Here is a 60,948-nt window from a genome sequence, read left to right on the forward strand (position 1 = left end):
GCTGTGGGGCTTGGTAGGGACCTTCACAGCCATATTGTGGAAAACACCTCAGCAGTATGTGCTGGAATTGTGCTTTCACCCATCACAGCCTCGGGGAGACAGAAGAGCTGCTACAGCTGTAATTTCTCCTGGGTGATGAAACTTGCAGCCAGGGCCAGCTTGGAGACCTACAACCAGTCTCAGGTATCACTGCTGGGTGCCCCAGCCTGTTCCCCTGAGAATGTAATACAGCAGGGCCTTCTCTGCTTCATCCCGGGCAGAAATTCAGGCGTTGGAGCACCTGTCTACCTGGACCAACATCCTGAGCTACCCCACCATTTATAAACGTAGGTTGTGGTGCAGTGGGACCCTCTCCATTCTATGGCCAGGCAGATTGCCAGGTATTTGGAGTACCCACTTGACTGGATCAGCAGCCTGAGCTTCCCTAACCTTCCTGTGCTGAGATTATAGTGCAGTGGGGCCCTCTCATCTCCACACATAGGCAGACCTCCAAGCAATTAGAGCACCTGCTCCTATGGAGAACTTAAATTTACAAGAAAAGAAAAACCATCAAAAAGTGGCCAAAGGACATGAACAGACACTTCTCAAAAGAAGACATGTATGTGGCCAACAAACATATGAAAAAAAGCTCAAATCACTGATCATTAGAGAAATGCAACTCAAAACCACAATGAGATACTATCTCACGCCCATCTTAATGGTGATTATTAAAAACTCCAAAAACAACAGTTGCTGGTAAGGCTGTGGAGAAATAGGAATGCTTTTACACTGTTGGTGGGAATGTAAATTAGTTCACTCACTGTGGAAGACAATGTGACAATTCCTCAAAGATCTAGAACCAGAAATGCCATTTGACCCAAAAATCCCTTTACTGGGTATATGCCCAAAGGAATATAAATCATTCTATTATAAAGATACATGCACACGGCTGGGTGCAGTGGCTCACACCTGTAATCCCAGCATTTTGGGAGGCCAAGGCGCGTGGATCACCTGAGGGCAGGAGTTTGAGACCAGCCTAGCCAACATGGGGAAACCCCATCTCTACTAAAAATACAAAAATTAGCCAGGTATAGTAGTGCACACCTGTAATCCCAGCTACTTTGGAGGCTGAGGCAGGAGAATCGCTTGAACCCAGGAGGCAGAGGTTAAAGTGAGCCAAGATCATACCATTGCACTCCAGCCTGGGCGACAAAAGAAAATGTGATATATATTCACCATGGAATACTACGCAGCCATTAAAATAAATGAGATCATGTTCTTTGCAGGGACATGGATGAAGCTGGAAGCCATCATCCTTAGCAAACTAATACAGGAACAGAAAACCAAACACCACATGTTCTCACTCATAAGAGGGAGTTGAACAATAAGAAAAAACACATGGCTACATGGAGGGGAACACACACCGGGGCCTCTCAGGGGGACAGAGGGTAGGAGACCATCAGGACAAATAGCTAATGCATGCAGGGCTTCATACCTAGGTGATGGGTTGATAGGTGCGGCAAACCACCATGGCACATGTTTACCTACATATCAAACCTGCACTTTCTGCACATGTATCCCAGAACATAAAATAAAATTTAAAAAATATATAAACTGATTCATGATCTCCTTCCTCTCCTTCTGAAACACTATATAAATTTTTTAGTGTTTCCCACTCTATCTTCCATGTCTCCTAACTACATGTTTCCTATTTTCCATTTCTTTATTCCTGTGTTCATTTTGGATAGCCCCTTCTGACCTATATTACAGTTTACTAATTCACTCTTCAACTGCATCTAACATACTAATATTCTGTTAAATCCATTCATTTGGGTTTAAATTTCAGTTATGTTATTTTCTATGGACATTCTATTTGTCTTCTTTTAATCTTCTTGGCCATTCTCTAGAGTTTCCTGTTCCATTATGATATTTTTAATTTTTTGTTTTACTTTAAACATACTAAGTATAGTTATTTTATTTTCTGTATCTGATACTTTCAATAACTGCAGTATTTGCTAGTCTTTTTTCCGTGCTCTTTCTCATAGTTTTTTTTGTTTTCATGATTAGAAAAACAGAGAGAGAGAGAAGAAGAGTAAAGGGAGGAGGAGGAGGAGGAGAAAAGAAGAAAGCGAAGAAGAAGGGACAGAGAAAAAAAGGAAGTTGGTTCTAACGTTTCTCTAACAACTGGCTTCAGTGAAACACCTGCCACCTTGTGGATTTTTAGGTCATTGAAATTAGCCGTCCTCTGGGTGCAGCACACCAACACGGCACATGGATACACATGTAACAAACCTGCACGTTGTGCACATGTACCCTAGAACTTAAAGTATAATGAAAAATAAAATAAAAACTACACAAATTAAAAAAAGAAATTAACCTAATTCCTAGATTACCACCTCTTGGTTCAAATGCTTTAAATCTAGGCTTTTCATCTGAATCTTTCCTTTTAGTTATTCTGTGTATCTTCAAAACACTCCTGCTTTGAATCATTCAAAATCTACCTCCCTCCCTCTGTTTGACTAACATCAATTTTTTTGCTCATTCCTAATGCGTTAATCTATTAGCTGTGAATATCCAAAAACCCTCATTTCACTCAATCTTTGACAGACCCCTTTGCATCCTCTTGTTCTTCTCATTATTTCCTCAGAAACCTTATGTTCTCTTTTCTTTACAAGCATGTCATATTATATATTTATATGTGTGTGTGTGTTATGCTTTTATATATACCTATATATAGCCTTTTTTTAAAAGCACTGTACACCATGCTTTGAAATATATTCTAAAATCATGTAGCATGAAAATGGAAACATAACACACTAAAACATATGGGATGCAACAAAAGCAGTTATAAGAGGGACATTTATAGCAATAAATGCTTACATGAAAAAGAAAAAAAGATCTCAAATAAGCAACCTAATATTATGCCTAAAAGAGCAAGAAAATTAGAGAACAATACAAGCCCAAAGATAGCAGAAGGAAACAAATAACAAAGATCAGAGCAGAAACAATATAATAGAAACTGAAAATTTCAATAAAAATAAGAATTGTTTTTTGAAAAGATAAACAAAATTAACAAATTCTTACATGGACTAAGAGAAAGGAAACAAACTCAGAAATGAAAGAAGAGACATTACAACTGATACCACTGAAGTTAAAAAATCATAACATACTACTATAAACAATTATTCACCAGCAAATTAGATAACGTAGGAGAAATTGATAAACTCGTACTAAAACTGAATCATGAAGAATTCAAACTTTAGAACAAATATGAATAAGGAAGTTAAATCACCAATGAAAGGTCTCTCATAAAAGAAAACCCAGGATTGAATGGTTGGTGGCTGAATTCTAACAAACATTTGGATAACTAATACCAATCCTTCTCAAACTCTTCCAAAAAAATGAAGAAGAGGAATACTTCCAAATTCACTTTTCAAAGCTAGCATTACCCTGATACCAAAACCAGGTAAGGACACTATAATAAAAATAAATTTCAGACCAATACTCCCGATGAACTTAGATGGAAAAATCCTCGGCCAAATATTAGCAAATATTATTTTTTTTAAAACACAGTAAAAAAATTCACCATGCTTAAGTGGGATTCATCCCTGGGAAGCTTATTAGTCTTACTTGATTTGTGTAATCAAAGAATTTCTATGTCTAGTGAAGAGAAATGAGAGCAATAGAGACTCATAGCACCTCAACAAATTTCCAGACTTGAGCCAGTTAACAAATACAGAGTCCTTCAAATACAAAAAAGACTGTGAAAGAAAATAGAACAGATCAATGAAACTAAGAATTTGTTCTTTGAAAAGATAAACAAAACTGACAAACCATTAGCTAGACTAGAAAAATGAGAGAATACTCAAAGCAATAAAATCAGAAATGAAAGAGGAAATATTGCAACTAATGCCACAGAAATACAAAGGATCATAAGAGGCCACTATAAACAATTACAAGCCAACAAATTGGATAACCTAGAAAAAACAGATAAATTTCTAGAAAAATACAACTTACCTAGAGAAAATCAAGAAGAAAGATAAAATCTGAACAGAACAACACTGAGTATGGAGAATACATCAGTAGTAAAACATCTCCCATCAAAGAACATCCCAGGACCAGAAAACTTCATCGCTGAATTCTAACATTTTAAAAAATAATAATACCAATCCTTCTGAAAATCTTCCAAAAACGTGATGGAGAAGGAGTATTTCCAAACTCATTTTACAAGATCAGCATTTTTTTTTTAAGTGATGTTCCCCTTCCTGTGTCCATGAGTTCACATTGTTCAATTCCCACCTATGAGTGAGAACATGAGGTGTTTGGTTTTTTGTCCTTGCAATAGTTTGCTGAGAATGATGGTTTCCAGCTTCATCCATGTCCCTACAAAGGACAGGAACTCATCCCTTTTTATGGCTGCATAGTATTCCATGGTGTATATGTGCCACATTTTCTTAATCCAGTCTATCATTGTTGGACGTTTGGCTTGTTTCCAAGTCTTCGCTATTGTGAATAGTGCCGCAATAAACATACGTGTGCATGTGTCTTTATAGCAGCATGATTTATAGTCCTTTGGGTATATACCCAGTAAGGGGATGGATGAGTGAAATGGTATTTCTAGTTCTAGATCCCTGAGGAATCGCCACACTGTCTTCCACAATGGTTGAACTAGTTTACAGTCCCACCAACAGTGTAAATGTGTTCCTATTTCTCCACATCCTCTCCAGCACCTGTTGTTTCCTGACTTTTTAATGATCACCATTCTAACTGATGTGAGACGGTATCTCACCGTGGTTTTGATTTGCATTTTTCTGATGGCCAGTGATGATGAGCATTTTTTCATGTGTCTTTTGGCTGCACAAATGTCTTCTTTCGAGAAGTGTCTGTTCATATCCTTCACCCACTTTTTGATGGGGTTGTTTTTTTGTTGTAAATTTGTTGGAGTTCATTGTAGATTCTGGATATTAGCACTGGGTCCTGTTGTGGGGAGGGGGGAGGGGGGAGGGGGGAGGGGGAGGGACAGCATTAGGAGATATACCTAATGTTAAATGACGAGTTAATGGGTGCAGCACACCAACAAGGCACATGTATACATATGTAACTAACCTGCACGTTGTGCACATGTACCCTTAAACTTGAAGTATAATAAAAAAAATAATAATAAAATAAAAATAAAAATAAAAAGGAAGACAAGAACACTATAAGAAAAGTATGGGCCAAACAATATCCCTGATGAACATAGATACATAAGTCCTCAAAAAAAGTACTAGCAAACAGAATTTAACAACACATTAGAACATTTACCATGATAAAGTGGATTTATCCTCCAGATGTTTCAGCATACACAAATCAAATGTGATAAACCACATTAACAGAATGAAGGATAAAAAAATAGCTATCTCTGTATATGCAGAAAAAGCATTTGACAAAATTCAAAATCCTCTCATGACAAAACCTCTCAACAAATTCGGCATAGAAGGCATGTACCTTAACACAAAGCAGGACATATGTAACAAGCTCACAGCTCACATCATACCCAACAATGAAAAAGTGAAATCTTTTCCTCTAAGATCAAGAACAAGACAAGGATAGTTATTCTCACTACTTCTATTCAACTTATTTCTGGAAGTCCTAGCCAGAGCAATTAAGCCAAATAAAGAAATAAAAGATATTCAAATTGAAAAGGAAGAAGTAAAATTGTCTCTGTTTGATGATAACCTATTATATACAGGAAACCCTAAAAACTCCACCAAAAAGCTACTAGAAATGATAAATGAATTCAATAAAATTGCAGAATTCAAAATCAAGGTACAAAACTCAGTAGTTTATACTGACAACAAACTATATGACAAAAATAAAGAAATCAATCTCATTCACAATAGCATCAAAAAAACTGTATTTTTTTGTTTAGGAGCACATTTAGGATTGTATTTAGGAGTACATTTAACCAAAGAGGTGAAAGATCTGTATTCTGAACACTATAAAACATTGATGAAAAAATTGTATATGACACAAGTGCATGGAAAGATATTTTACATTCATGGGTGGGAAGAATTAATATTCTTAAAATGTCCTTACTGTCCAAAGTGATTTATAGGTTTAATGCAATATTTATCAAAATTCCAATGTCGTTCTTCACAGAAATAGAAAACACAATTTGAAAATTTATATGGAACCACAGAAGACCCTGAATAGCTAAAGGACTCTTGAGCAATAAGAACAAAGCTGAAGGCCTCACAATCTGATTTCAAAATGTATTACAGGAAAAGAACAAAAGAAGGAAGAAGAGGGTAGAGGAGAAGCGCAGCAAGGGTGGAGGGAGGTGCCCGCGCTGTGCCGGAGGAGCAGGAGGAGTATGGACAGGAGAAGCCTCCTGGGTGGCATGGAGCTCTTGCTCCTCTAGGTACTGCCCAGCCCCCTGTCAGCCAGGGCTGAACCCCCACAGGATAAGGAAGCCTGTGTATGTACCAACAAACAAAGCTACATCTGTGACAAAACAGGACACTGCTGTGGGCAGTCTCAGTGTCATAACTACTACTATGAACATTGGTGGTTCTGGCTGGTGTGGACCATCACCATCATCCTGAGCTGCTGCTGCATCTGCCACCACAGCCAAGCACAGCCCTCAAGTCCAGCAGCAGCAACATGAAATCAACCTGACTGCCTATGCAGAAGCCCACAGTTACTCAGTGCTTCCATCTTATTTCACCAAACTATGTATTACCTTCTTATGAGGAAGTGGTGAAGTAACCTCCACCTCCTCCCCTCCCATACAGTGCCTTCCAGCTACAGCAGCAGCAGCAGCAGCTGCTGCCTTCACAGTGTGGCACTGCAGGTGACGCTGTGGGAGACACTTGGAAGAGTGGCCACTAGTCTGGGCCCAGCAGAAGCAGCACAAGACCCCAAGCATCACTGACCCTAACCCCTCCGACCTACCAGCTGACCGAGAAACAGCCAGTCACCAAAGCCCCAGGAGTGGAACCCAGTGGATCTGTGGCCAGCCTGGGAAGCTGGACTCAGGGGCCTTCCTGGACAAGGATTCAGAATGTAAGGAGGAGCCGCTGAGAGATGACCACTCTCATATGGCAGCACACCTCCTGACAGCAAAGACAAGACACCTGGGAGACACCACCACTTCACAGAGGACTCAGGTATCGAAATGTGTGGGTGCAGCCAGGGGCACCATCACAATGACCTCAAAGAGTTCAGCACATTCATAGAGGATGCTCTGGATGGGCCCCTGCACTTCTGTGACAGCTGCCATGTGCAGCCTCCCTGAGACGAGGAGGGAGTCCTCTGCCCCATCTGAGCAGCGGGCTTGAGAGCCTGGGCATCCCCATCTGACATGGCCACCTGTGTGCCTGCTGGGGAACACAAATCAATGAGCAGGACTCTCCAAACTCCCAGAGCAGCAGTTACCCCAGGTAGAGCAGGTTCTATTAGCTCCCAAGAACTTGGCAAAGCAACTAGGATAGGGGAAAACCATGATAAAATCATTAAATGACTTTCACAGAAAATAATACAGACACTTTGTTTTTTGTTTCTTTTCCCTTATCCTCTCCTGCATTTTCCTACATCTCCAGGTACAGTTCAAAGAGAGAAGCCCACAGAGGCTCAGGATTTGTCATCTGTGGCTGCCAGTGTCTGCAGAGCCAGAATTAGGCTTATCCTGTGGGAGGATGAGAGCTGATGGGCAGTTGTATGGCAGGTTGGTAGGGAGCATGCTGATCTCTCAACTTCCAGGTGAAAAGATCTATACACTCTGTACATCAGGACGAATTAAAGCACCCTTCAAAGGCCGTTTCCCAGCAGGCTCTGGCTGGCTGCAGATTGGTTCAGGTGTGGATTATATGGCCTTCTCTTTGGTTTTTCTTTTAAAAACAAACAAACAAAAGACAGCTGGAAACAAGAACTTTACCAGTTGGCAGGTTTGGCTGTGTCCCCACCCAAATCTCATCTCAAATTGTAATCCCCATAATCCCCATGTGTCAGGGGTGGGACCCAGTGGAGGTGATTGGATGATGGGGGTGGTTTTCCCCATGCTGTTCTCGTGATAGTGAGTGCTCACGAGATCTTATGGTTTTATAAGTGCTTGACAGTTCTTCCTACACACACACACACACACACACACACACACACACACACACATGCTCTTTCACCTGCCACCATGTAAGACATACCTGCTTCCCCTTCCACCATGATTGTAAGTTTCCTGAGGGCTCCCACCCCAGCCATGTGGAACCGTGATTCATTTAAACCTATTCCCTTGGTAAATTACCCAGTCTCAGGTAGTATCTTTAAAGCAATGTGAGAATGGACTAATAAAGTAAATTGGTACCACAAAGAGTAGGGTACTGCTATAAAGATACTTGAAAATGTGGAAGCGACTTTGGAACTGGGTAACAGGCAGAGGTTGGAACACTTTGGAGGGCTCAAAAGAAGACAGGAATATATGGGAAAGTTTGGAACTTCCTAGAGACTTGTTGAATGCTTTTGACCAAAATGATGTGGACAATGAAGTCCAGGCTGAGTTGGTGTCAGCTGGAGATGAGGAACTTCTTGGGAACTGGAGGAAAGGTCACTCTTGCTATGTTTTTCTCAAACTACACAGAGAGCAAGAGAGGTCCACCTTACCACAACATTTCATCCAATCCACTTATAAAACAGGCACATCACTGAGGCCACCTTCAACTCTCCAGACTACCCAGCTGCCGGCTGAATACCACAGATGGCTGCACTTAACACCACATGGGGCAGAATCATGTAGCTAAGCCCTGCTTGCACCAATACAAGTCCACAATTCTTTTAAGTTTGTTTTAAGATTCTGAGTTTTGAGGTTGTTTGTGGTACCTGGAATAAGATGTCACTCTAATATAATATAAACTTAAACTATGTGGCATTGGTTTTGGAATCAGACAATGGATAAAAGCCAGAAGGATTTCACAAAGACTGTTAGTGAAAGGTGAACAGACTTCAAGGAAAATGATACCAAAACCTGGAAAAGCATTCTGGGAACTGAGAGTAAACACTGAATGAGCCTTAAGGAGATTGAAAACTTGAAAGAGCTTAAGAAGTCTACTGGAAAGGGCTTCAAGGGTAATGAGAAAAAATCGTCAGTGGAGGCTGAGGAAAAGGCATCAAAGTCATATTCTGATGGGAGAGTTAGAAAACGCTTGCCTGGAATGATATCAAAAATTGGAAAAATACCTAAAAAGTTTGTGGATCTGGCTGGGGAGATTTTTGGTGTCAACTAAAGAAAAAAATTAAGCTTTTAAGAAATTAAAGTTAGATTTATTTAGGGGTCTTACTGAGAACAAGCGACTGAGGATTACAGCCTCAGAGAAGTCTTTCAGAGAGGTTCTGTCAGACTCTTCTGGCACTGGTTTTTAGCCCACAGTTTATATAGAAGCTGTGAAGATCCAGTAAGTGCAGCGTCATATTGGACTTGCTCAGAAGCGACATTAAAGCAGAATCACATCAATGTTTGGGTGTAGATACATCTGGTTACAGATTACAGGGGCATAACCACTAACCCTGTCAGACACTATCTTTTGTGTAGAAAAGGGTAAGGATTAGGATAATTTATATTTTAAGGAATATAGAGGCTCAGACAAGAGACATGGGGAACATGTACTCTATCCTGTTTTGTCTTCAAAGCATTTTTTGGAGAGCTGCACTTCATCAGAGTCAGGGAATGTGTGACATTATGCTGACAAGTGTACACAGCAAACATGGCTTCTTACATTTGCTACTCTGTCTCATAAGTTCCCCCTTTTGGTCATAAATCAGTTGACATAAACCAGGTCTGGTTGCATTTAGAAGACCAACATTGATTGTCCCATGTAGCTAGGAAGACTCTTTCCTGGAAAAGTTGATATAGTCTTTATTTGTAGTTGTAAAGACACGAGCATCAAGCCCAGAATGCGTACTTGCCTATTTATTGGAAAACACACTTTTGATCACATCTATTTTTTTAATTAGTATAATCCAGAATAACCTTAGTATAAGCACAGTAGCCATGATTAAAACTTAATGAAAGTTTTTCATCGACAAGTAAATTAATTATATTACATCCAACATTTTAAGATAATGAGAATTATGATAGTGCCATTTTGAGACCACAAAGCATTTATAAATTTTATATAATCTTTGGAATCCTCAAATTAATAAAATATCCATACAAATATAATTTTAGGAAAAAATTAACAATCAAAATTCTAACTGACAATGTATTCAGTTTCATATATATTATATAATACACACACACACACACACACACACACACACACATATATATATAGAGAGAGAGAGAAACAGAGAATGTATATATATTAAAGTCTTGCTGTGTCAACCAGGCTGGAGTGCAGTGGCATGACCATAGCTTACTGTAACTTCAAACTCCTGGGCTTAAGGGATCCTCTTGCCTCAGCCTCCCAGGTACCTAGGACTACAGGCACATGCCACCATGCTTAGCTACTTTGTTTTTTGTAGAGACAGGGCCTCGCCATGTTGCTCAGGCTGGTCTCAAACTCCTGGCCTCAAGTGATTCTCCCACTTTGGCCTCCCAAAGCACTGGTATTATAAGTATGAGCCACTGTCCCCAGCCTTATGTAATTTTTGGAATATTTGTATCAAAAACATACACATAAATCTAACTGAAAGAAGATCTATTATCCTTTGTCATTTGACAATGCCTCTGATACAATTTACAAAAAAAGTCTAATTACTTAATTCAAAAAGACTTAATTTAGGATTTTAACCCTAAGGGAACTTATCACAGATGTCAAAAGTTTAAAACACTTGGTCTAACCAGAATAAAAGGTTATTGCAAAATAAAAGTTATTCATTTAACCAAGGTGATAATCAAAAGACCTCAAAAGCAATATAGAAAGTCATATTGATGGGGAAAAAAAGAAAAAAAAGTGAAAATTTTAAAGCTCAGTTTTCCAAGTAGTCAAAAATGTAATAAAGACAATGTGAAGGCTGGGTGTGGTGGCTCAAGCCGATAATCCCAGCCCTTTGCGAAACGCAAGGGGGTGGATCGCTTGAGCCCAGGAGTTCAAAACCAGCCTAGGCAACATGGCAAAGCCTCATCTCTACAAAAAAATACAAAATTTAGCCAGGTGTCCCAGCTACTCAGGAGGCTGAGGTGGGAGGATTGCTGAAGCCCCAGGAGGCAGAGGTTGCAATGAGCTGAGATACCACCACTGTACTCCAGCCTGGGTGACTCTGTTTCCAAAAAAAAAAAAAGAAAAAGAAATTATCTTGGTAAAATGTAAAATCTGTGTTTTTTCAGCCAGCTATCAAATAAATAAATAAAAATCTACTATTGTGTGATTTCTTCTCCTTATACAAAGTCCATGTAGATAACCAGGAAGTAAACCCTGATAAAAAGAATACTTATATTTAACCACACACAGGGAGAGTGTTTTCAGAGTTATGAGAATACATAGGTTATAAAGGAATATAAACAATAAAACTAGTACCTTGAGCAGGGGAATACATGGCTCTTAGTAAAAACATGAGAAGTTTTCTGATTAAACAATTCAGATATATCAAGAAATGCCCAGAGTACAGAATCAAGTTACACCGGAGGAAAACATTGCTTCTTCAGACTTCAAGATAAACACTGCAGCATCAGGCTACAACAGCAATGTTTGAACTGAGGAAAAAAGTTAAAAGTCAATGAAAAGGTTGAAGGAGACAGTTATCATCCCAGCCAAGCAAAAAGATATACCTATTCAAGAGAAGAAAGAACAGAAGGTGTATTAGTCCATTTTGCATTGCTGTAAAGGAATACCTGAGACTGGGTAATTTATAAGGAAAAGCGGTTTATTTGGCCCAGGGTTTCTGCAGGCTGTATGAGAAGCATTGCACCAGCATCTGCTTCTAGGGAGCCCTTGGGAAGCTTACAAGTATGGCAGAAGGAAAAAGGGGAGCCACCATGTCATATGGCGACAGAGGGAGTAAGAGAGAAGGGAGAGATCCCAAACTCTTTGTAACAGCCAGATCTCAGAGTAACTCATCACCATAGGAAGAGCACCAACCCATTCATGACCCAAACACTTCCCACCAGGTCCCACCTCTAACACTGGGAATTACATTCCAATATGAGATTTGTAGGGACAATCGTCCAAACTATATCAGGAGGTAATCACGTATGACTTACAAATCCCATGCAATAAGGTACAGCAAAAGTCTAACTTCTGATATATAAATCTGACAAGTTTCAAAAAAATGGATTACAGAATTAAATATCAAAACTTCTTGCAATGTTAACAAGAGCAAATCAAGAGTTTAAAAACCCCGTTGTTTAAATATAGCAAACGAAAATTTCCAGTTTTATGTTAGTGTATTTTAATGTCAAAGTTCAATCTTTAAAAATAATTTTCTTTTAATTATAGCCAACTTAACTATACACAAAAATTTTTTATAACTTTCCTTTTCACAAAACTTATTAAACACAAGTTACATAGATCATTTCCAACATGCTTGAATTTCAGCTTTATCCTATACTTTCAGTTCCTGAAATAACCAGTCATTTTACTTTCTGACAAAAATGTACCATACAAGATTCTTTCTCATATAAAATTATTTATATTTTTTAAACTTTCTTACTGGAAATATATCTTCATATCTATAACTATTTTTATACCTCTCTCTCTCCTACTTCTGGACTCTTTTCTATTGTTTTATATTTTATTCCTAAATCTATATTTTGAAACAATCTTTAAAAAACCTCTGAATTACAAAAAATTATTCGAACACACTTTATGCCTTTTTGATAATATTTGCACATTTTTTACACTGAGAATTAAAAATTTTAACTCTCAGTAACTTTAAATTTTAGTGATAAACTAGGAATCAAGAAATCTTAAATTGAGGCTAGGAGCAGTGGTTTACACCTTCAATTCCAGTCCATCGGAAGGCCAAGATAGGAGGGTTCCTTAAGGCCAGAAGTTTGAGAGCGTCCTAGGCATCACTGTGAAATGCTGTCTCTACAAAGGTTTTTAAAAACATTATCTGGGCTTGGTGGGGCATACCCGTAGTCTGAGCTACTCGGGAGGTTGAGGCAGGAGGATCACTTGAGGATAGGAGTTCAGGTTATAGTGAGTTATGATCATGCCACTGCACCTCAGCCTTGGTTACTGAGTAGGATCCCACCTCTAAAAATAAGCATAAATTTTGAATTGTCTGTCATATATAACTATTTTATGGATGAAACCATTTTATAATTTTTAGAAACATGTTTTGGTAAAATGGTTTAATGATTTTAATTGGAAATCATTCAGATATTTAATTAGTATCATTATGTAATTTAATATAACTTTAAGAATTTCAAATTACTTTTAGTGTTTTAGACATGAAGTCCTTGCCCATCATGTCTAAAACACCAAAAGCAATGGCAACAAAAGCCAAAATTGACAAATGGGATCTAATTAAACTAAAGAGCTTCTGCACAGCAAAAGAAACTACCATCAGAGTGAAGAGGTAACCTACAGAATGGGAGAAAATTTTTGCAACTCAAATGTCTACTCATCTGACAAACGGCTAATATCCAGAATCTACAATGAACTCCAACAAATTTACAAGAAAAAAAAACAAACAACTCCATCAAAAAGTGGGCGAAGGATATGAACAGACACTTCTCAAGACATTTATGCAGCCAAAAGACACATGAAAAAATGCTCATCATCACTGGCCATCAGAGAAATGCAAATCAAAACCACAATGAGATACCATCTCACACCAGTTAGAATGGCCATCATTAAAAAGTCAGGAAACAACAGGTGCTGGAGAGGATGTGGAGAAATAGGAACACTTTTACACTGTTGGTGGGACTGTAAACTAGTTCAACCATTGTAGAAGTCAGTGTGGCGATTCCTCAGGGACCCTTGGAGATTTTATCTGCTAAGTCTGACTTGCTCACTAGTGGTTTAAAATTAGGAAGTGGGGGAGATGCAAAATGGCTGAATAGAAGTCTCCACCGATCACCACCCCTGCCACACACACACACACACACACACACACACAAGAACACCAAGTATGACAACTATCTACACAAAAGGAGTAGCTTCATAGGAACCAAAGATCAGGTAGGCAATCATAGTGTCTGTTTTAGACTTAATATCACTAAAAGAGGCACTGAAGAGGATGGAAAATGTCTTTTCTATCCTCTTGAGTCTTGAATTCAGTCTTAAGTTGTGACGCCACCGCTCCCCCAGCCACCCACAGCACTGTGTGGTGGAGATAATCTGTACACTTGAAACAGGGATAACACAGCAATTGTGAGGCTTTGCATTGAACTCAGTGCTAACCTGTCACCACAGAAAGCAGAACAGAGCTGAACTCAGCTGACACTCACCACGGAGGGTGTGTTTAAACCAGCACTAGCCAGAGGGAATCACCCATCCACGTGGTGGGAGGATGAGTTCCAGCCAGCCTCACCACCCAGGGCTGGAGGGCTGTGGGGCCCCATGTAAACCTGAAAGGCAGTCTAGGACACAAAGACTCCAATTCCTAGGCAAGTCCTAGTGCTGAGCTGGGCTCAGAGCCAGCCGACTGAGGAAGTGGGGGGCACGTGACCTTTGAGACACTGGCTGGTGCAGCTAAGGGAGTGCTTACATTATCCCTCCCCAACCACAGGCAGAACAGTGCACCTCTCCAAAAGAGACCTTTTCCCTATGTTTGATGAGAGGAGAGAAGAGTGAAGAGGACTTTTGTCTTACATCTTAGATACCAGCTTAGCCATAGCAGGATAGGACACAATGGTCAGGATCATCTGGCCCTAACTCTCGAACAATACTTCTAGACATACCTTGGGCCAGAAAGGAACTCACAGCCTTGAAGGGAAGAACCAAGTCCAAGCAGGATCCATAACCTACTGATTAAAAAGCCCTTCGTCCCGGAAGCAGCAGCAGCTATACCCAGGTAGTAAGCTGCAGGCCTTGGGTGAGACTCAGAGATGTGCTGGCTTCAGGTGTGAACTGGCACATTCCCAGCTGTGGTGGCTATGGAGAGAGATTCTCCTGCTTGAGAAAAGTACAGGAAAAAGTAAAGGGGACTTTGTCTTAAACCTCAGCTATCAGCTCAGCCACAGAGGGGTAAAGCACCAAGTGGACTTTTGGGGTCCTCAATTCCAGGCCTTGGCTCTGGGATGGCATTTCTGGACTTACTCTGGGCCAGAGGGGAGCCCACTGTCCTGAAGGGTGAGTCCCAGGCCTCATTCACCACAAGCTGACTGAAGAGCCCTGGGACCTTTAAAGAACATGGGCCATAGCCAGGGAGTGGGTATAGCAGACCTTAAGTGAGACCCAGTGCTGTACTAGCTTCAGGTCTGACTACTTTAAAGCATTTAATAAGCAAACTCCCAGAGGTAAAGGATAAAGAAAAGATCCTAAAAGCAGCAAGAGAAAAGAGAAAATAAACAATGGAGATCCAATATGTTTGGCAGCAGACGTTTCAGTGGAGAGCTTACAGGCCAGGAGAAAGTGGCATGACATATTTAAAGTGCTGAAAGAAAAACTTTTACCCTAGAATAGTACATCTGGTGAAATTGTCCTTCAGACATGAAGGAGAAATACTTTCCCAGACAAACAGAAGTTGAGACCTGTCCCACAAGAAATGATAAAGGGAGCACTCAATCAGAAAGAAAAGGATGTTAATAAGCAATAAAAAAATCCTCTGAAGGTACAAAATTCACTGATAATAATATTACTTTAAAATTATTTAAAATATTTCTGAAACACAGAATATTATAACACTATGTAGTGTGTAAACTACTCTTAAGTAGGAAGACTAAAAGATGAACCAATCAAAAATAATGACAACAACTCTTCAAGACATAGACTGTACAATAAGAAATAAATAGAAACAGGCCAGGTGCTGTGGCTCACACCTGTAATCCCAGCACTTTCAGAGGTCAAAGCAGATGGATCACTTGAGGTCAGGAGTTCAAGTCCAACCTGGCCAACATGGCAAAACCCTGTATTTACTTTAAAGAGATTATATATATATATATATATATATATATATATATATATAGCAACAAAAAAAAGTTAAAAACTGGGAGGATGAAGTTCAGAGTTTTTATTAGTTTTCTTTTTGCATGTTAGTTTGTGTGTTTGTTTATACGAGCAGTTTTAAGTTGTTATCAACTTAAAATAATGGATTATTATAAGATAGGGTTTACTGTCTGATGGAAATCTCAAATCAAAAAATGTACAACAGATACATGAAAAATAAAAAGCAAGAAATTAAATCATACCATCAGAGAAAATGACCTTCACCAAAAGGAAGATGGAAAGAAGGAAGGATGGAAGGAAGGCCACGAAACAACCAGAACACAAATTTTAAAAGGGCAGCAGTAAATCCTTACTTATCAATAATAACATTAAATTTAAATGGACTAAAAAAGCCTGAGACTCAATGGCTTCATTTCCAAATTCTACCAAACATTTAAAGAATAACTAATGCCAATCCTACTCAAACTACAAACTATCGCAAGGACAAAAAACCAAACACCACATGTTCTCACTCATAGGTGGGAATTAAACAATGACAACACACGGACACAGGAAGGGGAACATCACACACCGAGGACTGTTGTGGGGTGGGGGATGGGGGGAGGGACAGCATTAGGAGATATACCTAATGTAAATGACGAGTTAATGGGTGCAGCACACCAACATGGCACATGTATACATATGTAACAAACCTGCACATTGTGCACATGTACCCTAAAGTATAATAAAAAAAATAATAAATTTTAAAAATGTGAAGAAAGAGGGAATACTTCCAAACTCTTTCTACAAGGCCAGTATGACCCTGATACCAAAGCCAGAGAAAGACAAAGCAAGAAGAGAAAACTACGGCCTAATATTGCTGATGAATATTGATGAAAAATCCTTAAAAAATACTAGCAAACCAAATTCAACAACACATGAAAAAGATCATTCATCATGATCAAGTGTGATTTACCCCTGGGATTCAAGGATGGTTTAACATATGCAAATCAATATGATACACCATACCAACAGAATGAAGAACAAAATCATGATTATTTCATTTGATACTGAAAAAGCATTTGGTACGATTCAACGTCCCTTCATGATAAAAACCCTCAAAAAACTGGGTATAGAAGGAACATAACTCAACATAATAAAAGCCATATATGACAGACCCACAGCTAGCATCCTACTGAATGGAGAAAAACTGAAAGCTTTTTCTCTAAGGTCTGGAATATGACAAGGATGCTCATGTTCACCACTTTATTTGACATATTAATAGTACTGGAAGTCCTAGCCAGAGCAATCAGACAAGAGAAAGAAATAGAGGCCATCCACATCAGAAAGGAAGAAGTCAAATTATGCTTGTTTTCAGATGATATGATCTTCCATTAGGAAAAAGCTAAAGACTCCACCATGAAACTACTAGGACTGATAAACAAATTCAATAAAGTTGCGGGATACAAAATTAATCTCCAAAAATCTGTAGCATTTCTACATGCTAACGGTGAACAATCTGAAAAATAAATCCAGAATGTAATCTCATTTACAATAGCTACAAATAAAATAAAATACTTAGGAATTAACCAAATAAGTGAAACATCTCTACAATGAAAACTAGAAAACACTGATGCAAGAAATGCAAGAGGACTCAAAAAGTGAAGACTTTTTGTGTTTATGAATTGAAAGAATTAATATTGTTAAAATGTTTATACTATCAAAAACAATCTACAGATTCAGTGCAATCCAGTTCAATATATCAACGACATTCTTCACAGAAATAGAAAAAAAAATCTTAAAATATATATGGAAATATAAAAGACCCAGAATAGTCAAAGTTATCCTAAGCAAAAAGAACAAAACTGGAGGAACCACATTACCTGACTTCAAATTATACTACAGAGCTATAGTAAACCAAACTGCACAGTACTGGCATAAAAACAGACACATAGACCAGTGGAACAGAAGAGAGAACCCAAAAATAAATTTATACATCTACAGTGAACTCATTTTTGACAAAGGTTCCAAGAACATACATTGGGAAAAGGACAGTTTCTTCAATAAGTGTTGCTGCGAAAATTGGATATTCATATGCAGAAAAATGAGTGTAAACCCCTATCTCTCACCATATACAAAAATGAAATCAAAATGAACTAAAAACTTAAATCTAAGACCTCAAACTACGAAACTGCTAAAAAAAAAAAAAAAAAAAAAGAAATTGGGTAAGTTCTCCAGGACATTGAAGTAGGCAAAGATTTCTTCAGCAAGACCTCAAAAGCACAGGCAACCAAAGCAAAAATGGACAAATGGGATCATATCAAGCTAAAAAGCTTCTGCGCAGTGAAGGAAAGAGTCAACAAAGTAAAGAGACAACTCACAGAATGGGAGAAAATACCTGCAAACTACCCATCTGACAAGAGATTAATAACCAGAACATATAAAGAGCTCAAAAACTATAGGAGAAAAAAAACTAAATTTAATAATTCAATTAAAAAATGGCTAAAACATCTGAATAGACATTTCTCAAAAGAAGACATACAAATGGCAAACTGGTATACGAAAAGCTGCTCAACATCACTGATTGTCAGAGACATGCAAATGAAAACTATAATGAGGTATCATCTCACCCCATTTAAAATTGCTTTTATCTGAAAGTCAGGCAATTGATGAATGCTGACGAAGATGTGGAGAAAAGGGAACCCTGACACATTGTTGGTGGAAACGTATATTAGTACAACCACTATGGAGAACAGCTTGGAGGTTCCTCAAAAAACTAAAAATAGAGCTAAAATATGATCCAGCTACCATATATTCCCACTCCTATGTATATACCCAAAAGAAAAGAAATAGTATATCAGAAAAAAGTCTGCATTCCCATGTTTATTGCAGCACTATTCACAATAGCCAAGATTTAGAAGCAACCTAAATGTCTTTTAGTAGATGAATGGATAAAGGAAATGTGATACATATATGCAATGGGGTATTATTCAGCCATAAAAAAGAACGAGACCCTGTCCTTTGCAACCACATGGATGGAAGTGGAGTTCATATATTAAGTGAAATAAGCCAGGCACAGAAAGACAAACTTCACATGTTCTCACTTATTTGTGAAAGCTAAAAATCAAAACAATTGGACTCACGGACGTAGAAAGTAGAAGGATGGTTACCTGAGACTGTGAAGGGTAGTGGGGATTTGAGGGAAAGTGGAGATGGTTAATGGGTACAAAAATAAAGTTAGGGCCGGGCGCGGTGGCTCACGCTTGTAATCCCAGCACTTTGGGAGGCCGAGGAGGGCAGATCACAAGGTCAGGAGATCGAGACTACGGTGAAACCCCGTCCCTACTAAAAATACAAAAAATTAGCCGGGCGTGGTGGCGGGCGCCTGTAGTCCCAGCTACTCGGAGAGGCTGAGGCAGGAGAATGGCGTGAACCCAGGAGGCAGAGCTTGCAGTGAGCCGAGATTGCGCCACTGCACTCCAGCCTGGGTGAGAGAGCGAGACTCTGTCTCAAAAAATAAGTAAATAAATAAAGTTAGAAAGCATGAATAAGACCTAGTATTTGCTAGCACAACCTAGTGATTGTAGTAAAAAATAATTTAATTGTACATTTAAAAATAACTAAAAGAGAATAATTGAATTGTTTGTAACTCAGAGGATAAATAAATGCTTGAGAGGATGGATACCCCATTTGCCCTGATGTGATTATTATGCATTTCATGCCTGTATCAGAATATCTCATGTAACCCATAAATATATACACACTATGTACCCACAAAATTTAAAAATAATTAAAAAACAAAATAAGCCCAAATGCCTAGAGAGTATGAACACATTTAATCAAAATTATGTGGATTTCACCATAAATTTCAATCAGCTTAAGCACACATGACTCAGAGTAGACAAATTACTTGAATCTCTTTCACATTTAAAAAAAGTGGCATACAATGTACAACCTCCAAAATGAAAACAAAAGCCTTTTTAATTTTTTAAGTCCATTAAATTTTAAGTTCCTTGAAGCTGGGACCTAGACATGGAGTTTACGCATTCTGCCCATTCTTAACTATGATCCATGTACCACTCCCTCCCCAAGGAGCTTGTAGCTCAGGAGACATATACATGCAAACAAAGAGTTTTAATCCAATATGGATAATAGCGCTACTAAAGGCACGTTCAATGCATTGGGTAGGAACGCAAAGGAAAGAGTCCCTAAATCTACCTGTGAGAATCTAGGCAGACTTCCCAGGAGAAGTAGCATTTGAGTCGAGGCTTAAGAGTTAGAGGGAGGAATGAGGGGAGGAGAAGTTAATTTTGGGAAGAACTAACAGCATGCAGACTGAGATTTGGCATGTTTGAGAAACTTTGGTGGTTTAGCACTAATGAAATATTAAGTGCAGAGTGGTATGATAATCAGAGCGTTTTTAAAAATAATGTGTACACCTGCAACTATGAAACCACTAGAAGACACACTGGGGAAATATTCAGGACATTGGTCTGGACAAAGATTTGTTGTGCAAGACCTCAAAAGCACAGGTGACCGAAGCTGGGCAAATGACCTCAAAAGCACAGGCGACCAAAGCTGGGCAAATGACCTCAAAAGCACAGGCGACCAAAGCTGGGCAAATGACCTCAAAAGCACAGACGACCAGAGCTGGGCAAATGACCTCAAAAGCACAGGCGACCAAAGCTGGGCAAATGACCTCAAAAGCACAGGCGACCAGAGCTGGGCAAATGACCTCAAAAGCACAGGCGACCAGAGCTGGGCAAATGACCTCAAAAGCACAGGCGACCAGAGCTGGGCAAATGACCTCAAAAGCACAGGCGACCAGAGCTGGGCAAATGACCTCAAAAGCACAGGCGACCAGAGCTGGGCAAATGACCTCAAAAGCACAGGCGACCAGAGCTGGGCAAATGACCTCAAAAGCACAGGCGACCAGAGCTGGGCAAATGACCTCAAAAGCACAGGCGACCAGAGCTGGGCAAATGACCTCAAAAGCACAGGCGACCAGAGCTGGGCAAATGACCTCAAAAGCACAGGCGACCAGAGCTGGGCAAATGACCTCAAAAGCACAGGCGACCAGAGCTGGGCAAATGACCTCAAAAGCACAGGCGACCAGAGCTGGGCAAATGACCTCAAAAGCACAGGCGACCAGAGCTGGGCAAATGACCTCAAAAGCACAGGCGACCAAAGCTGGGCAAATGAGATCACATCAAGCTAAAAAACTTCTGCACAGTACAGGAAAAAGTCAACAAAGTGCAGAGACAATCCACAGAATCAGAGAAAATATTTGCAAACTACCCATCTGACAAATGATTAATAACCAGAATATGTAGGGAGCTCAAACAATTCAATAACAAAAAAAACTGATTAAAAATGGGTAAAAGATTTCAATAGACATTTCTCAGAAGACACAAATGGGAAACAAGTGTATGAAAAATGCTCAACATTACTAATTATCAGAGAAATGTAAGTTAAAACTACAATGAGATGTACTCTCACCCCAGTTAAAATGGCTCTTATCCAAAAGACAGGCAATAATGGATGCTGGTGAGGATACGCAGAAAGGGGAACCCTCATACACTGTTGGTGGGAATTTAAATTAGTACAATCACTATGGATAACAATATAGAGGCTTCTCAAAAAACTAAAAGTAAAATTACTATATGATCCAGCAGTCCCACTGCTGGGTGTATATTTAAAAGAAAAGCAAGCCACATAATTGAAGATAGTTTGCACTCTCATGTTTATTGCAGCACTATTCGCAATAGCCAGGATGTAGACTCAACCTAAGTGCCCACCAATGGATAAATAAAGAAAATGTGTTACATATACACAATGGAATATTATTTGGCCACAAAAAAGTAAAATCCTGTCCTTTGAAACAACATGGATGGACCTGGAGGACATTAAGTGAAGTGAAGCAAGCCAGGTGCAAAAAGACAAACATCACAGGTTCTCATTCATCAATGGAAGTTAAAAAGTAGATCTGATGGAGCTAGAGAGTGGAATGATGATTACTACAGGCTGAGAATGGTAGTGGTATGCAGGAGAGAAAGCGAGGATGGCTAATGAGTACAAAGGATTAAGATCTAGTTTTTGGTAGCACAATAGGGTGACTATAATCAATAATTTGTTATAAATTTCAAAATAACTAGAAGAGTGGAATTAGAATGTTCCTACCATAAAGAAATGATAAATATTTAAGGATATGGATTGACTACTCTGATTTGATCATTACACATTGTATGCTTGTATTGCAATACCACATGTATCCCACAAATATGTTCAATTATGTATCTATAATTTTTAAAAATTAAAAATTAAAAAAAGTAATGCTTTACATTTTTTTAAAAAAAAAATAGAAAGCAAAATAGAGTCTTAATTGTAAAATAATAATAGTGATAACGTATCCAACCAAACCAATTGAATCAAACTCTCTGGGAGGTCGGCCAAGAGTCCCGTTACTTCTTTAAAAAAGTGTCTCAGGTAATTCTGATGTACAGCTGTTGTTGAAAACCACTGCTGCGCCCTCTGCTACTCTTTGTACTCCCACACCATCTTATGCATAACTCTATCACCATATTTACCTGGTGACATTGAAACTATTTATCTACGTCCTGCAGAGTGGAAGTTAGCCAGGATGTGCCTTATTTTTCTCTATCTCTATAATGCCTTTTACACTTTCTGGCACATATTAGGAACTCTATAAGTATTGGTTTAACTGAACAAAACTAAAATCTAAAGAATAAAATTAGGCCAAATCAAAAATGTGAAAAAAAGAGAAAAAATAGTTTCAAAATAGAATTATAGGCAATGACTAAAAGGGGAACATAAATAATGGTACAATGGCTCAATGATCATGAATTTCAGAGCTAAGAAGTTAAAAATTAGTTTGAAATACAGGCAAATAACTGAATTCTTAAGACTAACTTCTGGATTGAAACTGCCTCCCAAGAGAGATTCTCTTCAGAGCAGCAAAGCAGGGAAAAAGCAAACCACTTGATCATTTCTCCAAGTCATTCATATCTAGGGCCCACAGACTCCCTTTCAAGTGCCATGAAGTCCAAAAGAATTGTTTTATAGAGCAGGCCTATAATCAGGCGGCTCAGGGTACATTATCCTTAACCCCTAGAGTAGTCTGAAATGGAAATTTCAAACAATGTGATTATCTGTTTCATTTTAGTTGGAAAAGATATATATCTAACATATGAGTTCATTAAATCTCAATTTAATTATAAGCAAATGATACTCTGAAAATTTGAAATCCAGTTTAAAGTATCACAGAACGACTTGATATCAGCAAAGATCTTCAACTGATACTCTAAATTTTTAATAATTTGTCATTGCATAGAGTACATGAATTTGTTCTCATTTTAAAAACTAGACCATCACAAATAAAGACAAAGATCTTTTAATAATGACCCTTAATCCAAGGCTCCTGCCCTCCTCTCTAGGAGTAACTATCATATAGCATGTATTCTTCCAGACTCTTCTTATGTTTGACAATTATGTGCATTTACTTCTGTAAATCCATATTGCTCTACTTTTTCAGTTTTACAGATATTGTAGAAAATTAATCAAGGTCAAGATAAGAAAATATATCACACTAAAATGGGTGATTGAAAATAACTGTTTGAAGGAATTATATACAAGAATTTGGGCAGGGTTATAAGAACCAGGAAGAAATGGAAAGGAACCCAGGGCTAGCAAGGGCAGTGAGCTCTTATAATCCCTAGGGCTATGGGGGTCTAACGGGGGAGGGATTTCAAGAATCACAAATAAAAGCCAAGGCTGCAGAACATGACCCAACAGCAGCTGTGAACAGCCTGCTTTAGTAGCTTATCATAGGCTTCTCCTGCATCCTGTAGGAGAGCACCTCATCATCACAAAATGTGGTTCCCAACTAGCATTGTAACTACACCTTGGCAGAAGCAGGCCATTCCACCAATTTATCAGATCAGATGCTTGTAATTGATGGTGCATGTCAGTAGACTAGTGAGTTCCATGCGTGTAAACTTATTATCACACTTCGTTTGCTGTAAAATGTATCCCCTGGTCAGATGCAATGTTGTGTCAATATCATGGTAATCAATAAGGTATTCTATATGCCCACAAATGATTGGGTTGTTATGATCTGTTGAGAGTGTATCACTCAGGGGTGATCAGGGAAGTAGAACCACTATAACTGATATAGGGTAAGAAATTTCTTATAGGCATTAGACTTACACAATTGTGGAAGCCATTAAGCAATCTATGTATGTCTGTTTCCATTGAATCTCATGCTGGGCCTAAAGCCAGTAAAGCCAGTACTATGGAAGGGAAAATGGACACGAAGCAGAGGAGGCCAAGGACAAATTAGAACTGTGTCTCCTTCAATGCTTCTAACTCGGATGTACTTGCACCTGGTTCAGGACTCAGAGGATCTAAAGGGAAAGCTCCAGTGGGAAGTACAGGAACTGCAGGCAGAGTTGCTGTTCCACATTAGCAAGGTGAGCCAGCATACCAGTGGTAATATGTGTGAGCTGCAGCAGTACCTTTTCTACACCAACTTCACATCAAAAATAACTACTGCTTCACTTCCACCTTCCAAATGTTACACAAACTTTTCTTGTGGTAAGCCCTGTCATGGAAACATACATGGAGGGGAATTCTGGGAATCATAGTTCTGGTTTAGCTATGTTGGAAAATGTATAAAGATAAGAGTCCAATTTCATTATTTTGCATGTAGAGATCCAGTTTTCCTGTGCCATCTATTGAAAAGACTTTCATTTCCCCATTGTGTCTTCTCAGTGTCCATGTTAAAAATTAGATAATCATATATGCTTGGGTTTATCTCTTGGATTTCTATTCTATTCCACTGGTCTATATGTCTGTTTTCATGTCAATACCATACAGTTATTAATCTAACTTTGCAAGATAATTTGAAATCAGGTAGTGTGATGCCTCCAACTTTTTCTTTCTCAAAATTGCTTTGGCTGTTTGGGGTCTTTTGTGGTTCCACACAAAATTGAGAATTTTTTAAAATTTCTGTTTAAAATGCCATTGGAATGTGAATAGAGATTGCATTGAATCTGCTGTTAGTATGTAGAAATGCTACCAATTTTTGTATGTTGATTTTATACATGCAACTTTCCTTGCATAAAAAAACATTTATTTTTGATTGGCTTTGTCTGGACCATAGGACTATAACAAGAATTAGGTCCCACTACAACTTGAGAAGTACAAAGTACAAAGAAGTACTGAATTGGTTTAATATTAGTCATTCTGTCTTTTTATTGCCAAACTTTGACTATTTACATCTAAAGTAATTACTGATAAATAAGAATTTACTATTTACAGTTACTTAATGGTTTTATGGCTGCTTGTGGAGACTTTGTTCCTTTATTTGTCCCTTGCTGCCTTCCTTTGTGATTTGATGCTTTTCTGTAGTGGTATGTTTTGATTCCTCTCTCTCTTTTTTTAGACAGAGTCTGGCTCTGTCACCCAGACTGGAGTAAAGTGGCGCAATCTCTGCTCACTGCAAGCTCTGCCTCCCAGGTTCACACCATTCTCCTGCCTCAGCCTCCCCTGGGACTACAGGTGCCCGCCACCACGCCCGGCTAATTTTTTGTACTTTTTTAGTAGAGACGGGGTTTCACCGTGTTAGCCAGGATGGTCTCGATCTCCTGACCTTGTGATCCACCCACCTCAGCCTCCCAAAGTGCTGGGATTACAGGCGTGAGCCACTGTACCCGGCCCCTCCTCTCTGTCTTTTGCAAATCAACCATAGGTTCTGCTTTGTGTTTATCATAACGTTATACTAGTCTATTTTAAGCTGATAACAATTTAACTTTAATCACATGCCTCAGGTTTGCTGGATGATTTCTAACGCATATGATATTTAAGTGCCTCCTCCAAAATGGATGCCCTTTGATGGACATTTATACTGGAACAACTTCACTGAGTACAGGATTGCATTAACCAACCTAGCAGGCTGTTAGCACTTATCCAGGTGCTCAAATCAATTATTAATGCCTAAATCTCAGGTGATGTACCATATTGATTTCTGTCTGATTTTTGTCTCATTAGTATTTTTCAGCCTAACCATTGAATTCACTCATATGCCTTTTCCTCAGACCCCAGCAAATATTTAGAAAATCCTGTAACTCTTTTAGTTTAAACTTTATATTTTCAGAGCAGGCTTTGTACTTCTCAAGTTGTAGTGGGACCTAATTCTTGTTATAGTCCTATGGTCCAGACAAAGCCAATCAAAAATAAATGTTTTTTTATGCAAGGAAAGGCTGGTTTGTTCAGACTTGGATGAAAGGGTACCACCACCAGCAAAAAGGGTAGGGCATTGGGAGATCAAGTGGCTGTGACATTTAGTTGTAATGGAGCTTATAGTGCCTTGCCTTGACCTGCATTTCATTCTACACAAGTGAAAACTTGAATAATAAGTCCAACTTTATTTTACATACAAGGAGGATCTCCAAAAGTTTGTGGGAAAAAATGGAATTAAAAGATAAAAATATAAATATAAACTTTATTTCTCACCATAAGCTCCATCAAGTTCAAGACACTTTTGTAAGCAATATCAGCCATTTAGTCCATCTCTACAGAACTGAGGGTCCTTGGAAATTGAACCATGTCAAGGCAGGTTTTTTTTACATTATTAAATTAAGAAGAAGAAGTCTCATTTAAGGATTTTTTTAAGATTAGGAAACAAAAAGAAGTCAGAAGAAGCCAAATCAGGACTTCAGTGTAGATGCCTAATGATTTCCCATCAAAACTCTCACAAAACTGCCCTTGTTTGATGAGAGGAATAAGCAGGAGGAGCTTTGTTTTGGTGGAGAAGAACTCTCTGGTAAAGCTTTCCTGGGTGTTTTTCTGCTGAAGCTTTGGCTAACTTTCTCAAAACACTCTCATAATAAGCAAATGTTATTGTTCTTTGGCCCTTTAGAAAGTCAGAAAGCAAAATTCCTTGAGAATTCCCAAAAAAACTGTGCCCATTATCTTTGCCGTTACTGGCCCACTTTTGCTTTGACTGGACCACTTCCACTTCTTGGTAGCCATTGCTTTGATTGTGCTTTGTTTTCAGGATCATACTGATAAAGCCATGCTTCATGTCCTATTACAATTCTTCAAAAAAAAAATGCTTCAGGATATTGTTCCCACTTGTTTTAAATTTCCACTGAAAGCTCTGCTCTTCCCTGCTGTTGATCTAGATGCAACAGTTTTGGCACCTGTCGAGTAAAAAGCTTGCTCACTTTTTCAGTCAGAATTGTGTAAGCTAAACCAATTGAAATGTATATGGAGTTGGCTATTGTGTGTGCTGTTAATCAGTGGTCCTCTTCAATTAGGGCATAAACAAGATTAATTTTTTTCCTCAAAAATTGATGTGAATGCCCTGATGTTGCAAGCTTTATCTTCAACATAGAACATAGTCTTATCCCTTTTTAAAATGAGTTATACAATTTTAAACTGATAATTTCTTTGGGGAATTGTCTCCAGAAACTTTCTGTAAAGCATCAGTGATTTCACCATTTTTCTGCCCAAGCGTCACCTTAAATCTGGTGTTTGTTCTTGCTTCAATTTTAGAAGAAATCGTGTTGCTCTGATATGGGCTCTTTTCAAACTGATGTCCTGTCCTTCCTGTGCCTCAAACTAGATCCCTTTTAGACATGTTATCACAAGTTAGTATCAGTTTATTTTGGTGCAAAAAGAGTTTGAAACCCATGCATAGTTTTTTTCATAACAAGAATTTTCCATGAACTTGTAGAAGAACCCTGCGTGATCAAGTCCAGTATTCCTGAGATAAGGAAGTTATACAGGTACTCCTTAAATATGCAAGCCAGCTAATCCCAGAAATCATTTTGAGGTGCTCTTTCCTGGGGCTTTTCTGTGCACAAATACTTATATCAGGGTCACACCAAGAAAAAGTACAATATTCAAATGGAGTAAATGAGGAAATTTAATTTCCAACAGTGCCAGTGATACTAAAAAAACCAGCAAGGAATGGTTAAGTATCCAGGACTAGCTACAGCAGGAAGCCATTACTGTTTCTAATGCTGAGGGGCAATGGTCATGGAGAATGTGTTGTGTGTGTGTGTGTGTGTGTGTGTGTGTGTGTGTGTGCGCGCGTATGATGTGTTTGTGTCACTTTATTCATACCTTTATAGAGTGTTCAAATCATCTTAGTAAATGTTTTCTTTTTTCCTATTTTAAGAAAAACATTTACTTCCTTTAAGAAGATGTAAATAGAATAATCGTGGTGGTAAATGGTTATATTTTGAGTGCTCATGAGCTTTACTGTTACTAAAATAATTGTATATGTCAGGCAATACTCAATTTTCCATCTTTGAGTTGACAAAGACTCTCCCCTTGATCAAAATTTAGTCAGACTCTTCTTATCCCACTTCCCAAATAAGCCTCAACCTTGGCCCTCTTCTCCACTGAACCTGCATAGCCCAGTTTTAGCAAGAATCCTGCTAAGACAGTTTAGAGAGAATCTTCCAGCCTTGATATCTGATTACCCTTGATATCTGATCTAATTCCTTCTCTCCATCCCTGATATGTTCTTGCCTACCTGCAGCCAGAATCCTATTAGGTCAGTTTAGCAAGAATTCTCCCTTTGATGTCTCTTTTTAATAATTTTCCACCCACAGAAAGTACAACCTCCTCCGTAGCCATAAATTCCCACTTGTTTTTGTTGTACTAGTAACTGAGCCCAAACTTTCACCGAGGTCTCTTTTCTACTATTATAATAATTCCTCAATAAAATATATGGTTCCTCAAAAACCAATTAATGATTTTGCCACATTAAATATTATCAGGTTTTAGTTTTCTTTAGCAAATATTCTCTATGAAATAAAAGTAAGTTTCTTTGGTTAAAGTCATAATTACTATGAGTGATTGAAACTAGAAGTAATAATAACCAAAAAATATGACATGCTATGCAATGTAATATGATCTGATTTTGTTTATCAAGAGGGAGAAAGGGGTAGATTCATTCTAAAATAAAATGTCTAGTTATTCCAATATGTGAAGAACGATAGTAAAAGACAAAACCCAAAGGATACAGAAAGCTGTAGAAGTGTGAGGAAGTAAATTCTGTTTTGTTACATGTATGTAACTACAAATAATGCTTCTGAATAGAAGCAATGATATATGTTAAAATTTTGGCGAAGTTTTTCACAGCTCAGCTTTCATGGATCTATTTTTTTAATCTCAGGGAAGCTTTATTGCCAAATATTACACTAAAGCAAGACTAGAATTTGGCTTTCTCTCTGAATGACATAACAAATTTATTCTTTCTTCTTTTTTAAAAAAACAGTAAATGTTATTCCTTGTCTTCTTTGTAAATGTCCTTGCCAGTAGACAAAAATTCTGTAGTTCATAGGAATCATTTTTTGTGCTTTATGCTGACTTTATATGCTCCATTATTTTAAAAAACATAGTTAATGTCCTATGAAAGAGCAAAAGTTACTTCTACTAACTTTGTTTTAAAAATAGCTTTACTCTGATAAATAGGTAACTATACTACAATCATTTCTATTCTCATATATCTGTACTACGTATACTACTGTTGTGGTTTGATTTGTGTTCACCAAATACACATGTTAAAGTTCTAACACTTAGGACTGCGAATGTGCCCTTCTTTGCAAATGTTTGTCTTTGCAAATGTTTGTCTTTGCAGATATAGTCAATTTGAGGTCACACTGAACTACACTGGATGAAGGAGATATTTCTCCCTCTTCAGAAGGCCTTCAAATAGCCTTCCATCTTACATATTTCCAATAATTACTCTTAGGAATTAAGCTTAAAAGTATAATATTTGGTTTCTAAATAATTTATATGTAACTTTTTTCTCTTTTCAGAAGCAAATTTCCCTCCCTCCTAAATGAAAAACAAAATAGACCAAATATCCTGGGGATGATCAAATTAAGGTAGGACAACTTAGGAGATCTTCCTGTAATTTACTAGTTGTCTGCATACTTTCCTCATTGCCACCTTCATTTCTCGATTCCTGAATGTGTAGATGATAGGATTTAAAACAGGAGTGAGAACTGCATCAAAGATGGCCAGAAACTTATCCAGGTGTATAGAGGGATAGGGCCACATATAGATGAAAATCAAAGGACCAAAGAACAAAACTACCACACTGATGTGAGCTGAAAGTGTGGACAGAGCCTTGGATAAACGAGCTGAAGACTGTTTCAGCACAGTGAGAATGATGACAACATAGGAAACGATCAATACGAAGAAGGAGCCCAAAGAGATGAATCCACTGTTGGCTGTAACCATGAACTCCAGTCGGTAGGTGTCTGTGCAGGTAAGTTTGATGAACCGAGGAAGGTCACAGTAAAAGCTGTCCAATACATTAGGACCACAGAAGGGCAAATTTACTAAAAAAACCGATTGAACTACAGAGTGGATAAGGCCGGTCATCCAGGCAGCCACTAAGAAGAACAGGCACATTCTTGGGCTCATGATGGTCAGATAGTGGAGAGGCTTACATATGGCCACATACCTGTCAAAGGCCATGGCTGTGAGCAGCACCATCTCCACACTACCAATGACGTGGATAAAGAAGATTTGAGTGATGCAGCCTCCAAAGGAGATGACTTTGTGCTTTCTGAGCAGGTCATAAATCATCTTGGGAGAAGTGACAGAGGAAACACCCAGGTCAATGAAGAAGAGGTTGGCTAACAGAAAATACATGGGGGAGTGCAAGTGAGGGTCAGCAGTCACAGTGAGCAAAATGAGAGAGTTTCCCATCATGCTGGCCATGTAAAACATGGAGGAGAACACAAGGAGGAGAAGTCGGATCTCCCAGGAATTGGTGAGTCCCAGGAACACAAACTCTGACACCACGGAGTGATTTGCCCCAACCATTGGTTTTGTTAGCAGTGATAGCTAGAGAACAACAACCAAAAATGTAAATTATAATCATATTAATGAACGAGAAGGAAAGAAGTCAAAGTTATGAAAGTCTATTTCCACTTTAGCATTAAAACCAACCTAACGACCAACAGGTATATAAAAATCTTATCACTAATCATTAAGGATCTAGATTAAAATGACAATGAGACCTTACCTCAGACCTGTCAGAATAGCTATTACCAAAAAGACAACAGGTAACAAATCTTGACAAGGCTGTGAAGTGAAGGAACCCTTGTACACTGTTTTTGGGAATGTAATTTGTTTAGCCATTATGAAACACACTATGGAGTTTCCAAAAAAAAAAAAACTACCATATAATCTAGAAATCTTATTCTAGGTATATATTCAAAGGAATTGAAATACATACCTCAAGGAAATATCTGTATACCTATGTTCATCACAGCATTATTCACAATAGCTAAGATGCAGTGTTCATTGACACATAGGTGGATGGAGAAATTGTGTGTTTGTGTCTGTGTGTACCTCTACAATCGAATACTCTTCAGCCTTACCAAAAAAAAAAGGGGGAATTCTGTCATTTGCAACAACATGGATGAACCTGGAGGACATTATGCTAATTGAAATAAGACAGACACAGAATTACAAATGCTGTAAAATCTCACTCCTATGTGGAATCTACATAAGTCAAACTCATAGAACTAGAGATTAGAATTAACAGCTGACAAGGGTTGATGAAGCAGGTAGAGAATGAGATGTTTTGCACCAGTACCGTGTTTCAGTTAAACAAGACAAATTCTGGAGGCTTCTTGTGAAGCATGGTAACTATAGTTGATAATAATGTGCTTCATACTTAAAATTTCTTGGAGAATAGATCCTCAATGTTTTTACCACAAAGAAATAAGTGTAGGAGATGAATATGTTAATTAGCTTGATTTATTTCATACATATACATGTATCAAAGTATCACATTGTTCACCATATATATAATTTTTATTTGTTAACTACACTTTAATAAAACTTGCAGAGAGTTGAGAGAAGAATCTAATATCCCGATAGGTTCTGAAATTGTGTTAACACGGTGTGACAACCAAGTGTGAAAGAGAAAACCTTCTCTGCTTTAATATCCCTCTGCTTCTCCCAGAGTAGTGGCTGTGATATTTCTCGTGAAATACAAGACTGGTCAACATGGGTAACAGGAATTTGACTCCAAATTCTTTTAATTTTTGCTTCAAGACTAATATATAGCCTGGCTCTAATCACACAAAACTATTTACATTTTCTCAGCTATTACATCCATTTCCAAGACCACAGCCATATTCTGGCAAAAATGTTCTTCCTCACTCCCCACATCTGGAAAGTATTTCAAGGTGTAAGAAATGTTTACCATAGCTGTGAGGTCTTGCTTTATATTACGAGTACTCATTTTACTATCCCTTATGTTGTAGTAAACTGGGTACAAGTCTAACTCACCACGTTGACTTGTCTTAAAGGCAGGGATTAGTACTTATTCACATTTGGATTCTCTGAAGCAACAAAAAAGTGGTCTACAGAGAAGAGCAGGTCCACAAACTGTTACTGGTTTGTATTATGTTAGATACTGAAGTTGAGAGTGTTTAGAAACGTCTCTAATAATTTAACATTACAGCAAAATCCAAGTGTTTGATTTTGTATTCTACTAAAGTAGAAGTCCAAGAAGCACTGAGGGAAAAAATATGTAACTAAAATAATTTGAGAAGATAATTTCAGAATCACTACCCTAGACTATTTAGCACATGATCTAAAAAGCTTAAACTACAAAGAGCATTTTGGTACAGTGGGAAGCATTTTGTTCAAACCTCTATACAAAGATTTATCACATTTTATTGTAATTTCAACTTTATTTAGAGAAGCAGCATAGCATGTCGGAAAGAATATGGGCTTCAGAAACAAAGATTTATATAATTTTTCAGCTACTTACAAGTTGGTATTGGGCAAGTTATTTAAATTTCTGAGTCTCAGTTGGTCTACCAAATTGCAATTAATGATACTAGCTTTACAAGGTAAATTGTGAGGATCAAATAAAGTTTTATAACCATGTGTCCAGTCAAATTAACTTTTATATACATAAATGCAACAAAGTTAGCCCCTATCTTTCTGTTTCCAAGATTCAACAAACTCAATACCTTTTATATTTACCTTAGAATGTTTTCTCAGTGATTCCTAAAAAAAATTTTATTTATAAGCATTCTCTAAATCCTTCTTCATTCTACCTACAGTTCAAAGATATAATTAATACAAACACTGTAATTCTAAATCATATAAGAGACCAGTAAAACTAAATCAAGCTCCTGGTGGTTTATGTATTATTTTATTTTTAAACTTTTCACATCACATTTTTAAATGACATTACATTGGAAATTATTTACTAAGCTTTGGGTCTTTTGGTCTCCATGTCTTTCATTTCTAATAAAGTGTCTATGAGACTCTTCCATCTTGCAAACTTGACAAATTCTTAAGAAATTTGCTTCCCTTGTTATGGAAGAGGATCAGTTTATACCCATCTCTTTTGAAAAGAAAATTGAGAGAAAAATATAATAACCTATGTTTTTCTATCTTCATGTGTCAATTTTTCTTGCCTATTTATCACATGGCAAATGATGAGAATCATTCATATAATCACAGAGAGTGATTAATTGCAACCTATGCTGAATTTAAAATATTGCAAAATCAGACTTTTTCTAATGTCTTTCACCTTTCCATAGGCACAATGTAATCCTAGCTCAAAAGCCAATGCCAATTAACTTCTTCAAAAATGTCAATAAACTTTTTCACAATTATTCTCTCATTTTATTTGATTCCTTATCCTGGACCCTGTCTACTTTGCTTTAGAATATGACTCATGTGCACAGCAATTCCCGCAACAGAACCTTAACCAAAACTAAAGCCAATATTCGGTTGTTAAATTTACTTGCATCCTTCCACTTTACCTGTATAGAGAGAACAACATGTTCAGGCACTCTGGGAGTTTCCTATGTTCTCTGACATGAAGTGCCATATAATATCCTGCCATAGGAAATATAAGGCTAATTATGTATACCTCAAGAGGACAGTGACCAAGCGATACTGCAAAAACATGATAGTTTAAAGGAGCTTATGGGAACTATTTGCTTTGACCAGTGCAACCAAAAGACACAAAAGTTCATAATAAGACACTAGAGAAAAAGAGGGAAACAAAAGTGGAATATTTTTGTTGAATATATTTGTGCTGTTTTGTTGGCAATAGTGATAACTACTCATTATAATTAATCCCTGAAAATAAGTAAATGTTAACTCAAAAAATTAACTCTAATCATTTTATCATCTCCAGAAAAGCCACTGTGCCAAATTTTTATTACAGTTTAAATGGTAGAAGAATGTATACAACACTTCATTTTTACATAATCACATACTGTGTAGTTATGGATATGTACCAAGATTTAGCTGTACAGAAATTCATTCCGGTGTTTAGAGCTTAATAGTAAATGAAACAACTAAAACATCCAGTGGTTGATGATAGATTTAAAAAAGTATGCTACATCCATACAATCAAATTCTCTGAAGCCACTGTAAAGCAAGTTTGATATCTATATAGTTAAAGACAACCACAACACACCATTGAGTGAAACAGGGGATACCAATACAGCACACACTAAGCTGCTGTGCATATAAATCTGAACAAGTAGACAATAAACTTTTTGCAATAAGTAGTTTTCACAGTGAGATTGTTGTGCAAGAAAACAAGGTATTTTTACTTTCAATTTTGTACACTTGTGTCAGTCAGGATTCTGCCAGGACAAGAGATGCCACACTCAAATTAGGGAACTGAAGAATAGCTTAATGAAGGCATAAAACTGAGTGGAGAAGGATCAAGAGTGACACTGGAGAGATAAATGGAAGCTGGGCTATTGTTTTCTGAGTCCACTGACTTTTTATCCAGGGGACAAACAGGGCAAGACAAATAACATCAGGACAGAAGAAAGTTGGCAAAATAGAAGAAATAAGTTGTTATATCTTTGCAGAGTAATCTAAACCCAAAATGGTAGCCTCCGCCAGTGTATCCCATATGAATTAGTTAGTGGGAATGGAGGGGAAGAAAAAGGTGATTAATATAAAACATAGCTGTTGAAATCCTCTTTCCTGTAGCTCACCATGAGGACTATTTTGATAACAGCCATTTCAATGCTTCATTAGATGAGCAGATTCTGGGTGGTGCAGTATGTGAAGAGGCCAGTAGATCTAATGGTCATGTGCTAACTCTCATACCTCTGTATCTTTAATGTGGTATAATATGACATCTTGTGGAATTACATGTCTATGTGTTAATTACTCTGTAATCTTTAGAAAAATGATTGCTTAAGCCCCTAAAGCTTTGTGTTGTAATTATCCAACTGGTGCTTGCTATGAAATTCATTTTTTCTCTTTTCACCACCAATTTTTCTAATACCTGGGTATTGCGGGTAGTATGGCCAAAGAAGTAAGGCTATCTGCGCAAAGTCTAGATCTTTTGCAGCAAAATCTTTTTCAGATTTGCACCCTATTCAAAGCTGACAGACTTTCATGGCTTTCAGCATATGGGTTGTGGTAGTATTCCTGGTTATAGCCTATGCTTCCTCCAGAAATGGAAGAAATCTACCAGGTATAGTTCTTTCTTATTAGTGACAGAAGGTGCAAGATGCAATAATTTTCCTTTGATTAAAAGAGCAAACCTGGAGGCATCACATTACTGGACTTCAAATTATAATACAAGGCGATAGTTACCAAAACAGTATGGTGCTTGTATACAAGTAGGCATGTCAACCAATGGAACTGAATAAAGAACCCAGAAATAAAGTCAAATATGTACAGCCAACTGATCTTTGACAAAGCATACAAAAACATAAATTAGGGAATGGACACCCTATTCAATAAATGGTTCTGAGAAAACTGGCAAGCCACATGTAGATGAATGAAACTGGATCTGTGTCTCTCACCTTATAAAAAATCAACTGAAGGTGAATCAAGGACTAAAATGTAAGACCTGAAACTATAAAAATTCTAGAAGATGACATCAGAAAAACTTTTCTAGACATCAGCCTAGACAAAGAATTCATGACTCAGACTTCAAAATCTAATGTGACAAGAACAAAAGTAAATAGGACCTAATTAAACTAAAAAGCTTCTACACAGCAAAAGAAATAATAATCAGAGTAAACAGACAACCTACAGAATGGGAGAAAATATCTGCAATCTATGCATCCAACAAAGGACTAGTATCCACAATCTACAAGAAACTCAAATCAGCAGAAACTACAATAATCCCATCAAAAAGTGGGCAAAGCACACGAATAGATATTTCTCAAAAAAAGATATACAAATGGCCAACAAATACATGAAAAATGCTCAGCATTACTAATCATCAGGGAAATGAAAATCAAAACCACGAGACACCACCTTACTCTTACAAGAATGGACATTATTAAAAAGTCAAATAAACAATAGACGTTGGCATGGTTGTGGGGGAAAGGGAAGACTTATACACTGCTGGTGAGAATGTAAATCAGTACAACCTCTATGGAAAACAGTAAGGAAATTCCTTAAAATGCTAAAAGTAGATCTAACATTTGATCCAGCAATCCCATTACTGGGTATCTACCCAAAGGAAAATAAGTCATTACAGGAAAAAGATACTTGCACATGTATATTGATAGCAGCACAATTCGTAATTGCAAAGATGTGGAAAACCAACCTAAGCCCCCATCGACTCATGAGTGGATAAAAAATATATATACCATGGAATACTACTCCGCCATTAAAAGAAATGAAGTAACATCTTTTGCAGCAACTTGGATGAAGCTAGAGGCTATTATTCTAAGCGAAGTAACACAGGAGTGGAAAATCAAATCTTTATGTTCTCACTTATAAGTGGTAGCTAAGCTATGAGTAAACAAAGTCAGACAGGGTGATATAATAGACTAGAAAATCAGAAGTGGGAGTGTGGGAGGGAGGCTAGGGGTAAAAAACTACACATTAGGTACAATGCACACTACTCAGGTGATGGGTGCACAAAGATGTCAGAATTCACCACTATATAATTCATCCATGTAACAAAAAAATCCCCACTTGTACCACAAAACTTACTTGAAATAAAAAAAAATTTTAAAGAAGGAAAAAACGTTTTCCTTTGCTTTGAAAAGGACCTCCTAGCATGGACTGGGCCATCAAACTCAAAATTTTAATGATGTGACAATTTCACAGTTCTCTGTAGAGTTTATTCCTTCTCTTGCGAGCATGTGTGTACTACTAAAGTATCTAATACTTGCCACTTCTTCATCTGGTTTGACAGCATAGTGTTATTAATATAATCGACCATTAAGACAATCTATAAAATATCCAAATGGTTCAAGTCTCTTCAGGCTATTTTACAACAGAGTAAGACAGCAAATATATGTGTTGTCCATTCCAAGTGAATGCTGTTTCTAATTCTCCTTTGTGAAAGAGATGGAAAAGAAAATTTACCAGATCAATGATCACATATTATATACCCAGGTCTATGTTAATCTGCTCTAGCAAAGATACCTTTGGCACAGCAGCTGCAATTTAAACTACTGCTGGGATAAGTTTACAATAGTCCATTGGCATTCTCCAGGAAGTGACTAGCTTTCATAGGTGACACACTGGTGAATTAAATGGAGATAGAATGGGAACTATTTCTATATCTTTGGGACATTTTTACACCTTTATAATGAAGTACAATTTTTGAAATACTATTTTAGGCTGGGCATGGTAGCTCACACCTGTAATCCCAGCACTTTGGGAGGCCAAGGCATGTGGATCACTTGAGGCCAGGGGTTCAAGACCAGCCTCGTCACCATGGTGAAAATCTGTCTCTAATAAGAATACAAAAATTAGTTGGGTGTGGTAGCATGCACCTGTAATTCCAGTTACTCAGGAGACTGAGCCAGGAGAATTGCTTGAACCCAGAAGGTGGAGGCTGCAGGTCATGCCCCTGCACTCCAGCCTAGGCAACAGAGTGAGACCCTGTCTCAAAAAAAGAAAAAAAAGAAAAATGCTATTTTAGACTGGGGGATAGGACAGTTTTGGTGACTTCCCTACTATAATAGCTGTAACCCACAGGACAAGGAACAAGTGTGGAGTTTTACAAACTACCAAATATATCTTTTCCAATTATACATTCAGGAAATGATGTAATGATCACTGGGAGGTTGTCATTTGGTGAACCCCACATGCACCCGATCTGAACTAGGACTCTACATACTACCAAATGCCTCCACTCAAAACAGCAGTGATGGCCCTTCAGGAATCTGGGAGTAAATGTCAACTCTGTCCCCAACAGTCCTTTAAATATTGTGATATTCCTTTTTTTCTGGTGTTTAATTGTACAAATAAATGGATATAGGTAAGTTTGAGCAAAGTACTGGTAGATCATTACTGTGTGTGTGTGTACTTAGAGTTGTTGCACAGTCCTCCCTTCTACCATTTATTAAATCAGCCATGGTGCTGCTATGTCCTCCCACCCCCTCCCAGAAAGGTAGAGTTAGGAATTACTTAATATCTTCTGGAGACTTTAGACATTTTCCTCTATATCAGAGAAATTCTGGCATTTCAACTTCCCTGATTGTAGTGACAGCCTACAACAAAACGGCTGAATGGGTATACATATACAATAAATTTTTGTAAATTAATTGACCCCATAGATGCTGGGTTTGGTGGTAATGGTGTCACCCAGTAGAGGGTCCACAAATAGGGACTGCTTTTAAGTAAAGGAGCTATTCTGATACGTTTTATTGCCAGAGATGCATTATAGTGCATGGGTTTTGAGAACCAACTCTGAATTCAAACTAGCAGACTTTGAGTCCACACTTACTACTTCATAACCTTGAGGATATTTAGCAACTATGTGCCTCAGACACCCCCTTTCTAAAATGGGGATAGTGAGATAATGAATCTGCATCATAAGATTCAAATAAAGCACCTAGAACAGTACCTAGACAATTAGAAGCACTATATGAGTAACATCAATTATTATCTCCCCTAGGACACAAACGATGAGAGTTGATCAGAGCTTCATTACCTCATGATGGAAACCTCAATTAATAGTTTTCTTTCTATATTTTAGTAACCATGTTAGATTAAAAGCCACAGAATTTTGGGAAACAGAATTTTCACACATCTTTTATAAATCTTTCAACTTTTTGCTAAAATATTTGAAATTTATCCTTCTGAGAAAGAGGCATAAATATCTTAGTGTAACTTATGTAATTCACCAATCATATTTTTGTTTCCCAAGAGAAGAAACATCATCCACTGTAAGTAATGGAATGAACTTCAAACCTATAAAATAGAATTGAATCAAGGGTCTCTGTGAATACTACCAGAGACAAAAGAACACTGTTTAACAATAAAGTTCAAGAATTTTTTTCATAATCAAAGGAATGATTTAAAATTCAGCTTTGGTAGGACTTGAACAAGCAATATGTGGTGGTGGTAGAAGTAGGGAAGGATTCAGAAATGATAAAGATGGAAGAGTGGAATATGAGCATCAAATCAAAAACAAAATTGATCTGAACGTGAAAGGGCACTGACCTAGCAATCAGAGTCATGGTTTCTGTGCCTGGCTCTCTTTGATGGTTTCCAGCTACGTGCCTTTGGGCAAACTAGTCACTGCTCAATTCTTGGATTTTAGTACGTGTAATTTGAGGGGATTGGAATAGATGGTGTTGGTAATCCACTCTAACTTTAAATTTGAATATTCTAAATATAGGACTATCAATTTTGTAGATGGCCAGACAAAGAAGCCTGATAAGAAGGCAAAAATATGTAGAGACTGGAGCAATATAAAGCAAACAGTTTAGGAACAAAAAGAATTAAAATCAAGAGAGTTAGATACTAAACAGGCCAGGCACGGTGGCTCATGCCTGTAATCCCAGCACTTTGGGAGGCCGAGGCAGGTGGATCACTTGAGGTCAGGAGTTAAAGACCAGGCTGGCCAAAATGGTGAAACTCCATCTCTACTAAAAATACAAAAATTAGCCAGGGGTTGTGATGGGCACCTGCAATCCCAGCCCTCAGGAGCTGAGGCAGGAGAATTGCTTGAACCCTTGAACCGGAGAGGCAGAGGTTGCAGTGAACTGAAATCATGCCATCGCACTCTAGCCTGGGTGACAGAGCCAGACTCCACCTCAAATAAATAAATAAATATAAAAGGAAGAGAGTTAGGTAGTAAACAGATTAATTGAATGCGTAGTTTGTCTATCGATAGAATAATCTGTCCAATAGAGAAAAAAAAGACGTAGTATTGTTATTTGTTCAGTTACATGGCACTCACCTAGAACAAGGTCTTTCAAAGTGTTAGGTTACAAAAGACATTAAGATTTAATATTTAGCACTTTAATGCACACTGTGCTGAAGGATAACACCACTTCTAATTTAATGGTGAAATTGTTACCATAATTTAATAAATTTTCAGGCATGTAATATGGCCTGAGTCTTCAGTATTTCTCTGAAATTGCAGTTTCTCTTATGCAACCAGCATGAGGAATAATCAATAGTTACACATCTTCACAGCCAACTCATTTACAAAATCTTTGTCAAATGCGCAAGACGACTGCACAGTCTCCTCATTGCCACTTTCATGTCTTTGTTCCTGAATGTGTAGATAACTGGATTCAGAAAAGGAGTAATAAATGCATCAAAAATAGCAAGATATTTATCCAGGTGTGATGTGGGAGAAGGCCATGTGTAGAAAAACATCAGTGGCCCAAAGAACAAGATGACCACAGTGACATGAGCTGACAGGGTAGAGAGAGCCTTGGCTAGACCACCAGAAGAATGTTTCCAAACAGTGAACAGAATGAAGATGTAGGAAATTACCAGCAAGACGAAGGAGCCCACAGAAATGAGTCCACTATTGACAGTGACCATAAACTCCAGTTCTTGGGTGTTGGTACAGGCAAGTCTGAGGAGCCGAGGGAGGTCACAGTAAAAACTGTCAAAGATATTAGGACCACAAAAAGGTAAATCTACCACAAAAACTAATTGGACCAATGAGTGGATAAGGCCAATGATCGAGGAAGTGGCTAAAAAGTATAGACACATTCTTGGGCTCATGATGGTCAGGTAGTGGAGAGGCTTACATATGGCCAAGTATCTGTCAAAGGCCATGGCTGTGAGCAGCACCATCTCAGTGCCCCCAACAGCATGGCTAAAGAAGATCTGAGCAATACATCCCCAAAAGGAGATGGCCTTGTGCTTCTTGAAAATATCACAAATCATCTTAGGGGCTGTAATTGAGCAAAATGCCATATCAATGATTGAGAGGTTAGCCAGGAGGAAATACATGGGGGAGTGCAGATGAGCGTCCATGGTTACAGTGAATACAATGACAAGGTTTCCCATCATGATTGCAAAGTAGAACAACAAAGAGAAAACAAAAAGTAGAAGCTGAATCTCCCGTGAGTCGGTCAGTCCCATGAATACAAATTCTGATACTACTGAGTGATTCATTCCACTCATTGCCTCAGACTCCAAGATCAGTTTTCATGTTACTTACCTAAAGGAAGAAAGAAAACGAGAATTACCTAGGCAAGTATTCCCGTTCAAGAAGGCAAGCCTCCAGCCATGAAAATAAGTATCATATTAACATCTCACACAGCCAAATAACCCTCATCACAGGCATGCTGGACTTCCACTTAGAGGGGTCAGCTGGTTCCTATTTGGCATTGTGGTTTTCAAAACTACTGCTACTAAATTAATTCCATCCTTAGACCTATCTCTCCTCTGCCTTTGTGTTACCTGAATATTTCCTATTTGATCCTTCCCAGGCTGTTCTATTTGGGTGAGATATAAGGTCATCTTTAAATACTTTTCACTGTGATTCTTATCAATGAATATTATTTCAGCCACTCACACGAGCCACCTAACAATTACTCATGCACAGCATACAGCTTTCAAAGTCTCTGTTCTATTATTTATATTGCTTGATTAGACTTTAGAAGTTTCCCTTCCTTTTTTAAGTTTCAAAATTTCTTTTATTCTATTCTCCAATTCACAAAATCTAATTCTCAAAATCCCAGCCAAATTCTCGCTTATGTGTGAAATCTTCCCAATGTGCCCAAGATTCTGTATTCTCATCACACCATTAGCATTTATTTTACTCTGCTTCTCACAGTTATATAAATGTCCATTTCTCTGATTAAAATGTAGACTCCTGGGTATAGAGGCCATGACTGATCCACAACGGTAGCTCCCACCATCATCACAATCACCAATTGTGACCAACACAATCAGTCACATAATAAGTGTATCACACTTGTTGAATGAAGTCATAAATTAATGGGACTGAAGAATGACACTGGAGTCAAGAGAATACATCATAATTCAGTAAGGCTTATATTGATAGTATATTAACAGCATGCCAATCAGGAATTATCACAGTATCCCTATTTCAATCCTGTACTTATTTAACCACTCAAAGAAACATTTACATAAGATGTCATAAAAATAAATATGGGGTCTTATTATTCATTTTAAATAGTCAATAAAAGGCTTCTAATATGGTTCAAAACAGAAGAAATCACTTCATTTTATAAATGATTTTTAATCTCAATTTTTATATAAAATACATAATATGATGAAACAAATAATCTCCTCTAACGTAGGTAATACACCCCCAGAGGATACCATAAGATAAAAACCATGTCACATAAAGGTAGTCTCTCTTTTTTATCAAAATACATTTGGAGTGAATGAAAGTGACAGAAATAAAATATTGAGTGAAAAGAGCCAGACAGTATCTGTATCTGCACTCTGGAAGAAGATGATGATTGAGTAATGGAGATTAAGTCCAGCAAATAAACTAAAGAATTGTGGCCAGGTCCCAGCATGGGGAGGTGTGACAATATTACGATTCTTTAAGGATGAAGAACAACTGCCAGAAATAAATCATTAGAGTTTCATTTTTCAATGGAGTGTTCCTGATTTAGTCCAACATTTATGTTTTATAAATAATTCATAAAGAAAGAAATATAGGAAGCAATCTGCTCAGCCTCACAAAGGTAACTGGTGGGAAAATTTATACTGGGACCAAGAACTTTTTACTCCCGTTCAAAGTACTTTACAGTAAATACGTGTTACATTAGTTTACTATTGCTGTTGTAACAAGCTGCTACAAATCTAGTGGCTTACCACACACACACACGCACATACACACACACACACACACACGTACGTTATATTCTTACTGTTCTAAAGTAAAGAAGCCTAAAATGAATTTTCAGAGCTAAAATCAATAAAATGAGTTTTCAGAGCTAAAATCAAGGTGTCAACACAGCTGTGTTCCTCCTGGAGCTTCTAGAAAAGAATCTGTTTCCTTGCCTTTTCCAGCTTCTAAAGGATGCCTCCATCCCTTGCTTGGCTCATGACTTTCTGCCTCTTAAAAGTGCATCACTCCAACCTCAACTTTTGTCATCGTATCTCCTCTCTGACTCTTCCTTTTATAAGGACCCTTGTAATTACATTGGGAAGTTCCAGATCATCCAAGTAAATCAAGATTCTTAAATTATTCATATCTGTAACTTTTTGCCAGATCCAGGAATTAGGACATGAACATTTTTGAAGGCTATTATTCTATACAGTACAGCTTTCTTACTGCGAACAAGTGCTTTAGGGGAAAAAGGAAAATCTTAAAGTATGATTATGACAGAGGGATTTCAAGTAGCCTGTCAGGAAGGTGGAAGAGATGTTGAGGGAATGGGGAGAGATGTTGCATCCTGACTTTTCCTCTGTAGCTACACATTAGTGACTTCTGACTCCAGTTACCTGCAGGACCAAGCATGGCCACTAATGACTATCAATAAGGAAACAATGATCATTAGTCAACCAACATGTTCTTTAAAAAGTAGTTATTCTAGGCATATAATTATCTCCTGAGTGGTTCTCTGAATGATTTTTGTTCATTAATTCAAAAAATATCTTGAGTGCCCAGGATTCCAGACACAATTCCAGAAGTTGGGCATATAGCATTGACAAGAATTCTTGCTTTTGTGGAATCCATATTCTCCACAGCAAATGCAATTTGGTGTCACATACAGATTTTCATTCTAGAGAAAGGGTAAGAACATTTGAAGAAAGCCTATAATTTATCAACTACCTGGGGAGTCTCAAACACTCTATTTCTAATTCAATTTCCACTTTCAGGATCTCAGTTTTCTGACTTCTTCCTTTATCTGAATTCTTACAACTATAACTTCTATACACTATTTTCCAGTGGGTTTTATCCAATAAATAGGCATTGGTTTTATCTCCCCACATATATATATATATATATATATAAAACTCGTGGGGTCATGTTTCACATACCATGATTCTTTGTATTGACTGTAAAGCAACTCAAAAACAATGTCAGGGAGATTCCTTGGCTTATTCAGTCATTCATTCGACAAGTATTTATGCTGTATCTATCAAGTGCCTAACAATGCACTAAACCTTAGAGATGATATAAAGGTGAAAATGTATACATTATGTTGAATAAATTAAGAAATTGAACATAGATAAAATGAGACTCTAAGGTTATCAGAACAATTTTAAGAGTTGTGCAAACCATTCTATGATTTACATCTAAATCCTCATGACCTGAACTATAAACTAACAAAAACTTGTCTAGAAATGGGCAAAAAAAGACAAAAATAAATCCTTCTGATCACTAACAGGAAAAATAGCCTTCGAGCAAAGATGCTATTAAGGCTTCCATGAAGTAGGAATAATAAAAATATGCTACGAAGTAGAAATATGTGTGGTGCTTCCTCCAAACTGAAATTTGAATAGCAAAAACTGACAACTCAGAATAGCAAAAGAAATAGTGGTAAACTTCACTTTTAATGAATTTACAAGGAAAAGAACAAAACTAAAAGAGGGTTTATTAGGTCATTCAAAAAATATGAGATTCTGTGTAAAGTTTACTCAAAGACAGAGCCTACACAGAGGGCAAGGTGGATTTTTTTAAGTTAAATACATTTTTTAAATCAGAAAGGCAATAGATAAGAAAAAAAGAAAAGGGGAAATTGAATTATTGAATTCAACAGGAGACTAAGATGGTTCATTAAGTGGAAAATTGTGATAAAGGGGAAGAAATAACAAAGTAGGAGTTTGTCTGGATGTGCAATATTAAAAGCTCCAGTGCCCCAAAATATTTCCTTTTAGCATTAGAGTTGCTTTCTTTTCGGTTAACATACTGAAGCCCCTAGTTTTGCTTACATTGCTACAGGAAGGATACTCCATTGAGCATCGCAGACAAACAAAAAAAATAACAGCTGGCTTGCCTTAGTGGAGATTGTATGCATGCAAGACAGGAGACTCTTAATGATGAAGAAATAAGTGATCCATTTTTAAGCTGAGTCATTACCCAAGAAGGATTATCAAGGGTTGGTTGCTTCAGCAGACAGAGTAAGAGCTTAAGGGCTGGGCAGGAGAATAAGAGTCGCAGGAATGAAAGCCAGAACTGAGTAAAAGAATAAATAGAGCGAAACACAAAATTTACCTCCTTCACAATCCCTTATAAAGCAAAGATGAGAAAATAATACAAACAGCAAATAGCAGCAGACCTAAAAATTTGCTCAGCTTTTGTCTTCTTGTCTTCACATTTCTTGAGTATTAAGTATTCATCTTTGGGTCACTGAATGGCTTCCAGGATGACACATTGGGTTATAAGTGTTTGATTATTTTGATGCACCCCAAACCCTCCATGGAAAGAATATGTTCTCTCCTAAGGCCATTGCCATTAGGAGATATCCTGCTTTGAGTTCCCTAGTTCTGGCCTGGCTATTGCTGTCAATAATTGCAATGCCATAAATTATAGTTATCATGTATTTACACTAAACAATTGTGATAGTGTGACAAATACAGATAGTCTAGCATTTGATGGAATCATTTAAATTTAAATTCACCTAACTGGAATTGAACGGGATTGGAATTGGGCAACTTCTTAGAATAGATTTATGATCACTACACTTTAAAATTTTGAATAAAAACATGTTCATTATTCTCAATTAATAAACTCAATGAGCTGGAAAAGATCTGAGAATATGTTCTGAACCAGTTCCTTTATTTACCCATCCAGGAAATGTCAGTTTTTCCCTCAGTTTTCAAGGTTCAAAAATATATTTCTTGGCTATTATGAACAGGTGTCATGCCTTTTTTTTTTTTTTTTTGAGACAGGTTCTCACTCTGTCACCACCCAGGCTGGATTGCAGTGGCACAATCTCGGTTCAGTGCAACCTCCGCCTCCTGGGTTTAAGGGATTCTCTAGCCTCAGTCTCCCGAGTAGCTAGGTTTACATTCATGCACCACCACATCGGACTAATTTTTGTATTTTTAATAAAGATGAGGTTTCACCATGTTGGCCAGGCTGGTCTTGAACTCCTGCACTCAACTGATCTGTCCACCTCGGCCTCCCAAAGTGCTGGGATTACAGGTGATGAGCCACCGTGCCCGGCTGTGTCCTGCTTTTCATTAACATAAAAGTCCAAATGTTATCTTACAAAAAGGAAGTCTCCATCCTTTCAACTAAGCTGATACCCACTTAATTCATCCCCTGTGGATATAAAGAAGTTGTCAGGTACTCTTTCAGATAAGTGCTTAATATCCTTGATGTTGGTAAAAGCAAATAAAGATCACTCATCTGTACCCTCTAGTTTTATTCACCTCAATTTGCTTTAGCCTTCCTCAAAGGATCCATCTTCTACCTCTTTATCTTTGTCACTTTTGTCTAATCACTCCATTTCACTACCTAAACTTCTCATCGTATACACCTAAAAATTTATTATAAATGCTTTGAAAACATGAACAAGTATAGGAGGATTTATTGCAGGTTGTTAAACATTACACATTTAGTTTCCTACTTTTTCTCCATTGTTCAGTCAACTAATTTTAACAGACACTACATTTTTTTTTAGTTCAGGGTGAGTTAGAACCCTAGATGTTTTTCTTCCAAATAAGTTTTCAATTATTCCTTTTCCATCTTGATTCCATGAAACTGGAATTTTATCTTTTAAAGCTTCACTTATGACTAGCATCTGATGAACTTTCTCCTTTTTCTATCTTGGGTCTTCTCTAGAAATAGAAGTAAACAACAAGCTTGTTAGGAAGACAACAAGCATATTTGTCTTCATTTTCAGGGCTAATAGATTTCCCCCAAAGTCTCTGGGTACCACAAACAACTTTACATGCATCCTAGTCCTGCCCTGAACCAAGCCACAGTGCAGACTCCAGACTCTGTAGTGTACTCCTTTGCACCTTTGGATCTCCAAGTCACTTCTAAGTTTTAGTTAAAAACTAAGGTTAATTCTTGTTCTCCGTATCCATGGTAATTCGTATTTACACCTTTGCTGTGATCATCACTTCCCCACCACAACCACCCGTTTCATTCTGCCCCAGGCTAACAAACTGTTACCTGAGTCTTTCTTGCAGCTGAAGTTTATCTAGTTTATCTTGCTCCTGTTGTGAACTTCATGCCACCCTTACCTTGTAGCTATTTACAGACTATCATCTCAAGCACACAGAGATATTTAAAATATTTGTATAAATGGAAAAATAGCTAATTAACTGCACTGGAGGATAGTGACCTAATAAAGCTATAATGACCTGGGACTGCAACTCTAAAGTCAATGAGCCAAGAAATTGTCTCCTAGAAATATATTCAAGCAACAAAGAAGAAATGTTGATGAGTCACAGGAGAAAGGAATGACTCTAGGATCTCTCAGAAAAATCAGTCTCCACTTTATATTTTTCTGGATTATTTTTCTTTTTAACTTTTATTTTAAGGTCGGGGTACATGTGCGGGTTTGTTACATAGGTAAACGTGTGTCACGTGGGTTTATTGTGCAGATTAATCACTCAGGTATTAGGCTTAGTGCCCATTAGTTATTTTTCCTGATCCTCTCCCTCCTCCCAACCTCCAATAGGCCCTAGTTTGTGTTGCTCCCCTCTGTGTGTCCATGTGTTCTCGTCATTTAGCTCCCACTTAAGAGAACATGCGGTTTTTGGTTTTCTATTCCTGAGTTAGTTTGCTAAAGATAATGGCCTCCAGCTCCATCCATGTCCCTGCAAAGGACACAATCTTTGACAATTTAAATCCTATCATGATAAATGAAAGTGCTTCTAGATAATCTAATAATATCCACTTTCCAAGAGAGTCATAAAAATCATATGGAATCCTTTTAAATTTTATCTATAATGAATAAAGTAGGCAAGTAAAAGAGTAAGCTATAAAAATTTTTTAATATCTTATAATGTGACTTTTATAAGTTATAAATTTAACATATTGTACCAAGCACTTTGAAGATATAGGCTTTATCTAATTCACATTCATTTTTTCCAAAGCAACTTGCAGCTTCCAGTAATCAAAGACTATATTCATTGAATTTAATAAAATAATCCAGTTGTTGAATAATTCCATTATCTTTTACTGTGTCTGTCATTAGGAAGCAGGAATAATATGAATAAGGATTGATTTCAAAATATTAAGAGGAAGCAATGGGACTTGTGTGGTTTTTTAACCTTAAGTGTAATCATGTGTCTCTGTTCATGGTGCTTAATGATCATTGGTTTACAACAAGCATTGATTAATTGATCAACAAGCAATGATCACTGGGTTACAACAAGCACTCTTGTTTTACTTGTTTATGCCCTTTAATTTCCATTCTCAATCCCTTTCTCTCAAAGACAGCCATTCTGGTGTTTTTAAGTGTGTCTTGCTTTTGTGTTATCGTGAAACATGTAGTATTGTTTGTATGCACATACATATAAAATGGTATTCTATATCTCATTCTAATTCTTTTTTTCCACTTATCTCATGTTGCTATATGTACATCTAGTATATCACTTCTAAATACTGCAGAGCACTCCATGGTTGGTATGCACCACTTTCTGCCTTTCTGAGTACTCAGATCACCCCCAAGTTTTTCAGGGTCACTGACTGGATTAAGCAAGTATTGGACCTTGCTTCTAACGTCAACCCTCACATACCAATAATGTTAATATTTAGCTAGAAGACACCAGTGTAATAATACCAGTTGTTAAAAATTTTAAAAACTTGCACACTGGTTAGAATATAGCCACTGTCACAAGCCTCTTAAGGTTCCAACTGCTTCCAAGTTGCTTTCTCAGAACTCCTTATGAATCAGCTACTAAAAGTTAATGCCTGGAACAGCAGGAGTCCCAGGACCTTGCTCCAACTCTGGGACCAGCATCTGTTCTGATCAATGCAGTTGTTTAATATTTTGAAGATCATATCTTCCCTACACTAAAACCAACACTGCCGTGGATACCTTCTACATTGTCTCCCTAGAGATCAGCAATGACAATGATCATGCCTTTTAAAGCATTATGAGGCTTTGATCTTTTGAACTAGTGAGAATTATTTTATTAATCACTGTTTCGTGGCATGGGAAAAACTACAAATAAAGCAAATGACTGATCTAAATTAGTGAATACTTCCAACTCTAGAAATTATATCAAAGTGGGGGCACAAAGATCATGTTCTTCTCCATATTCCTGACCCTAGACTTAGGGTTTAAAGAGCAGTCATTAATTCATCCATGTCGCTGTGCTAGCAATTACACATCAAAGATTCATGACAAAATATTCAAATGCCCACTTATACAGAATTAGGCCAGAGGGTGAAATATAGAGGCACTAGGAACTGGCTAAGGTGTTTATACTGCCAAAGATTCTCCAGTGAGAACTCCTAGGGAAAACTAAGCATAAATATACAAAGATTTGAAATACAAACATCAATTCTGAAGTCATAAGACTAGGAAACTCAAAAAGAGAGAGGCTAAGAGCTCCATCTGTATAGAAGTAGGAAGTAACTGAATCAAAGGAGGAGCAAGAGAAGAGGGTGTAGAACAATCATGTACACAGCTTACCTTTACAATCCAACCATGGTAGGATGGAGCTGAAATGAACCCCAAGAAAAATCTATATGCCAAGAAAATCTCTACCCCAGTCATACCCCCAAGAAAAATCTGTTATATACTCAAATTAAAACAAACCATCATCAATCCCATAGATAACTTGGGGGAGCTTAATTAGGAAGAAAGAATGCAGATGCCATATGTAACATCTAAGAAGTCACTTTTCTTGTATCAAGATCAAATAATAAACCAATTGAGCAAATTTAACATCACTAGTGATGCTGTGTGGATATTATGTACTCCCCATTATCATGTGATTAAAGATCTTTTCATCTTTTGAGTATTCTTTTCAAAAACCCAGAACCTATGCATAACTATAATAAAAAATGTCAGACAAACTAAAATTGAGGGACATTCTATAAAATATCTGACCAATATTCCTCAAAGATGTGACACCATGAAAACCAAGGTAAGACCGAGAAATTATCACAAACCTCAGAGGAGATTAAAGAGACCTAATAGCTAAATGTAATGTGATATCCAGATTGGATTCTGAAACATAAAAAGATATTAATGGAAAAAATTGGTGAAATTTGAATAAAGTCTAGAGATTAGCTTACAGTAATGTATTATGCCAGTGATGATTTCTCAGTTTTGGAAAATGTACCATGGAAATATAAGGTGATAACATTAGGGGAAACTGAAACTTGGTAAGGGGCATATGGGCACCCTCTGGACTATCTCTGTAACTTTTCTGCACATCTAAAATTATTCCAAATAAAAGCTTTATTTTAAAACAGTCCAAAGAATCAGAAAAAGAAATGTAAAATAGGACTGAATAGATGAAGTGGAAATCCTGCTTGAACATTTGTTGAAACTCTATTTGACAGTCATTCAATATACAAGGTGAATTGTATCTTCTGTAAGTAAAAAATTAACAGGCCAGTGGGAACACCAGATTGATCAACTATGCAAATATTTCTAAAATGATAGAAGACAGCAGAAGACCAGGAGTCTGTCAGTCTGGGTTCTAGGGTCTAGATTTGGATCTTACATACACTACTTTTATCATCTTGAACTAATTACTTTCTTTTCTAGTAGTAGAGAGTTTCCAAAATGAGGAAGGACTGAAATTATTTATAATTTACTTTAAAATTCAAAAACTCTATGATCCTACTAAGTAACCGCATGTGCTTTCAGTGCCAGTGTATCTGTCTACGCGCTGTATGATGCAGGAGCTGGGACTCTGCCAACTTTCTCTCTTTTCTTTTCAGCTTCTCCTTGCTTGGACTCACCATTAGGGATACTAGAGGGAAGTTGCAAGGCTGGAGATAGGAAAAGGGACTTGCTTCTTCCTGTTTGCCTCCTCTCTGCTTGCTGTGCCTGTCAGCGTCACCCAACCACACTCATCACTTCAGCAACCTTGGTTGTTTTCCAAAGCAGCAGCTGAATCGTTAGTTTTTCCGATGCTAGAGGAGCTCTGCTCCTCACACCCGCCTCAGGAACACCTGCACCAGCCAGTGGTGCCTCTTCCTCCAGGGTGTGTTATGACCCACAGGCCTCCTCTAAGCTCAGAGACACCAGCACCAGCCAGGCAGCATCTGCCTCTGCTGAGATATTTGAGTTTCACCTCCACAGGTTCTTCCTCCAAGCTTTAAGAGTTTGGGGTGTTTTATTTATTTATTCGTCTTAGTAGTTCTAACCTCTTTCCTTTATTTCCCCCTTTCTAGGGGTGAAAGGTGCTTCCTACAAATGCTACATTTTTATCTTAAAGTTCATTTTTTTCAAATAACTAGTTAACAACTGTCAAAATTATGAAGTTACCATTTTAAAGACCTAATTGGCTTTTATTAGTGATTCTAGAATTGGGCAATACCTTGTTCTATCAAATAGAATAAATGTTCTCAATGAGCTGAGCAGAAGAGCTTGGTTTTGTAGGCAGAAGAAGGCTGAAGACAGCAGAATCAGAGACAAAAAATGGACTGGCCTTTTCAAAGATACTTGAAACAGAAGGGACTTTTGTATTATAGTGACAGTCTGACTGTAATGTGGGGTTTTTTTGGGGTGTGGGGGGTGGTTGAAAATGGCTAATTTTGAAGTTCAGTCTGATTACGTGGCACCTAGCACAAGTGACTCTGTTCTGGTTTGCCTGCTGTATTAGTTCATTCTACACTGCTATAAAGAAATACCCATGACTTGGTAATTTATAAAGGAAAGAGATTTAATTGACTCACAGTTCTGCATGGCTGGAAAGGCCTCAGGAAACTTATAAACACGGTGGACGGCAAAGGGGAAGCAGGCATCTTCTTCGCAAGGCGGGGGGAAGGAGTGAGTGCAAGCAGAGGAAATGCCAGTAGCTTATAAAACCATCAGATCTCGTGAGACTCACTATCACGAGAACAACAGGGGGAAAACCATGTTGTTCCCATAATCCAATCACCTCCCATCAGGTTCTTCCCTTGACACCTGGGTATTATAATTCAAGATGAGATTTGGGTGGGAACGCAAAGCCAAACTATATCACCTGGTTTGCTGGGGCCTAATACAGGAGGCTCGCCCAAAACAGTAGCTCCCATAAAATTTATTTAACACAATTTTATACTTAGTTAATTCTTTATACCAAAATTCCTCTTTAAAAAAAAGTGTAGTTTCTCTTTATGGACTTTGAAAAAAGATAAGCAAATAAATAGCTAACAGATAATGAGTGGAAAAAATAAAAAAACAACTCAGCCACATAGTAAGACAAATCAGTAAGTCTAGTAAAAATTAACCTTTATCTTTAAAACAAGATAATCTACCTTAAATGGAAAAGATAGAAAATGGGCAATAAACCACACACCGACGTTCAAAATGGATTGTTTAACATTTAGAGTAATTCTATTTGACACTATATATAGGTAAGAATCTTGGTGAGATAAAGTAGCCACACTGTTTAATCTTTAAATCTTTTATATAAGCAAAAGATTGATATCACAATTCAATTTGGGAAGAAAAAAAAGACAACACAACACATACTAGTAGAAAGTGATATTCTGGTTAAATTTAACATAGCTTACTTAGCACATATCTGTCTGAAATTCTAGTATAATTTGCCTTTTTGTATATTCTCAATATATTTAAAAGATTTTACTGTAATTCACAAACTGAGAGCATTGTCTTCTCATCGCCACCTTCATCTCTTTATTCCTAAAAGTGTAGATGACTGGATTCAAAACAGGAGTGATAACTGCATCAAAGATGGCAAGGAATTTATCCAGATGTGATGTGGGAAATGGAAAAATATAGAAAAAGATTAGTGGCCCAAAGAACAAAACCACCACAGTGACATGAGCTGACAGTGTAGAGAAAGCCTTGAATATACCACCTGAAGATTTTTTCTGAACAGTCACCAAAATAAAGATGTAAGAGATTATGAGAATTAAAAAAGAAGCCAGAGAAATAAATCAACTATTGGCAGTAACCATGAATCCCAATGTGTAGGTCTCTATGCAAGCCAGTTTGATAAATTGAGGAAGATCACAAAAGAAACTATTTAATTCATTAGGGCCACAGAACGGCAGGTCTACAACAAAAGCCACCTGAATCACTGAGTTAATAATACCTATAATCCAGGAAATGACTAAAAACAAAATGCACTTTTGTGGGTTCATGATGGTCAGGTAGTGGAGGGGCTTACATATGGCCACATATCGGTCAAAAGCCATGGCTATGAGCAGCACCATCTCAGTGCCCCCAGCTGCATGGATAAAGAAGATCTGAACTACACAGCCCCCAAAAGAGATGGTTTTGTGCTTCCTGAAAAGGTCATAAATCATCTTGGGAGCTGTGGAGGAACAAAATACCAAATCAATGATGGAAAGGTTGGCCAGCAGGAAGTACATGGGGGACTATAAACGAGGGTCAGAGGTCACAGTTAGCACAACGAGGAGATTTCCCGTCAGGCCTGACACATAGAACACTGAGAAAAAGAGGAAGAGGAGGAGCTGCATCTTCCACGAGTCGGAGAGTCCCAGGAACACAAACTCAGAGACCACAGAGTGACTGGCTTCCTCCACTGCCTCTGTCGGCCGTGACAACTCTCATGCTACCTGAAAGAGGAGAGTAAGGAGAAACTTTGATCTAGGACAAAAAGCATTGATGTTGGCAAAATCATGAGCAATTCATATGTTGTCAGAAAACCAGACAAGGGCTAATATATGCCTTTAGAGACAATTTCAGTCACAAAGCAACTCATATTCCTCTATTGTAAATTTTGTCACCAGAAAATACATTGTAAAGAATAAGAACTCATTTACTTACTTGAATGGATACCTTTGTTTTACACACACACACACACACACACACACACTTCAGCTCATGTCTTCACTCCACATTCTTCACTCAGCCTACATGAGTTTGTCATCATTACATCTCTCTAATTCTTCCTATTTTCTTCGGTACCCACTCTGTCTAATTCCTTTCTCCATGAAGTCCTCTTTGATACCCTTACCTTTATATACACTAAATGGAAATAAATCTTGTTTATACTGTGGTAACCAAACCGAAAACCTTTATACCAATAGTGTTCTAAGAGTGATCTAACAAAGAACACTATTGAATTTCTGGTCATTGTAAATCATGTTTCTTCATCATGTCTTCAAATTATCCTTTTTAGACTTCTGCATGATAATAGTATAAATGGCATTTACATTCATAAACAGCAACTCAGCTTGGAATAACTTCAGTTCCTTTCACACTGATTATCATCAGCAACCTTCCCACTGAAGCAATTTATTTAAGTGAATGATTAAATTCTAAATTGCTCCCTAGAAGCTGAAAGTTACTCTATCAATGTCTCCAATTTCCACTCACTCCTAAAACTGTTTTAATTTTTACACAAGACTTTTGTTTTATCTTTAAAATAACAGTTTTTTATTTTTATATATAAGGTTAGCAAAGATTTATACTAGATTATTCCTAGTGTTGCTAAAAATTTGGAAAACAGGTTTGTCCACTCATTGTTGGTACTACTGCCTTCTAGCCAGTCTTTCATGTTCTCTCTCTATTTAAAACTTAAGGTCTTTATGTACCACACTTTGTATTAGTCCCCACTGAACACTTTTTTAGGCAGGGCAGAATAGTTGTTTAAATCTGATCTTTTCCATAAAGACAGAATTAAGCTCTCCACTTAGCTCGCTCCTACAAAATGAAAATAGATGATCAGTGGTGATAAGCGACTCAATCCCAGTGTCCTTCGTAATGTTCTGAAGCTCGTGACTGTGTTTAACACAGAGAACCCACCTCTCCCCACTCCTACTGTGAAGCCTAGAATGTAACAAAAGAAAGACACTTCAGAGATCATCTGCTGATCAACTCACTCTCTCCTCTGCTCAGGTTGCTCATCCCTGGGCTGCCCAACATAAATGGGAAATGAATTAAAGTCATGTGAGCTTATCACCAACCCAAATGAGGATGATAATTCTAAGGTTTTTTTAAATGTAGATCATTGTTTGAAGTCACTCCTATAAAGATGGGTAGAAAGGGCTCAGGACAGCACTCAAAATATGAAAAAGATGGACAGGAATGGACACTGGAGTTGCATGCTCCCAAATTTCTGTTCTTTCTGCCATCAACAATACAGCAAGCCTTATAGAAGTCTGTTGTTATGACCCGAACGAAACTTTACAACGATTGTAAAATTCTTTCATTTTAGGGTTAAGAAAACCAAGGTACAAAGAGGGTAAATGACTCTGCTAAAGCTACAGAACAAGTTGCTGGCAAATCCAGAATATGTTTGACTTTTGGTTTCCTCAGAACAGGTTATTTCCACTACATCGTGTTTCTTCTTTTGTGATGATCTTTGTGTACTGTCTGTGGCCCAGGAAACCATAACATACCAAAACTAGTTTGTTTAGCATTGTCTAAAATTCCTCACATTTTACTTGCATTGGACTCAAATTTTCCACTCCGACTTTATTCTTTGCCTGGAGACCCACACACAATACATCTGTGCAAATGTCACTGGAATAACCTTTCCAACACTGAACATGACATCATGACTACTCATTCTGCTGCCTTTTATGTTTCAGTTGTTAGTTAATCTGCTGCAGTTTTCCTGTTGAATAACAGATAATTCATTACTCCTGGTTGATTAAATTCTCCCTCTCACTGTTCTGTGTGTTTCCACTTAAAGTTCTGATCGCCATCAAAGACAGTTTCTTTCCATTTAACCTACCTGGACCAATGTTGAAATAGAGTATCACAAAACGCAGAGCTCACTGATGTTATGATCATCACTTGGCATAAAAAGTCATGTGTAAAACCTCCACAGGGGGAAAGGGAGCTAATTAGCAGCACAGAAAATTTACTTAAATGTTGCTGTAGAGGCCTGGGACTGCCATCCTGAGTACATTTGGCCAAGGGAATTAATTCTGTGCCATCCACAGAACTTTGGCCACAGCAATTAAAGGGAAAAGCTGGCAATGGGTCACTTGAAGGGAAAGAAGAAGAGAAACTAGGGACCTTTTGTGTGTAAAAATTAGTTTGTTTTTTTTTTTTGACACGGAGTCTGCGCTGTCGCTCAACCTGAAGTTCAGAGGCGCGATCTCAGTTCACTGCAAGCTCCACCTCCCAGGTTCACACCATTCTCCTGCCTCAGCCTCCCGAGTAGGTGGGACTACAGGTGCCTGCCACAATGTCCGGCTAATTTTTTGTGTTTTTAGTAGAGACGGGGTTTCACCGTGTTAGCCAGGATGGTCTCGATCTCCTGATCTCATGATCCGCCCGCCTCGGCCTCCCAAAGTGCTGGGATTACAGGCATGAGCCACCATGCCTGGCCTGTTTTATCTTTTTACCTGCCTGTTTTCCTTATTTATGAGGGAAGAAACTCCATAAGAATGAAAATATATACTTTCCAAAAGGTGAAATCAAGTTTACCATTGCGGAAGGAAGGAAGGAAGGAAGGAAGGAAGGAAGGAAGGAAGGAAGGAAGGAAGGAAGGAAGGAAGGAAGAAAGGAAGGAAGGAAGGAAGGAAGGAAGGAAGGAAGGAAGGAAGGAAGCAGGGAGGGAGAGAGGGAGGAAGGAAGGAAGGAAGGAAGGAAGGAAGGAAGTGGGGCAAAGGAGGGAGGGAAAGAGGCCTCCAATGTGGCATCTAAAATGTGATCCATGCCCCACTGGGAAGGATAACTAAATTACAGGTAATAATATGTACAGTTGTGTAGTCAACATTTGGTTAGTTCTTAATTGTGTGTGTGATATGGGGAGATGAATAAGGTGTTATAAAAGCAGCACAAAAGGATGGACTCGAAATGCTAGTGCAGCTGAAATAGAGAAAATCAGTAATGGATTTAACCTCTCATAGATTAAGTTTTTTTATTTATAAAACAAAATCAACAAAACAGAAAACCTCTGGTTATGTTTTATCTCTTTACATCAAAAATATGCAGACAGTCAGTGAAAGGGCCACTGATAAATTATAATTATACAGAGTACACTATATCACTTATCTATTGCTGCACAACAAAGTAGCTTAAATCAATAACATTTTACTTGCTCATGTGTTTGCAATTCAGGCTAAGCTCAGCTGGGCAGTTCTTCTGCTCGTCTCCCCTGGGCTTTCTCATGAGACGTTAGTTATGTGGCAGCTTGACTGGGGTTGCAGGGTCTATGATGGCCTTACTCGCCTGTCTGAAGCCTAATGCTGGCGATAGACTGGGCCTGTCTCTCAAAGGGTCTTTTATCATTCATTAGTCTTGCCCAAGCTTCCTTACATGATGGTGGAGGATGCTATGAGTGGGCAAAGAAAGAAGCTACAAAGCAATATATGCCTAAGTTCTGGAACTCGTGCAACATACATTTTGTCATATTTCCTTCATCAAAGCAAGTGTTAACGCCAGGCCAGATTGAAGGTGGGGAAATAGACTCCACCTCTTCACAGGAGGAGTTAGAAAATACTGTAGCCATGCTTTTCAATCAACTAAATACTCTGTAACTAACCATTCTCAGTTGTATCAATTGACTAAGTCTCATTTAGAAATATTTTTAATATAGGCACATGATAAATGTCCTATCCAGGGCTCTAAGGTGTTGTTACTCCAACTTTCATGAACTCAAAGGAACATCAGCTCTCTCCCACTCCTACTTTGTCTTAGATTCAACAGATTTGTAATAAGTAATTTTTATTGTTATTTTCTTAATGAATTTATATCCTGATACAAAACACAGTTAAGTCACATAACCTTCTAGAGTCTTCAGCACCAAGGACAGCCCAGCCTCCTACTTGTCAAAGAAGGTTCAAGAACACTCAGGTAGAGGCACAGTCACATTACTTGAGAGAAGTCTGGAGGCCCTGTGGAAAGAAACTTTTCACCATCAACAAATGAGGTCAAACATATACAGAATGATTTGATGAATTTGAGTTGTCCAAAGGAGGGCAGTCCGACGCTTCTCAGATAAAATCATTACAAAAGCAAAAGATATCTAGCAGAATAGGCCAGACTAAGCAGCAAGGCCTGGTGACTGCATGGGCAGCAACTGAGCGGGGATGTACATGAACACACTCTAACACAGCCTCTCTACCCCTCCCCACACAGTCCCCAGATTCCTACAGTTTCAGGCAGTGGCATGCAGGCTAAGCAGAGATAAGCAATTTGGGAGAGATGAACAGTGGCTCAAGCAGATAGCTGTGTGCCACAGAGTGGCTTCTGTCTCTGAAGCAGAAGAATGGATATACCTCAGCCAGTAGAACAAAGGGGTAGTGCTGATTATATGCAAACTCTCCCATCCTAATACTCTAGAGAGAACAGTGGGAAGAAGAATCTCGGAAAAAATTAAAATTCTGCTTATCAAGCAGGGCAGAGAAATGAGACTGGGAAGAATATTGTGTAAGTGTGACACATTTGTATTCAGCAGGTCTTGCAGCCTGGTGTTTTGAATGTCTTAATTTAATTTTTTTAACTTGATTCCAATGTGCGTCTGGTGATTAGCGTGTGATGTCATTATTCCAGTGTGCACCTGTTGATTAGCATGTGATGTCATTTATTAAAATATTGAATGCCAAGCAAATATTTTACTTACTCCAAATACTATTATCTTTCCTAGCCAAGGGTTATGTCTACAAAATGAATGTGCCAATATGAGGAAGGTTTTACTTACAAATATCTTAATTTAAATGCCCATGAAGAAAGCATACCAATAGCTGTTGATTTTAGATCTTGCATATTCCACCTACTGGTGCCTTATACAGCACAGATGCATGGTTAGTGTCTGCTATTACATATGGCATCTATGTTTATTAATTGTGGCCATAAGAAATCATTAGGGATTCAGAAAAAGCTTATTTCCCAATTAGTTCACTTGCCAATTGGCTCACTTAATAAGAGAGCATTCTATTATAACCAAAGCAAATTCACAGAAAGTTTGTCTATTCTTTCAAAATGTATGCTGAATTCATCAACTTTTGTTTTCTTTTTATGGTTTGCTGATACCCTTTTGTTGTTGTTGTTTACAAACAGTAACTAAAATTTCATATACATTTTTCCATATGTTGCCTCACTATATTATCTTTTGTCCTGCTTTTTTCAACTTTTACTTTAAAATAAAGGGGGACATATGCAGTTTGTTACATAGGTATATTGCATGGTGCTGAGGTTTGGAGTATAAATTAATCCATCACCCAGGAGGTAAGCATCTACCCAATAGGTTTTTTTCAGCCCTTGCCCTGTTCTCTCCATCCCCACTCTTGCATTCTTCAGTGGCTATGGTGTGTGTGTGTGTGTGTGTGTGTGTGTGTGTGTGTGTGTGTGTGACAGAGACTCACTCTGTCACCCAGGCTGTAGTGTAATGGCACAATCTCGGCTCACTGAACCTCCGCCTCCCAGGTTCAAGCAATTTTCCTGCCTCTGCCTCCTGAGTAGCTGGAGTTACAGGTATGCACCACTAGGCCTGGCTAATTTTTGTATTTTTAGTAAAGAGGTTTCACCATGTTGGCCAGGCTGGTCTTGAATTCTTGACCTCCACCTGCCTTGGCCTCTGAAAGTGCCGGGATTACAGGCATGAGCTACCTCACCCAACTTCATTGTTCCCATTTTTATAACCATGTGTACCCAATGTTTAGCTCCCACTCACAAGTGAGAACATGTGATATTTCATTTTCTGTTTCTGCAGTCATTCACTTAGGATAATGGCTTCTGGCTGCATTCATGTTGCTGCAAAGAACATGATTTTGTCTTTTTATGGCTTCATAGTATCCCATGGTGTACATTTACCACATTTTCTTCAGCCAATCCACTGTTGATGTCACTGGGCATCAACATATTTTTAAGTCATCACGTTCACACCAATTTGTTATGACAGCCTTAGGAAACTAATACAGAGATTAATCTATCATTAGAAGTAAAGTGGATTCAAGAAAGAGATTATATTCATTTGTTTTATGTTTTTAAGCTTAGAAGAGACGTGGCCATGTTTGAATACTGACATAAAGAAACCAAGAGAAAGGATGGCTTAGAAATATAGGAGGGAGAGGGAGTAACTGAAAGAGCAAAGGCCCTGAGGAGGTGGCAGAGGATGAGATCTATAACTCAACCACAGAAAGGGCCCTGCATCTTGGGGGTCCTGACTTCACCTAACCAATCATATTCTCCCTCCTGGACATTTGAAATTTGGGGTTCATAAATGCTGGTCAGCCTCTGCTGGTCCCTTAAACTAAAGTGATGTAGCTACAGGGATGGGGCACAGAAAGAAATACAAATGAGAGGCCCGCGACCTCAGAGCATTGGAAGAAATAGCGGGTTTAGTTCCTTCTCCTTCTCCCATTCATGGTGCAGTTCCTGGTGGTTCTGCTCTAGAATTCCACCAAATACTTCTGTGTGATGATAAGTCTCCTCTTCTCATATCTGTTACTTGCAACAAGAAGCTGTGACTAAGAAACTGACAGAATTTGTTTGAACGCCAAATCGATCACTTTCTAGGTGTGTGACTTCTAGGCTGAGGCATTCTCATTTATGAAGCAGGGATAGCAAAACCTACCTCATGTGTTTATGAGTTTTTAATGAGAATACATATGAAGGCCCTGAAGTATAGTAGATATTTGGTTGCTGTTAGTTCCCTTGCCCATTCCCTAGGGGTAACTTGACGAAAACAGAAAGCTCTGCCCAAATAGCTTATTTGATAGTTT

The 60,948-nt window shown here is 37.9% G+C and overlaps 3 protein-coding genes and 1 pseudogene across 3 annotated transcripts; 1 reads left to right on the plus strand and 3 right to left on the minus strand.

Moving 5' to 3' along the window:
* The first annotated feature begins 6,334 nt into the window (after nt 1–6,334).
* LOC129481968 (WW domain binding protein 1-like) lies at nt 6,335–7,641 on the plus strand (annotated as a pseudogene).
* Nucleotides 7,642–29,898: 22,257 nt separating this feature from the next.
* Nucleotides 29,899–30,857, minus strand: LOC129481973 (olfactory receptor 4F3/4F16/4F29-like). The gene has a single exon (XM_055277026.1). It carries the CDS (start codon nt 30,855–30,857, stop codon nt 29,919–29,921), a length of 939 nt encoding a protein of 312 aa, XP_055133001.1. The 3' UTR covers nt 29,899–29,918.
* Nucleotides 30,858–40,457: 9,600 nt separating this feature from the next.
* Nucleotides 40,458–41,396, minus strand: LOC129481974 (olfactory receptor 4F15). The gene has a single exon (XM_055277027.2). It carries the CDS (start codon nt 41,394–41,396, stop codon nt 40,458–40,460), a length of 939 nt encoding a protein of 312 aa, XP_055133002.2.
* An 11,512-nt stretch (nt 41,397–52,908) lies between these two features.
* Nucleotides 52,909–58,554, minus strand: LOC129481970 (olfactory receptor 4F6-like). The gene is given in 4 exon segments (XM_055277023.2): nt 52,909–53,852; nt 55,073–55,096; nt 57,455–57,557; nt 58,504–58,554. Coding segments are annotated over 4 exon segments (1,122 nt in total).
* Nucleotides 58,555–60,948: the final 2,394 nt, after the last annotated feature.

This window comes from Symphalangus syndactylus, chromosome 5 (genome assembly GCF_028878055.3).
Source record: "Symphalangus syndactylus isolate Jambi chromosome 5, NHGRI_mSymSyn1-v2.1_pri, whole genome shotgun sequence".
Classification (NCBI taxonomy): Eukaryota; Metazoa; Chordata; class Mammalia; order Primates; family Hylobatidae; genus Symphalangus; species Symphalangus syndactylus.

Coding starts and splice junctions, on each gene's coding strand:
- LOC129481973 (XM_055277026.1), bottom strand. CDS start 30,857: ATGGTTGGGGCAAATCACTCCGTGGTGTCAGAGTTTGTGTTCCTGGGA.
- LOC129481974 (XM_055277027.2), bottom strand. CDS start 41,396: ATGAGTGGAATGAATCACTCAGTAGTATCAGAATTTGTATTCATGGGA.